Raw genomic sequence first — 72,089 nt, 5'->3', positions numbered from 1 at the left:
AGCGTGAACACATACCCCACAAAAATGATACCAAATTAATTGGGATAAAATTCTCTTTCATAAGATGCATAATAATTTACTGTTCAAATATACTTGTTTTAAAATAATTTGCAATTGTCTAGGACTCACACTGTACAGTGAAATATGGTATAGGTTAAGACCCACAGAAGCCCACAGGGCCCTGAGATTGTTCGAAAGGGGCCTCCAAAGACGTGCAAGTCTAGACCGTCAAACGACTGCTTTAAATCTATTTCCTGAGGTTAAACAATCAAATTTAATCTCTATTTCGCTACAAAATACAATAATATATTATGGGCAGGCGCGTACGCAGGATTTTTTTTCGAGGGGGGGGGGGGGGTGGGGGGGGGGGGGGGTTTAATTTGAAAATCACGCCGAAAATTTCGCAACGACTCAGCCAACCGCTGAATAAGCGGGGGTGGGGGGGGGGGGGGGTTAGAAGACTTTTTTGGGGGGGGGGGGATCCCAAAAGTTTCGTAACGACTCAGCCAGCCACTGAATAAGCGGCGTGGGGGGGGGGGGGGGTAAGAGGACATATATATTTTTTTATTTTTTTGGTCCCAAAATTTGAAAATTTGGCCGAACGATATTTCGTTTCGGGAGGGGGGTAAGGTCTGCTTTTTTGGGTCACCCATTACCACAATTTTTTTTTTTAATTTGTTATATTTTTTATATATATTTTTTTATTATATAAAAAAGAAAGGGGGGGGGGGTTTCCTTCAAAACACACACGTAAAAAAGTTAAGGAGGGGTTCAACAACCCCCCCCCCCTCCCCCCATGCGTACGCGCCTGATTATGGGTATGACGCTTTGATATCCAAATATGTCCCAGGTACCCAGCATCTGATGTTAAGGGCCTACATATAACATGATAACTCATGATTCAAGAGCATCAAACTATATGATACGTGATTCTATTACCCTAGAAACAATTTTAAAGCAGCCAATTTGACTATCTAGAGCTGCTGGTCCTTTTGGGGCTTTTGGAGCAACTTCAGGAGCCTGTTGTCTTCTGTGGATCGATATGTCTTTTTGTTCTGACGTGTCCCCATCGCCAAACCATCCTTAATGTGTCGTAGCCCTGTAACCACTCGAAATATATTTTTGGCATGTTCTGGCAGGAATTCGCCACCACAAATATTTGTTGGGGTCTACCACGACAACATTATGTACGATCCGTTGTGACCGAGACTTTACATCGTTATCAAACTTCACAAAATGGGGTACAACTTTTACTTTACGCATATTTGGCATAACGTACTTTTAAGAAAACATGAAATGATATTTAGAATGTTTATAGATTGCCCATGTGCTGTACAATTATGAGCACATATATATATATATATTTATACTTTGTCATTTCTGAATAAGGAAACAAACATTTTAAACCACATTTCCCCTGGAAGGGTAGAAAGGCCCGTTATTTACCCGGCATCATGGCCGAATGAGGTAGCAAATGCTCCCTTAATTCCTATTACATGTGATTAGTGATTATGTTAAAGTATACTTTATGCAATTAAAGGGATAATTGGGTTTTGGTATAGAGGGCTCTACACAAAAAAAAATTGTGACAAAATGACAAAATGATCTTTGTTTGGTCAAAATCGGTTCACTGAGAGACGGCTGAAATATCCATAAATATAACCATTTCTAATAACTGGTGGGGCCCCAAAAATATTCGATAATTTTGAACCAGCCGTTGAAAGACCAAAAATGCTTACACCTCTCAAACAGATGTGTTTAAATAGTTGTTGATGATCCTTCTATTTAATAATTATTTTAACGAAACATAACATGTACAGTTTTATTATTAAAAATGGTTGAAACCAATGACTTTTTAGAGAATGCCCTCATGTGGTTTAACGGCTCTCTTTAATTGTTAGCAGGCTTATTACTGAGTCCTTCGTCATTTTGGTATACCTTTCGAGCATGGTGCAGTTATAATTAATACTAGTTTGTAATGTAATGGTGCAGGTTTTGGTTACTCAAATTCAGTTTGACCAAAACTCTCTTTACCAAACTGAACTATCCCTTTAACTTTGTAATTGTGATTGAGTGATTGCCAAACAAATAAAAATAATTATGATGATAATAATGATAATAATAATAATATAATAATAATAGTATTAATAATAATAATAATAATAATGATAATAATAACAACAAAAACAAAAGAAGATTTTGTCATACTATTATATATATGAACGATTGTCGATTATTCATTGTATAATCACTCTTGGAAAATTTATCATACTTTAACCAACGAAAATAGTACTTTTTCTACTCAAATATTTGTCAAATACATCGACGGTACAATGGTAGCCACTTCTGGTGTAACATACGAACGCACACATGAAAAGAAGATGATTGTCCTTTAATCCAGGTTGTGTTCCACTGATCAACCCGTTCTACTTGCTTTTAGTCTACTTAACCAAACTTCAAACAACGATCATTTTAGTTACTCACCCGTTTGACAAAACGGAAGTAAAAATATCAGAACACAGGGCCACGAAATAAATCGTTTACGATTCATCTTCCTTTTCAACGTCCAAAAATCCTCTGTGATTGACACCGATGATGTTGAAAATGAGAGAATTCAATGACACAGCCACTGTTTTTAGACAATGATTGGTGTCACAGTGGAATAAGTCAAGGTTGTACACACACGCACGCCGATACGAATATGAGGTGAATCGAATCAAGCAGGCAGGGTTTAGTCACATTTATACGTACACGCATTTCCTAGAAAACGAATTATTTTGATGAAAAACGTAGCGCTCAAGGAGGAAACCACCCTTATATTATGTAGGCAAAGCTTACAACTTAAGGATTTTGTCAGCAAAGATTAGAATTTCAACTTCTCTCTTTGAAAAATATTTGATTTACAAGGTTATTGTCCAAACCATTGCCGACTTTTGAAATATATACAAACAACTTTTTTCCCCGTACGTTAATCGTTTGTGTCAGTAATGGACTTTTTTAAGGGGGGGAGGGGAGGCGGGTGGAGGGATTTGGCCTCCCCCCCCAAAAAAAAAAATAATAATAATAAAAAAAATAATAATAATAATAATAATAAACGTGAAACAAATTTAAAAATGAATGCGTAACTCCCCCTCCCTTTTTTAAATAATATCTCATATCTTTCCCGATTCAAATTATATCATGTTTGAGGAGTTTGAGCTGCTGAAAAGTTAAGCCCAGGTATTCCAGGATGCCCATCGGAAGGTTTATGGTACATCGACAAAAAGAAGGAGGGAGATGAAAAAGACCGTTAGAGGGATTTCCTGTTTATACTTAAACTATTTTAATCCTAAAACATTGGGATACATCCTGTTATCGTTGTTATGACTGGGTCATATACACTGTTGTTCATAAAGTCGGAATAATTTGTTTTTCTCTTTTCGTGAAAAAAAATGTGACAATATGATTTATTATTGATAGTTTTGTCTACGCTGTTGTTCAGTACCGTGGTTGGTGTCTTATCAGAATCAGTAAAGCACGATGTGTTATGGAATATGCTGTAAGCAGATGTCTTAGTATTTAAAGACTGAATCAATGTTGTAATAAAATGGAGAGGGGTTTCACCAACGGGAAGAATGCATTTGAGTGCAAAGGCCTGAAAGTCAACCTGGGAAAGGCGAATGTGATGGAAGCAAGTGGTGGCAAAATTAACACAAGAAAGCAAAAATAGATCCTTATAATGTCAGATGCATGGTGGGTTCATGCGAGATGTGTTGAAACAAATGAAATTTCCAACAGGACGGCTGGGAGTTTTGAGAGCAAGAAATTTGAAGAGATGAGTAATGTACTGGTGGATGAGCAAGGGGTTGTATATGGTATTATGGTGAGAAGGTTGAATGGTTTTTATATGCTTCGGATACAATCAGTAGTGGTGGTGGATGTGAGATTCAGGCGCGTACGCAGGGGGGTGTTTGGGGGGTTAAACCCCCCCTTTGGTATTTTTATGTGTGTAAACCCCCCTAAAAAATCCCTAACCCCCCCCCCCCCCCCCCCTGGATATTTCTTTTTTTTTTTTTTTTTTTAATTATTAAAAAAAAAAAAAAAAAAAATGACCCCCATGACTGACCTAAGAAAGGTGACCTTACCCCTCCCCCCCAACGGAGCAAAATGTCAAATTTTCAAATTTCGAGACCAAAAAAAAAAAAAAGTGTCCTCTTACCCCCCTCCCCGCTTATTCAGCGGTCGGTTGAGTCGTTGCGATTTTTTTGGGGCCAAAAAATAAATAAAATTTCCGCTTACCCCCCCCCCCCCCCCCCCCCCCCCCCCCCCCCCACTGAGCGACTTTTCGGCTGGCTGAGTCGTTGGGATTTTTTTTGGACTCCCCAAAAAAAAGAAAAAAAGTGTCCCCTTACCCCCCCCCCCCCCCCCCCCCCCTACTGAGCGACTTTTTGGCCGGTGTGACGGCAGATCTTGTTACCTTGGCGGATCGTGTTCTCGGAACAAAATCTGCCTAGCAGATATCGTGATCAGCAGCGGATATCGTACCCGCTACAACCAAATCTGCCGTTAGTGAACACGGTGGATAATGTGCATTGGCGGATTTTGTTCCTATATAGCTACAGGCAGTGGCGAACCTGGCATACCGCGTCAGGGGGGGGGGGGGGGAGGGTGTTTTTTTTTTTTGGGGGGGGAGGGTTTTCCCCCTCCCACGGTATTTTGATGTTTGCGATCGCGCGATTTCATGCATACCCGTACCTTAATTATGTTTTGTTGATTTGAAAATTCTTCATAATTCGAAAAAGATTGTTTTATTGGGAGGGGGGGTTAGGGTTAGGGGTGTGACACCCAAATTTGCTGCCAACTTTTAAGGGTGCGACGTCATCCAAATTTGCCGATTAACAAATGCATAGCATCTACCACCCTCCTTCCCTATCCTAAATGTTAATTATTCCATGGTTTAATTAGGCTCTTATCAAATTAAAAAACCTTTTGAAGTAATCATTACCCCCTATAATATTGAAACATGCAACTAATTTGTTTCTACATCGTGATCGACCTGAAAACAAATACAAAAAAGTAATTAGCCCCCTTTTTGTATCTGAATCCACATATCAGTGATAAAAAATAATCATGCGAGCGCGAGGCATTACGAACTGATTTTTCCCTCAACAGTGACAGGAACTGGGCTTATGAAGCCCTTCAAAATTTCTGTCGGCAAATGCGTCACTCTTTTCCTCTTTCCTTCCCTACTTCTTTCATTTTTGTTCTCTCTCTCTCTCTCTCTCCTTTTTTCTTTCTCTTTTTCTTTCCTTTCTTTCCCTTTTTTCTTCTTTTATTTCTTTTTCTTTTCTTTCCTTTCGTTTCCCTTTTCTCTTTTCTTCTTTTCTTTCTTTTTCTTTGTCCTTCCTTTCTTTTCCCTTTTCTCTTTTCTTCTTTTCTTTCTCTTTCTTTTTCGTCGGGGGGGGGGGGGGATCCGGCCCCTTCCCCCCATAGGTACGCTAGTGGCTACAGGTCATGGTCTGATAATTCTATCGTGAATAACATGGCGGATTGCTAGACTTAAATTGTCTGATTTGTTCGTATTGGACATCGAATCTGTAGGCTATTCCGAAAAGCATCCCCCTTTATTGCATTGACGCCCACAGGCGACAAAGCCTTGTTGTCTCTCTTTCTTCTTGTCCATTCTTCGTGTCCATCGTTCTAATTTTATGTTAAAACCAGCATAATTGACATTTTGGCATTTTTGTTTTATTTATGCCCGAGTGGGTCTAATGGCCTCTAGAGGCCTATACATAAGACCTCCTCCCCAACTGCTGTTTTAACAGAAATAAATCATAATTTAATTACGTATTTATTTCATTTCATTAAACATTTTTCCTGTGATCCAGTCTCTGTGCTTTTTCATTTTCTTTCTTTTCATTTATAACTAAAATGAAGGCAGATATGGGAAGGGTCATGATTGGTCAGAGCAAATTGACGTGTTTGTTTGGAATCTTTCAAACTTTTGTATTACTGCATTTGTTAGCCAAGAAAACCTTTTAGAATAAAACAACCTGATTCCCATAGCAGCGTTTTAAACATTGGTAAGCCCCCCCCCCCCAAAAAAAAAAAAAAACCAAACAGATTCCTTTGATTTTATATGATAAATTGCAAGAAATAGAAATTATCAACGGCTTCGATTATTTCTTTAAAAATAGATTTATAAGCTAATAAAACAATATAGACCTAATAAACTTAAATTTGTTTTACCCCTATTTTCAAACTATTCTCGAATCCTTACAGAGTATAATTCAGGTTATTTTGCCACCTTTAGAAGTTGTCCGCATCCAATAGACGAAAAGGATTATATTGTATTTCTTTATCAATTTAAAATTTGCCATTACTGTGCATCCCTTACAGATTTATAACATTTTTTTTTTATTCGGTTGTACTGATTACGAAACTTGAATTGTGGGGCCGGGGGGGGGGGGGGGGGGGGGTGATCGAGGCTCTTTGCATCATCCCATATCCTCCCTTCATTTTTTTTTTTGGGGGGGAGTGAACTTTAAGGTCACTCTACATGATAGAAAAAACAGATTTTAAATATCATAAACTATTTTCTTAATTTCGCCTTATCGCTTTCTTCTTTTTTACACTTAGGTGGCTTAATTCCTCTTTTAAGAGAAAACTCTTAATAAGAGCGGCCTCTTGCTCGAACTCGTACTCGCACTCAGCATCCATGGTGGTATACAGTATAGTACTACGGTACACATGCAATTGCAATCGCACGCAGCCTAGCCAGCATGCATGCATGCAGCAAGCGGAGACCGTACCACTCATAAAAACGATACCTTCAGAATGGAACGATAGCTGCAAAACGGAACACTATCTGCCAGCCACTCTGCGTGGTGGGTTACAATATCTGCCGGCAGATTTTGTGACGGGAACAATATCTGCCGGCGGATTTTGTTCCGCGAACACGATCCGCCAGTCACACTAAACGCCGTCACACCGGCGCGATTTTCAAATTTTCCTGAGTCGTTGCGAAATTTTGGACCCGATTTTAAAACCCTCCCCTTGAAAAAATCCTGCGTACGCCACTGGTGAGATTGCAGTTACAAGTAGATACAGCTTCGGATGGATGAAACTTAATGAGCTTGTCTGGACCATAGCTGGTGGAAGGTTTAAAGGCGAATTTTTTAACACTGATGTTAGAACAGCGATGGTATATGTTTCAGAAACCGGGAACGTCAAAACAGTAGAAGGTATCTTAAGAAAAACAGAGAGAGCCATGGAAGGAAAAATGAACGGTGTGAAACTGTCAGATAGAAAGAACACAAGTGAGTTAATGGAAATGACGGGTCAGGAAGAAACTGTGATGGAATTGGTAAAGAGAAGTTGATTTAAGATGGATGGGTTAAGTGTTTAGAAGGGAAGATAATGAACCTGTAAAAAGAGCGTGTGATCTGGACGTGGTTGGCAAAATAGGAAAAGAAAGACCAAATATTTCATAGAAAGATATGGTGAAGAGATAAAGCAGTAAGGTTGGGTTGACCATGGATATACATGGTCTAACCGAGGAGGATGCTTTAGCAATAAGAAGTGGAGAGAGGAAACTCATAATAGCGCAAAAGTCAGAAACCCCTCCTAAGAGGGAAATTACTTGTATCGGTGATGATGATAATGATGATGATGATAATGATGATGATGATAATGATGATGATGATGTGATAAGGTTAATAAGCTCCCACAACTTTATTGATCAATCTTTATTAATCAAATATTGTCACATCGTTATTAATCAATTATTGTCACATCTTTATTCATCAATTATTGGCACAATCCGTTTACAAAAAGAGATAAATAAATTGACCAACATTATAGGCAACAGTCTAGGTTGGAAAAACAACACAAATTAGATTTTTCTAGATGTCATGTCAATTAACCTCTTCACAATTTGTTTCTTTATACGATATTATTATCAAGTCTGTATGCTCCTTTTGCAATACGACGATTCCTTATGCGACGTTTCTTTAAACAAATTTTGTGTTCATTTTCTGCAGTTTGAACAAGATATCTATATCAAATATGAAAGGCTTTACATTAATGATCAGAGAAAATGCACTTACCGTGATACGTTATTTTGGTTTGTTTGTTTTCTTTTTATGTAGACAGAATGTTTAATTCTTTGAAATATCATTTGGTGGGTATCTTTCTCCCCCGTCCCTCCATCCCAATTTCCTCTGGATACACTGAGGATTTAGTTCACATGAGAAATGATGAGCTATTTCTCTCATTTACTCGTGGCATAATGTAATAGCAGTATTCCTGTTTTTATATTACACACACCAAAGTCCATTGCTAAAGTCTTGAAAGAACATCCTGTCACATGCCTGTTGCAGGATGTTCTTTTGTAGCATTGGACTTTGATGTGTGTGATATCAAAACAGATTTCGTTAGCAAGTTATTTTAATGGATGGTTTCAAAGCAGCATATCATATTCAGGGGAACTGCTAAAGATCATACAAACATCCGACATGTAAATGAATACATAAAAACGACCGCAACTACTTACGAAAGTTCAACCTAAAGTTATTTCAGTACCCTTCTGTGTCAGTCAACTATTGAAATGTACGAACATGACCGTAACTTATTACGTAATCGAAAGTATTCTCTACAGGATATATAATAGGGTATTTAAATGCCCTTGATATCATTCTTCGAAGGTAGTTGCGATATATATATATATATATATATATATATATGTATAATCATGTGTGTACCGTATGTATGTGTGTGGGTGTGTAATGAAGCCCGATGAAGTGATGAAGCTCGTTCAACCCTTCAAAAATGTGTTCTATATATTAGGCAACAGGTACTAAAGATTGGTTTTATGATATCCATTCTCAGAAGATCGATGAACGTTACTACTTGCGCCCTCTATATAACAAACAATGCCTAATCGGTGACCATTGCTCCCCATGATCCTCTTTTTCTTATGTTAACTGAGAGCTGAGTTGATGAGATAACCACCTGCCCAGTGACCTTGCAGGGCAGTCTAATCCCTCCTATAAACTACGGCAGATAAGCTTTAACATGTCCTCTAGATTTGTCCACATATTTTTTAATTTTATTTGTTAAGGTCACTTATGGACTATTGAATGGTATCTCGGAAAATCGTCATAATTATGTTTATATGTATATGTATATATATATACAGTGGATTATATAAAAGCGTACCCAACTTTGGTAACTCCTATTCCCAAAATTCATAACCAATATGACTAAAAATTATATGTTATAATGAAGAGTATCATTTTGTCTGTCTATTGATACCCTGTTCATAATATTTCTGCCACGGGTGACTGAGCACGTGGGTCTCTAAAAAGTGTGGTCAAAGTCGCCTTGTACCAAGTTTGGGCTGATGGAATAAATGTGTGTCAGGCCATATGCATGTGCTTTTTTGGTCTTAAATCCTTTTTAAAGTTAAATTATGCCTCGTGTTTCAGAACTTTTCTTTGTGTATCACTCAATGAGAAGGATTACCTCAAACAAGGGATGCGAATGAATTCAAGATTGTAATCATATCGATTTGATTTTGAAATAGTTTTGAAAAGATTGAATACCGTTTATTTTGCTTGTAATAAGAATGTCATGAGGTGATTTTGACACAACTTTTTTAACTGCCTAATGATAATAGTCAATGTAAGTAAGTAAGCAATTGTTTTATGGAATGAGATAACACACACAAAATAGCTTTTGACCCACATTCATTGCTTCAGCTCATGCTTAAAGGGATAGTTGAGTTCTGTTTTCAGACCGCAAGTGCCTTCAAAGTGCATGGTTATTGTTCTTATTCTTATCTATGACATTTCTGGTGCTCTTTTAGAACCTAAATTTGCTATGAAGGGGTTCTAGGACAATTACCCCCTGGGCAATCACCCCTGGAAAGTTACCCCCCGGAAAACTACCCCCCAAGGACAATTACCCCCCGGAGAATTACCCCCCGAGGACAATAACCCCCTAAGGACAATTACCCCCCGGAAAATTACCCCCCCCGGAGAATTACCCCCCGAGGACAATTCCCCCCCAAGGACAATTACCCCCCGGATAATTACCCCCTTGAGGAATTACCCCACGAGGACAATTACCCGCCCCCGAGGACAATTCCCCCCCCCCCCCGGGGACAATCAGGATTCAATAGCAAAAGACGATCTGACACGTTGAGAGATGCTGTGAAGGCTACGAGCCCATAAAATCCCGTGCATGAACCCACATTCGTTCAAATACTTGCGCGTGATCTTCCTAATTACTACACATTTTTCTTTAGCTATAATGTATGCAACAACACTGTGGTTACTGTTTTCTACGAAGGATTTCTCTTGTGCAGCGTTATTTCAACTTTTTGTTCGACACGATGCCCTCTTAAGAAAATGAAAAGTTTCGCCCAATCTTAAATTCTTCACAAACTATTTATTTTGCATCACTCTGGCACTCGTCAAGTGCTATGTACACACGTATGGGCACATTTGTTTCTTGATTTAGTGAACGAGCAAGAAAAACAAGGACAAGACATTTTCAAAATGGTAAAACATAATGTTGTAATCAACACACTAGCACAGATTTAAGGTATGCGGGTGCCTCGCCGCCGAATGTACACGAATATAAAGTGAAATATTCGGTCATGACCTTGATACACGAATATGAGGATATTCGGGCCTCTCGTTGCCTTGATTCATCATGTTTATAATTGTGATGAGTGTGGTAACAATGTAATGTCGAAATAAAAGATATATATTCGCAAAATATTGTCAGCGAGCGAGGAAGATAGATATTTTATTATTTGTTTACATTTTATTTTCTCATGAAAATAAATACTCTACCCGTTTCTGATATTTGTTTTTCACAAAATCAACGTTTTCCAAAAAAAATTGTCATGTAACTAACATTCTGTTGCGGCACCCCAGTTGAAAAAACGCTGCTCTGGAATTACAAAATCATTGAGATGAATGTACTCAAGTGCGGATACTTATTTTCTTTTAATATGGCACCGTACATACCATATATTTAACTTGAAGGCAATTTTTATTTCAAAATAAATTACAGTACAAGAAAACATATTTTAGTTCACCATGACAACAGAAATATATATATATATATATATATATATATATATATATTACATTACATTTATAAACATGAAGAGAACCTTAATTTTGGAATAGATCATGGATGAGGGCCCATTATACATACAAAGACAAATATACGATCAGCTGATTAGAAAAGTTACAGAGGATGCATAAATAATGATATCTTACATCCTAATTTCTTTGTTGGGCTATTTTTGGGGAGACTAGCTGTATTAACGCGTACTCATCTGCGCGCAATTTATTGTTAAATTTCTAAGAAATGTAAATTCCGTACTTTGATTTGATACATGCGTCTTCTGGCAATTAAATTCGATTTGATACATGCGTCTTCTGGCAATTGAATTTGATTCAATACACGTGGCATATTAAGTCAAACTTCACAAAGGTGGAATGGATACAGAGCGAGAGGGGTGGGTGAAATCTCCTCCTAGGAGGATACATGTACGTCAAGCAAAAAGATTTGGCAGATGGGTACGAGGGCTTTGAATGTGAGCTACGAATATAAATATAATTTATACACAACCCCTGTACGAAACAAATCTATTCCGTCATAAATAACTAAGAAAATGAAAGTTCATGACATTTTCTCTAAATAGCAATTTGAAGAGGAGCTCGCATTATACGTCACAGTGTTACAAATTCCCTGGGTGTGATTGTCCTCGGGCCGCGGTAATGGTGTTTCGAGGGGGGGGGGGGGTAATTGTCCTCGGGGGGTAGTTGTTCTCGGGTGGTAATTGTCCTCGGGGGTAGTTGTCCTCGGGGGTAATTGTCCTCGGGGGGGGGGGGTAATTGTCCTCGGGGGTAGTTGTCCTCGGGGGGTAATTCTCCGGGGGGTAATTTTCCGGGGGGTAATTGTCTTTGGGGGGTAATTTTCCGGGGGGTAATTGTCCTTGGGGGATAATTGTCCTCGGGGGGTAATTCTCCGGGGGGTAAATTTCCAGGGGGTAATTGTCCTCGGGGGGTAATTCTCCGGGGGGTAAATTTCCAGGGGGTAATTGTCCTTGGGGGGTAGTTTTCCGGGGGGGTAATTTTTCGGGGGGTGATTGCCCAGGGGGTAATTGTCCTGATACGGAAACGGTTATGTGTCAGCCGTCTCTGAACCGATTTTGATCAAACAAAGATGATTTTGTCATTTAAATATTATGTTCTTTCAAATTTGACACCTACTTTTTCATTATCTCACAACAAAATTATTTTGTGTAGCGCCCTCTGCAACAGAACTCAACTATCCCTTTAATACGAGAGGATTTTGACTATACTGTTTGAAAAGCCTGCTGCTTAGTCATCCGTGGCAGCACAATTATGAATGTGATATCATTAAACAGGGTACTTTTTACCCTTAGCTACGAAATATGATACAAGATCATATAAAATTATAACTTGATAATTAGAATCTACCATAGTTGGGTACACTTATTTGGATATGCACTATATACACTCACACACACGCACACATGTATATATATATATACAATACTGTTTTGTATATATATATATCGTCCCTATTTTCACGAAGTGACGGTAGTGAATGAAAATTGCATACAATTTGAGTGCAGATTTTCCTCACTACCGTCACTTCGTGAAAACAGGAACGATATATATATATATATATATATATGTATATAATGTATATATATGTATGTGTATTGTATATATTTATGAATATATGTGTATGTATTCAAAATGCCGTCGCGTTAACATATCGTGCATAATACTCCCAGTACCTTTTTGTTCATCAAAGTCTACACTATCGTTCGATATGGATGTCATCCTCGAGTTTCTTGCTCGCCATTAGAATAAAGAGGGGAAAAATTGTCACTGGCTTGCTCAGGCTTTTATTATCATAAATGAATTGGTTCATAACCACGAAAAAACACAATTCGCTAACACCGAACATGTTTACCATACAGTGTGACTCAATAAAAGAATAAACCCTTCTCCTTCAGCCTTCAATATGTCAATAAGCGGTTAAAAGTTGCAAAAATAGCAAATAGCCATTTCATTTGTACGACATTTTTGCCCACTTATAAAAACAAAGGATGAGAAACAATAATGGGTACTTTACTCTGGATGTTAACTGTAGTCTCAGGACTGCATGATTTCACAAGCACGGTCAAGATGCCTCATCCTTCTTGTTTCTCGTGATTTAATCTGTATTTTCATTGCTTCATTGCCTCTACAAGATGGAAAAGCTCATCAACATTTGAGGGACCAGATGCCCCATTCATTGCCTTTTTCTTTCAGAGGCTAATTTTATGGTTAACTAGCTATGATTTCTCAAGCACGAATGGTATAATTGCATACCATCTTAAAGACGATTAGTTTGTGTTTATTTAGATATATACGGAGCATGAGTTACTTGAATCTTAATTATGATTAGTGTCCCCTTTTGTTTAACCGAGTGTATATTATATGTGAGAAATATTTGTTCTAATACTAGCATCGGCAACTATCGTCGGGTAAATTCATACAAAAGTGAGAACATTAGGAGAGAAATTACTGCCTCGCTGTTTCGTTGTTTCTCATTCAATGTCTTCCTGTTATGTAAATAACAGCAAAATTTGCACAAATTTCACCAGGAACTAGGAAAACACACCCACACACACATAATAATAAGAGGGGTAATTTCCAGTTTTTTGTGCAATTTACTGGCATATTGATGGAATGGGGCTTGGGGGCTGATACCCCCCCCCCCCTAAAAAAAAAAGTTCCACGCCATTGCGAAAAAAAAAAAGAAAAAGAAGAAAACAGAATTAAAGAAAAACCAAGAGGAAGAAAGACGGGATAAAATTTCCAAGCCTTTTTCTGTTTCCGCTGTTACTTTCTTTTGTTATGATAATTTTTTGATTTCATCCACACCGTCAAGCAATTTAGGTACGTTTTGTAGATTTGTTTCTGATAATGGATAGAAACCAAACACATGAATTTCATGCATTTTTCAGAAGCACAGCCAAAATTATAGGTTGTACAGACACCCACTTGGTGGTAGCACTCTGAATGTCATTTCCTTATGGAGTTTAATTCTGAACATCAGGATTAAACGGTATTATTGATTTTACTGTTGTATCATTATCGGGGTATTCTCATATTGCTCTGTATTTAGTGTCATGGTCTTCTTCACGAGAAAAATATGAGGAAATATACTTGTTTTAAAGCTGATATGTTACCGTGACATTTCCTTGTTCTCTGCCTCTCTCTCTGCCTTTCTCTCTCATTCTCTCTCTCTCTCTCTTGTTTCCTTTCCCTGCTGTCTCCCCTACATATCTTTCTATTGTTTCTTCGTCATTAGAATAATTTGCAAACATTTCAGCCCCTCTGGAGCATCTTTGCTGGGATGCACCAAAAAAGAGGGTACTTTCTTGAAAAGGGGGGAACTTGCCAAAAGTTATTTCAAAGCGACAATTATTTGTTTTGATATTGGTGTAATTATAAACAATTGAGAAAATTAGAGAAGAGAAATTATTGCGTCGCTGTTTCGTTGTTTCTCCTTCAATGTATTCTTTTCATGTAAATAATAGTAAAATGTGCACAAATTCCACCTGGAATCATGAAAACACACCCACACACACATAATAATAACGGGGGTAATTTTCCAGATTTGTGTGCAATCCACTGGCATAATGATGGAATGGGGTTTGGGGCTCATGCCCCTCCCCTCCTCAACAACAAAAAAGTTCCACGCCAATAAGAAAGAGCAAAATAAAAAGAAGGAAACAGAATTAAAGAAAAAACAAGCGGAAGAAAGTCGTGATACAATTTCCAAGCCTTTTTCTGTTTCCGCTGTTACTTTCTTTCGTTATGATATTTTTTTTGGTTTTATCCACACCGTCAAGCCATTCAGGTACGTTTTGTAGATCTGTAGATTTGTTTCTGATAATGGATAAAAAAAAAAATTCATGTATTCCATGCATTCCTCAGAAGCACAGAAAAAAGTATAGGTTGTACAGACCACTCAATGGTGGTAGCACTCTGAATTTCATTTCTGAACATCAGGATTAAACGGTATGATTGATTTCACTTTTGTATCATTATCCAGGTATTCTCAGATTGCTCTGTTTAGTGTCATGTCTATCTCTCTCTCTCTCTCTCTCTCTTGTTTCCTTTCCCTTCTGTCTCCCCTACATATCTAGGGTGCGTTTATTGGGTCTTGCCACTAGATATGTACATATCGTACCCCACTATCATACCGGCACTATCGAACCCCACTATACGAACGTGATTTGCGGGATGTCGCGTTTATCGTCTCTTCACGATTCAAAATAAAGGCCTTGTGTCTGCGCAGCTGTTTTGCGATGTTTGACCCGGGAAGCAGACAGTTTATCGGAGGTCAACAACACAAACATGCTTGTACACAACACATGGCGCGCGCTAGCCTCCGAACCGGAAATTAACCTGGGTGGTCCGATTTGTATGTGGGGTTCAAAACAGCTTTGCGTTTATCATCTCTCAGAAACGTGATTCTGGCTGTATGTCACATTCAAAACACCCCTTTTTGCGTCTTTAGATATGCCCATATCTAAAGACCTTTAAAAAATGCTTTGCGTTTATCACCTTCTAAATTTGCCTGAAAGACGTTTGAGAAACCTGATTATAGCCAAAAAATTTGGTCAATAAACGCACCCTATCTATCGTTTCTTCGTCATTGGAATAATTTGCACAAATGTCAGCCCCTCTGGAGCATCTTTGTTGGGATGCACCAAAAAAGAGGGTACTTTCTTGAAAAGGGGGGAACTTGCCATGGGTTATTTTAAAGCGACAATTATTTGTGAGAAAATTAGAGAAGAGAAATTATTGTTTCGCTGTTTCGTTGTTTCTCCTTCAATGTATTCCTTTCATGTAAATAATAGCAAAATTTGCACAAATTCCACCTGGAATCATGAAAACACACCCACACACACAAAATAATAACGGGGGTAATTTTCCAGATATTTGTGCAATCCACTGGCATAATGATGGAATGGGGATCGGGGCTGATGCCCCTCCCCTCCTCAACAACAAAAAAGTTCCACGCCAATAAAAAAGAGAAAAATAAAAAGAAGGAAACAGAATTAAAGAAAAAAGATTTGTTTCTGATGATAGATTTTTTTTTTTTAATTCATGTATTCCATGCATTCCTCAGATTCACAGACACTCATTGGTGGTAGCACTCTGAATTTCATTTCCTTGTGGAGTTTAATTCTGAACATCAGGATTAAACGGTATGATTGATTTCACTTTTGTATCATTATCCAGGTATTCTCAGATTGCTCTATATTTAGTGTCATGGTCTTCTTCACGAGAAAAATATGAGGAAATATACTTGTATTGAAGCTGATATGTTGCCGTGACATTTTCTTGTTATCTGCCTCTCTCTCTCTCTCTCTCTCTCTCTCTCTCACTCTTTCCTTTTCCCGTCCCCCCTACCTATCTACTTATCGTTTCCTCGTCATTGGAGTAATTTGCAAACATTTCGCCCCCCCCCCCCTATAAAGGGGCGATGGAACGTCTTTGTGGGGATGTACCAACAAAAAAGAATACTTTCTTGAAAAGGGGGAAGTTACCAAGGTTTATCTCAAAGCGTTAAAAAAATTGTTTAGATATTGGTATAATTATACCCCTACATTGTTACATTAACAATGATGATCTTCAACAATTTCTCTTTACGTGGTTCAAGATACTGTTTCTTGCATTTGTGTAAGATTTTCTGCAGATTCATTTAAAAGTTCATGAAGTCGGGAGGGATGACGGGAGATAAAATGATCTTGTCATACCACGCATGGAAATTATGACTGTCTCCTTTTAGCATGAATTACATTTTGGATGTAATTGCAGTTGCCTTGAGTTTTATAACTCCTTCATAGTTTAAATTGTTATATTCTTGGACAAAGGACAATTGATTGGCTTGATATTCTATGAAATTCAAAAGGGTAAATTGTTTAAATTTGGTACGTTTTGTAGATCTGTAGATGTGTTTCCGATAATGGATAGAAACCAAATACATGTATTCCATACATTCCTCAGAAGCACAAGAAAAAATTATAGATAGTACAGGCTCTCACTGGTGGTAGCACTCTGAATTTTATTTCCTTATGGTGTTCAATTTTGAACATCAGGATTAAACGGTTTGATTAATTTTACTGTTGTATCCTTTTCCAGGTATTCTCAGATTGCTCTATATTTAGTGTCATTGTCTTCTTCACGAGAAAAAAATGAGAAAATATACTTGTTTTAAAGCTGATATGTTACCGTGACATTTCCTTGTTCTCTGCCTCTCTCTCTCTCTCTCTGTCCTTTTCCCGTCTCCCCTACCTATCTATTTATCGTTTCCTCGTCATTGGAGTAATTTGCAAACATTTCGCCCGCCTCCCCTATAAAGGGGCGATGGAGCGTCTTTGTGGGGATCCACCAACAAAAAAGAATACTTTCTTGAAAACGGGGAAGTTACCAAGGTTTATCTCAAAGAGTTAACACAATTGTTTGGATATTGGTATAAGTATACCCCTACATTGTTACATTAACAATGATACCATAGCACCATATCTTGCATTTGTGTAAGATTATCTGCAGATTCATTTTAAAGTTCATGAAGTCACATTAAGACCGATTAAATTTTTTTGTTAAGATGAAATCACCAATCTTAATTAGATTTAAATCAAAAATTCACAATGAAAGAATATGTAAGACCTTTAATGTGTTACTTTATATTAGGGGCACATGTCAAGGAGGCTATGAGAAATAAATTGCTTCGGGAGAGATGACGGGAGATAAAATGATCTTGTCATACCACGCATGGAAATTATGACTGCCTCCTTTTAGCATGAATTACATTTGGGATGTAATTGCAGTTGCCTTGAGTTTGATAACTCCTTCATAGTTTAAATTGTTATATTCTTGAACAAAGGGCAATTGATTGGCTTGATATTCTTTGAAATTCAATAGAGCAAATTGTTTAAAAGATGAGAGGTTGAAATATGCTTCTTTTAGTATTCGAATAGAATACGTCTATAGTTCGGAAAAGGGACATAGCGGTGGAAACAAACAAGACTATTCTAACAGGGGGACAGTTTATTCTTTTAAATTCCGGAGCATTGTGCCCTCTACCACCGGCTCCTGCCTGTAATTGTGGTGGTAGGAAAGGGGGTTAATGTCACTACACAAAGGCAAAGCTCCTCCATTTTTTTAGAACTAGATATGGCTCTTTATATGACCGCAAAGGAGCACGCGGTATAAGCACCAATGGGAAATATAGGTAAAAAGGGGCACTTAATAATGGGCAGTTATATATACATGAAAATGACACTTATCAAAAGTAACAACTCGAACATTCCCACCTCAAATACTGACTTTAGCCTATTATCTCCTTGTGTATACCCCATTTGCCTCCCCTCCCCTTCTCTCTCTCTCTCTCTCTCTCTCTCTTTCTTTCTCTCTCTCGGGCCCCCTCTCTCTCTCCCCCTTTCTCTCTCTTTCTCCTTCTCACTCTTTCACTGACTTTCTATCTTTATATCTGTTCTATTTTTATCTCATTTCATTTAATTTGTTTCTCTCTTTTTTCTGTGCTAATAAAACCAAATTTATTTGTCCCCAATAGTGTTACATCGAATCACTACAATTTGAAATGTATATTTTTGTTGAGAGGGCGTTCTTGAAAGTTATTGCTCAGAGCCATGGATGTGCATGTGTTGTTCAGAGATTGTGTGAGTAAGTTGGACTACTGCGCTTATTGCCATGTTAGGCTAGCACATGACTGAAGTTGGCCTGTGTATTTGTATTCATCGGCTTTGCTGATAATTAGCCTTGACTTTTGATATTTCCACTATTTGGATTCATGAGAATGTTTACATGTTATTTATATCATTTTAATGATACTAATGCAATTTTCTTTAGTATATCTTTTCGCCTCTCTATCGCCCTCACGATTGTTTTAATGGCTTTTTCTCGCCACCTTACTATTTTTACACTTAAATGATGAAGGTGATAATAATGATAACAGCAACAACAACAACAAAAGCAACAGGAATGATATTAACACGAATAATAAATGTAGCTTCTGAAACCGTAATGCCTAGGTCACATTTGCGCCAGCGGCCGTGTGGTCTAAAATATCTACGGCCAATAGCAATTATAGGACCGCCGCAACATTCCCACCGTCACATACGGTAGCGGTCACATAAGTTACGGTAGCCGTACGGCGCTGAGGCGGCCCACAGTGCCCCTCACACTTTTTCAAGCACAACCGAAAAATGCCCCTTTTTGCATTGGAAAAGTGCCCCTTTAACTTTGTAAGTAGTGCCCCTTTTACTTTGACAAGTGCCCTTTTTTTTTTACTTTTGATAAGTGCCCCCTTCACCTCTGATAATTGCCCCCATTTAAATCTGAGAGGTGCCTTTTTTTTACTGTGACAAGTGCCCCTTTTCCTTTGTAAGAAGTTCCCATTCCCCTTTTAATGACTTCCCCCATTCTAACTCGGATAAGCACACCTTATAAGTTTATCTTTCTAATAAGTGTCACGTTTCCTAATAAAAAGTGCCCCCATTAAAAAAGAGCCCGTTCCCCTTCCCCCATAAATTCCCCTTTTCATCTCTGGTAAATGACCCTTTTCAGGTACGAGAAGTTATTCCTTTTCACTTCAGATAAGTGCCCCCTTCACCTCCGATAAATTCTCCTTTAAAATCTGATCGGTGCCCATTTTCCTTTATTATAAGTGCCCCTTTTTCATTCACAAAAGTGCCCCTTTTCATATCTGGTCGTTCCCCGATTTCAGGTGCGATAGGTGCCCCTTTTCACCTCTGATAATTTCCCTTATAACAATGATACACGCCCCTTTTCCATTCTAATACGAGACCTATCCCCTTTTCATAAATCTTTTCAAAATCTGATGGGGCCCCGTTTTCCGTCGACGAATGCCCATTTCCTAGTTCTCATGAGTGAATTTGTTTTCATCCCTGGCGAGTGCCTCTTTTTGAAAGTGTAAGAAGTGCCCCATGTTCACCTCTGATAAAAGCGAACCTAGATATGAAAACAGTTATAACTCCGCGTTATAATCCCACGGCGACCCGCACGGCCTGTGAAGATAAGGATACGCCCTAGGGTGACCCTAAGTTCACATATTCCGTTTATTAAACATCTGTGCATAGTATATCGTAGATAGATTATGATCGTAAACATGCTCAAGAAATTAACTGGTCGTTAACACGTCGTATAAAGTAACCTTAAGATTAAAGAGCGATACGTAGAGTGTAACGGAGAACAAATAAGTGTCTTGGTACATCAGTCAGTGAAACGAACTATATTATGAGAGATTGACGTAGAAATAAACAAATTAATGTAACATAAACGAGTAATAACACCAGTATCCCCCCCCCCCACCTTAAGTATTGTTTATTCTTCAATCATCCTCCTCCTTACACGTATCCCACACAGATCGCACGACCCCCGACAATACACCCGTCGAATATGAAAGGACTGTCTTCGTTTTAGCGTTGAGGGTGTGTTTCTTTTTCTTTCTCAACTGATTGGGCGAGCGACACGAAAGCAGTCCAGATAGTAGAGCAAGACCTTGGGTGTGTATACCCTTTCTGTGTGAATGTATTGTTAATATACCAAATTTAACATGATTTCACTAAAGTTACAAATTTCTAACTTTATGAAACTATTCTAAACCACTTTAAATGATTCTAAAGCAGAGTTATGAACAATATACAATATGATTCACGTTCCAGAACATTTTTTCCCCATCATTTATTAATTGAATAATACGTACATAAGAAACACATGATTATATTGATTACAAAGAAAAACAAATGAATTTGAATGAATTAAAAAAAAAAAACATAATCAACATTTTTTTTTAGAGGTGATAATTTTCAACATTTGCCCTCCATAATATCTCCTTTAAATGTGCGTTAATAAAACTAAATAAGCTAAATTAATTAATAGATTTTTAAAAACTACATATTTTGAATTCATATAATCACATTGCTTGCCTACAATAATATCACTGTATTCAATTATTATTCATTATCAAACAATTCTTCTGTTTTTCTGAGAAAAATTAAGACTCCAGAACGTCTACTTTATGATTCTTACCAATAATCAATTCCAAATCAATTCAATTCAAATAAATTTATATCCGTAAATCAAAACATTGTAAAATTAATATCATATGACATTTGATGCATAACATACAAAATGAAAGTGATATGCAATTATACAATCTTAAATGCGATAAATATCAAGCAATGAAAGCACTTTAGGATACAAAATATGTAAGCTATCATAAATTAAGTCGAATTTTAAAGGAAAAGGGGAAATCAGCTAAAAGTAGAGCTTATATTAATTTTGTGTGGAATACTAAAAAAGGTAACAAAAGAAAGACATACAGAAATAAAGACAACAATAATAAAAAAATAATAAAAAATGATATCGATCGAAATTACAAGTTCACTGCAATGTTTAGATACTTTCACTTGGGTACAGATATACATTTTTTTTAAAACTATGTGCAGACGAAGAGTGCACTGACTGCTGAATGCGTGGAGTTGCATTTGTTTTTGCAGTATCGAGACTTTTAGCCTTTTGGGGCTTTATTTTACCTTGGAAGATAATTACATGTTACAAACTTCAATTTTTATGTATTTAGATTGACAATAGATATTATAAACATAACTTTAACTCACCGATTGCTTGACCTCCTGGTTTTCACGATTTTATCTAAACTTTCGTTCCGATCGGTATGAACAACTTCTTGACAATGAAACTATCTTCATCCTTTCTGAAACAATCAGGGTTTGGCACATCTCTACCCTTCTTAAAAGTTTTAAAAAGTTTTGGAAAATTTTGAAAATTGGGTGGATAGTGATTCTTTACAATTTTGATATATTTAGATGCCCCTGTGGATGTACTTTAAGCACTAGAAATTTAGTCTCTAAAACACTTCTGCTTTTGAGAAAAATTGAATATCAAAATTCACCGGTGCTCCAGGTAAATTTTGATAAATTTTGAATAGCGCTTACGGCCATACAATAGCAGCTGCGACCTTGAAGTTCTCAGAATATTTAGTTGTGATACGTAATTTTAGTCCGAACATTTTTAATGGTTTAAATGATATGTTGACCTCGAGAGGGAGCTATACAACATAAAGAGTTTATTATTTACAATTTCATAACTTTAGACGGGATTTCAACCGCAACAATGATCACTAAATATTGTAGGATCGCATATGTTTCCAATATGTTCATTTGAACCAAATTCATGAGAATATAATTATGTATGCCCTAAGAATCGTCCAATTGGGGATCTGTGTTTGTACTTGTGGGCTGGCTGTAGTAACAAGGCAGATAGTGTATCTATTGACCCCAAAACATTAATTCTATTTTTATATGTGGAACTAAATCATGAATAATTTATATTTGGCCTGATAGTCATCAGCTTCAAGCTACAACATCAACAATAATAATGACGACGATGATGGTCATGATGAATATAATGATTGTTACACTCTAAGAAAAAAGGGTGCAAAAAAGGTTGTAAAATAAGAGTTTGCACCCTTTACATAAAAAATGAACCCTATTGAAGGAAAAGGGGTTAAAAAATGGGTGCAATATAACATTTTGCACCCTTCCAACAAAAATGAACCCTATCGACCAAAAAGGGTGCAAAATAAAAGTTTGCATATTGCATGCATATTCATGATTACTTTACACGTGTTCACATACAAATACATTTATCATGATTCGTTAAGCAAATTATGGCAATGCACATCAATTTTGTGATTTGTATTTTCCTTCGGCAATCATTAACTAATAGATTATTTTGTCTGATCATGTTACAATAATATTCACGTTTCAGCAATAGATATATTGATTATATGATTACTAACCAAGAAACAACATGCATGATTAATATGTATGTGTGTACGGGCAACTTTCACGAGTATTCCTAGAGTATGGATGCAGTATTGCACCTTTTAAAGAGTGCATGATTGAACCCCTAAAGATGCTGTTATTCCATCGGTTTGCACCCCTAATGGAGCAGGATTGAACCATTAAGGGTACTAACATGTCTCATAAAAGGTGCAATCTGGCACCCTCTCTTAAAGGGTGCAGGATTGAACCCATAAAGGTGCTGCTAGTGTTGCATCGGTTTGCACCCCTAAAGGGACAGGATTAAACCATAAAGGGTACTAACATTTCCCCTAAAAGGTTCAATCTGGCACCCTTTTAAAAGGTGCAGGATTGCACCTTTAAAACGGGTGCAGGATTTAACCCCTAAAGGTGCTGCCAGTGTTGCTTCGGTTTGCAACCCTAAAGGTGCATACTTGCACCATTTTTTCTTAGTGTGTATGATAAATATAAGTACATGAAATATACTAAATCACTTTGGTTTGCATGTACATGTAGTTACTCGGTATCTTAAAATCTAAGTTGAATTGGAAATTAGGATATGAAGAAGCCTATAAAGGTAAAATTAAATTTTGTATGCTGTAGGCTCCAGAGAGTAGTACAATAATAGTGTAAGTCTACAAAAGTTGTGGGAACGAACAAAGAACATTTCATTATAAAAGTAGGAAGATAACTATGATTACATTGTACACTGATAACACATGCCTAGTCAATATTTAACGAGGATTACAAAAGGTATATTTTGAGAATAAACGTAGTTTAAGGCAAAAATACGAAATGAATTTAAGAGCGGATCCAGGACTATCAGAAAGGGGTGTAAAATGATTTTAAAAGAAAAATCAGTATATTGCCAAGGATATCTGATTTTTATTTGACGTGATGACAACTTTGCCATTATTATTAACTATCATGCCAAGATCACTCAACAGCCAACCAAATCAAGGTTCCCGTGGAAGCTACTCTGAATGGCAAAGTTACCAGCAATGCTAATATTTAGGCAACGGGGCGCAGAGGTGGGGGTGGATAAAGATAATTGTTGAGAATTTTAAGCCTTACAATAAACCACTTAGATACTCGGGAATGAGATAACCGTTGTATTATTTACATCTGTTGGAACAGGGATGGGGGGGGGGGTGGGTATGGTTAAACCCCCAGTCCCCTGACTCGTATAAGCCTTTGTTGATATAGTGGCTAAATTTGTTCTTTTTGTCTTCATAGGATTTTCAAATTTAGACATGATTGAGCATCACCTCCAGCATGCCGTAGGTGCGCAACTTACGCGGGACCTTGTACTGGTTCGCACTTGCTTTAGTATGCATCAGAATGTAGCTTTTGAGGTCTTCAAACGTTCCGGGTTTCACGATGTGGACTCGGGGGTGTGTAATTGAACCTTCACGACGAAGTCTTGCATAGTCGCTGTTTAGATCACCAAATTTAACATCGATCTGATAAAACGGAGAACAGAAAGAAAATGGGTAAAACTGGGGTGTAAAATAAATAAACAAGTAAAGCCTTATCTATCTTACAAACATCATGCACAATCGTAAGTTCATACCAAGATGTAAATATTGGTCCGATAGAGCTATGTGTTAATTTACTGTTTTTAAGAAAATATGTAAAATAGTAGGAAAATAAGGGAAAACATTGGAAAATCCTGGAAGGATCTCGATGGGGTTTTCGTTTTTTTTAAAAGTTTGTGGCATTTATCTGTCCTTGCGCAAATACTATTTCTGAAGTGGCTCATTCGAGTGTAATTTATTTATTTACCACTGAGGCAAATGCAGAAAAATTAAATTTAAGAGCAAAAAAGAAGAAAAAATCCAAAACTGATCTTTACCTTTAAACATAATAAATAGGTGAAAAAATAGAACCAAAGATTACCAAGCTCAGCTAGCTGACGTGCCACCACTATAGTAGGCCATTTTCGTCATGTAATCAAATTGAATGCATACATTTTGTGAAGTACCTTGCTACGTATTATTAACCTGTTGCAAATAATTTTATTTCTATAGTCTGAATGAAAATTGTTTAAATTGCCTTCTATACGCAAGGCAAGCCATAAGGTTTTTCCAACCTAGCAACAACCAATTTATATTGGCGTTCTTGATAATGAGATGAAATGACATATAACATGTGAATGTTATAGCTCGCCTGTAAGTAAACGTGTACAATTTTGAAGACCTTTTGAAAATGGTCTATAGGAGGCACTGCAACCCTTATGTGGAGTACTTAATTTTTTGAAATGAAAATTTAATGTTGTGTTCTTCTACATGGACTTTCCTAATGAAAATAATTATGTTAAAGCATTATGTTCTACGATGATGTTCTTTTCTGGCTCTTCAATTATTTTGGCACAGAGGATTCGTTTAAGACGCTCTTTTCTCTTCTATTTCTTAAAAGATTATTATTGGTTTGCACACCATTCTTCTTTCTTCGGCGGAAATTGGCGTGTTTCTGTCTTCGAACTCCAACTCCAAGAAGATCAGGTAGTAGGGCATTATCTCGTCCTTTTCATAGGCTGTAAAATACAAAAGACACGAAATTCCTCATGGATTTCATTCGATCCAGCTCGTTACAATTAAATGTTAAACCTAAGTACCAAAACATTATAGGACTATTTTAGCATGAATGATAAGAATTTTCGATTAACATGTCTCTGGGCCATTGAAGGCAAATGTCATTGGTATAATGGGACAATTTTAAGTCCTGATATTTTTTTTACATACGTTGAAAAATACTTACATGGTTATAAAATGAAATATGTACAATTAACAAATAATTATTCATACTCTTACCAATTTTTCAATCTTTTCAAATAATAAGGTAAATCGGGATAAAATTGGTTTGTCCCGATTTATGTTTCTTGATAATGTGACATATTCAAGCTTACATTTAACAATATTTAACACATGCCCTAATTCAATCATTTCACCTTTCATTCTTGATTCATGAAACACACATAAAACATCATATTTACAAGGGGTATGCACAATTTAGTTGTTAACAGTATGTTCTCATATTCTGATATGCTGTAATGAGGGGGAGGGGGTACTATCTTGAAATATCAATTTACGTCATGACGAAAATCTTTATAAGAGTGTCAGCTCTCCCACCTTTTACCCACATACACGCGCACACACACACGCGTACACACCACATACACACACATACACACACGGTCACGCGTACAACTCGCTCCCCTTTTGGTTCACCATTTCGTCATCACTCCTCAGTCCCCGTAAGAAAATTACCTGGACTCTCTTCGGTGATTAGGTTGTTCTGGGCCACGGTGTAATCGATTAGTTTTACCCCAGACCATGTGGTCTCACAGAACTTGATAGTTTCTTTAACGACCAGCTGATTAATCTTCTCGAACCTTACGTTCAGCATCATTCCAATCCTGTAAAAAAAAGCAGTATGACTTGATTTCGACATCACCGGAACCTGCCAAAAGAAGTTGGTCCTTCCCCATTCTTGTCTATCCGAGAATTTTGGGCCAATTACCAGCTGTTCTGGGTAGAACTGAATAATCATCATGTTTGGTTTGTTTGTTTCGTTAAGTTTGGTTTCATGATTCATGAGCCACCGGCCAGATTATAAGGCGCTACCCCTGACAATGTTAGGATGCAGGAGCACCGCGAAACCGAGGTTTCCCCTATTGTTTTTGTCTTTTTAAATTGATGCATGTATAACCTACCAAATTATAAGGCGCTACTTCGAGCACAAGTAGGATGGAGATGAACCACCATATAACATTTACTTTGAAAAATGATTTTAAAGATTGGCTGTTTTGCATTGCATTCCTTTTTTTTCAGTCTTATTAAAATGAGAGCATTGTATTTAGAGTGCTTAAGTGGTGAATCTAAAAACAGCCTCTCTCTGACGTCCTACCCGAGGGACTGATTCTTTTTCACCATTACAAAGCTTGAGTCTTGAAAACAGGGGAGGGGCATGTTGACATACAATAGCTTGTCCTGGATTCGAATACAAGATATATTGCTCTACCGGATGAGCCAAGCCGTGTCCCCCCCCCCCCCCAAGAAGTCCCTGCTCAGTGTTCTCTATTAAGAAAGCTAAACGGTCGTTTGCTTTAATATAATGATGAATTGAATACACAAGTGATTTTTTTTTAAATTATACAAGGCTTCTAGTTAACTTTAAAGGAACAATATATTCAAAATCCGCCCGATCCCACCCCCCCCCCCCACACACACGAGCGACTACATAGATCGAGAGATTGTGAACTTTAAAAAAAAAAAAAATTAGCCATGGAGTTATTTTAGCCAATACGAAGGGCATAATCCTTTGTCTGTTCTACCCCTTTCTTTGTCTTCGTTTTTAGTAATAAACAGTATTGCGTCCAAAGTGTCGGACCATAATCCTTACCGATATTGGAACTCTATGAAAGGGACCTTGTTGCCTTCAAAACCGATAACACGGATTATATCACCCATCCTATAGCGGTACAGTCCACTTATTTGAGTAATGACCACCTCGTACCGCTGTCCAATCTCGACTTCATCAGGTAGGTAAGTCTGTGGCTGATCTAGCTCTCTGTTGAGATGGAGTAAAACAGAGGGTAATATTTGAAACACATCGGCAATTATGCAGGATAGAAAACAAAACAACAAACAAACAGCTGTAGAATGAAGGGAAGGTTAGAACAAAATGACGGTGATTGTCTTTATTGCAAAGGAATTAATAGAAATCCATTTTACTTTTCTTTGGAGACATATTACATTGGAGATAAAACCGCTTCAAAAGTCAGTGCAATCTATCCCAAAGAAGTGGTTAAATAACTCTTTAAAGAATGAATTATATTCTTAGTGCGGATTTCCATTCCTGTACATTTAGAGAGACTGGTATAACACGAAACAAAAGACCTTCTTAAGGATCCAAATTCTCGCAGGAGCTGTGATCTTTGAGCAAGAAGATGGGAAATAAGAAGAGCAAAGGGGTCCGGGCTAATGGCAAGCAAGCCACCATTCTGGAATCAAGTAACATATTAAATCCAGAACACGTTCTGGACGAGTTTCATCACGCTGTCCGGACGTAATTGTCCAGTTGGTGACAAAAGGAACTTCAAGTCCAGCAAGTCACAGTTCGGAGCATTTTGTAAATTGATGCCAGAGCAAATGTCGGACCCAATTGATTCCCTAACGATTTATTGAGTGTGTGCCTTCAAGCAATGGATACATTTTAATCTATGTTGTTTCCCTCTCCCTTTTCAGGAAATGAATTGATGTGACTATTCAAATACTTCAATTCTCATTTATGTTACATTAATGACATTGAAGGATTACACTTATACAGTTTGCTACAATCAGTATAGCAAGATTAAGTTAAGCTAACCAATTTATAAAGGCCTACAGTTAAATGAACAGTTCAATATTCTAGCAGCCCGAGCATACAAATGTAATGAATGTTACAAGTTTTTAAATGAGCACAACACTTTTTTCAGTTAATGGTTATAACCGCTTAAATTGATTGAGGTTCATTATTATGAAGAAGAAACAAAAATCGAATTTACCCCGTTTAAATATCACAAGAACATTTTTAAAAGTGAGTTAATTTCTAGAATTGTACAATACAAAAAAGGCGGTTTAGAGAATAAAGTGAACATTATTACGTGTCCTCGAACTTGATGAACTCATAAACGACCTCGTTTGTCAACAAGCTATATCCGTTTCGCTTATCCTGCGTCCACAATGCATGCCCAATGATTCCCTCTGAAGAGCCGTACACGAACGGGAGCAGCGGAATGCCTGTGAAAATGACATTGATGTCTAATGGTTAGTTACGTGCTGAGAGCCAGAAAGGCGTAACAATAGCCACATATCGATTAATGCCCTCCTGTATGGTTTCTAATGAAATATTAAAAAAATGAAGCATTTTAAGCCTTGTTATTACCATATCTTGATAACAATTTGGGCTGTGAACTTCCAACTTGCTATCGCAGATATGCACATCAATGATCAAATTAGGGTAGTTAGGTCAAAGGTCAAGTATCACTAGGGACAATTAATGATAGTTGTGACTTATATATCCTGTAAATCGCTTTTATCATATGATTTATTATTTTTGAAGTACATTATATAGGGACTTAAAATGAGAAGAGTTTGAAGACAATCAGATCGTGATAAAAAGTATTAAAGTATTATTCGGGTCAATTCTAAGATTTAGTCAATGAAATGATATAACTCTTGTCGTGCCCCCACCCCCTCCCTAATTTGAATGTATAACGGAATATAAATGTTAGGAGTTACTATAGACAGCTACCTTCATCTTAGGAAACGTGTAGAAAGTGTTTTTGTGATAGTCAAACAGGAACTAGGTCAGTGTCGGTTATTTATCGAATAGGATATTATGTTTAAACAGAAAAAAGAATACATTGGAGCAATGTAAAACCGCATATATCAAATTGATGCGAAGCTTGGACATGTAGATCGGAATATAATTACGAAATGTTAAATATGTTACATATCCCAAAGTAGTTGGAAGGTTTCATTTGAAAATTTCTTCATTAAACTTTCATGGCAATCTATTATGTAGTGAATTCCTGTTTGTTTGGGATGCATCGACCTATAAAACAAGGAAATCAAACTAAGGGTACCAAAATATAGAACCACATTAATTTTTTGATCAACAGTCATTCCTAAGTTCAGGTCCAACCAACTGGAATCAGCTATCCGAATATATGCCTTCCATGACTAACATAAAGGCTTTTAATTATAATTTGTTCATCACATTGTATGTAACAATCTTCAGTCTTGATTTCAGTCTCCTTTAGTTAATCACCTATGTGTGTCATTCATTTAAGTTTTATTTGATTAAATTTTGTTATTAAATTTTATTTTACACGTACTTTTTTAAGGATATATACATGTATATAAAGAGTCCCATGGATGACCATCTTTTTTTAAACATGTACTTCGTTCGTTTAATTTTATATTCAATAATTGCTCATGTATTATAGGTCATTTTTTGAAATTGTTTGCTTACTGTGCTAGTTAAAAAGGATAGCAAACAAATTCGTGCACATCTGGATAAAGATTAAATAAATAAATGATATAATAAAATTCTGAAAGATTATTACCTTTGGCATATTTTCTTTCAATATTTGGCCAGCTTCTTGTGTTATCAATACCAATAACAATGGTTAAATCGGGCCACACCCTCTTCAATATGCCATCCATCCCCTTCTCGAATTCACGTCTCAGCAGGCAGGCCCTCTCCTGATCGCCACTGCCGAGTGCGCTAATCAATGATGCTCTGGTGTCAGCTTCGAGTTGGATGTCTTCGTGGATGGTGCCATGTGCGATATCGTCGACGATGTCCGTCCATCGACGTTCGATAAGTTTCATCATGCTCTCGATATAGTGAATGAAGAAAGAAAGGACGACACCGATTGTGGGTTCTCGTAGGGCGAAGAGACTGTGAACGTAACAAGCGTCCTGTGTTCGGGTAAAGTAGACATGGTCAAAGAAGACTTTATTTTTCTTGTTTTATGCATATCCTTCTCTTTATGAACTAGTTGGTCATAACAAATTGGGAGCTGAAATGAAATTCATCTAGGAAAACATATCATACTAATTACTGTCAATACTGTAACAATGCATATATATATTAATAAGATCTTAATGATATTTTTCAAATTCGAATTTAAGCATAAAAAATAAATGAACACGGCTAGTATGATATTATCTATCTGATTGTCATGTTCGCTCTTAGTTCATTTCCTTTAATTTATTTCATTCTCCATAAAAAAATTAAACATGCAAACATGATATATGGATAAAAGATCGATTATAAGAAAAAATACAAAGGGCACGAGCGAACACAATTTTATGGGAATGTGGGGTTAACAAAAAGGGCAATTAGCCTTATGATCGAGTCAACCCCTTATCATCATTAGGACGAGGGTTTCGGGTCCAGTTTGAAGACAATTTATTTTCATAATTTCTATAATCTACAGGGTAAAAAAAAGATCTCTACAATTTGCTGACAAACAATATAAGTGAAGGTGTTCCCTAGTGCTGAATTGGCATAATCTTTGTTAGATATACATGTACCTTCAAATTACTGATGTGAAATCCAGCGGTTGGTGTCGTGAAAGGAATCAACTTATCTTCTTGCTCTCTAGAGAGGGTGAGAAAGGCTTCGATGTTGACTCCGCCCTTAGTCTTCGTGATCTGTGGATCAACGTAGAACAAAAACTGCTTCTGCAAAAGGCCTAATTGTGGGCAGTTCTCAAAAGCACTGGCACTGCACCGCCCTAACAAGGTCTTGAGAAGATCCAACCGATTAATCAGGGGGATGAACTTGGATTTACCAGTCGTACCACTTGTACAAACAAAGCTCGTTGGGGCCTTTGGAGTCATCACGTTGGACTCGCCTTCCATTGCGCGCTCCGCGTACTTTCGGAAATGCTCGTAAGTGGTGAGTGGATGATGCTGTCGAAACTGTTCCATAGAACGGATCTCTTGGATCTTAAACTCCTTGCCGTAGGACGTTTGAGAGTTTTCTCGGAGGATATTCAGGAGGAGGTTTTCTTGTGAAGAACGGATGTCGGTCCAGGTTTTGCGTACCTGTATCAGTTGGTGTTTCCCGGTTGAATATACACCCCATACTTCAAGAAGATGTCGTAAAGTTGAGATGATGCCATAATATGGCGATATCTTCATGCACGCCAGAGTGGCAAACAACCCCGCGAAGCAAGTCGAACCGAGGCCAGCAGCACCTTTGACACGAAAGATAAGCAGTAATATAAACTGTTAGTCACTCCCCCGCCCGTTTGTTCCCCGTCCACAGCCAGTTCATATTAAGTTCAGATCGGGTAGATTAGGCATTCCAAGCCAGTCCGTAGTCAGTTTAAACCCATTATTAACTAGTTCTACCTCGTTCCTAAAACGTCCAAACCCATTCTAACTAGTTCGCCACTTGTTCTAACTAGTTTTTAACCCGACCACCCCGTTCAGAGGCAGTTCAACACTTCCTCATCTCGTTCTGAGTGCGTTCGAACGCGCTCCGGTCCTAGAGCGTGTGCAATCCCGTCCTGACTCGGGAGTTATAAAAACCCAGAGCGTTCTCGCCATTCCTCATTCCCGTTCAACTGCAACGCTTTAGGCTTTGCAGATCAATTAAGACGTTCCAGTCAAGCACCTATCACACCAAACTAGTTCTCACTACGTTCTAGAAAATGTTGCCAAACGGGCTCAAACTGTGTGTGAACGGAGTGAACGTATTAGCAACTATTTACGATCTTTTTAAGGACTTCATGGACGGGCTCGGACTGGCTTGGACGGGAAGGGTGGTCTAGAACTTTGAGCCTGTTCAACGGGGTGACAACGTACTTAAAACGAGATGGACGTACTACGAACGGAATTGCCGTACTATGAACGGAATTGCCGTAATTCGATCCTACTAGGAACGTGTTACCACGTGATGTGGTCGAGCATCAATGAGGAAGAACGCACTGGGTTTGTATAGCACTTGAACCAGGACGGGATTGCAAAGCACGATAGAAGCGCGTTCGAACGCACTAGGAACAAGATGAGGACGAGTTGAACTGTCTCTGAACGGGGTGGTTGGGTTATAAACTAGTTAGAACAAGTTCCGAACTAGTAAAATGGTTTGGACTGCTTGGAAATATCAAATTTATCCGATCGGAACTTGATATGAACTGACTGTGGACGGGTACAGACGAGTTGGACGTATTGTGGACTGTTAATGAACGAACTAGGATCGCATTAGAGACATTAGTCCAGTCCGAGCCCGTCCATAAAGTCCTTAAACAGGTCGCAAACAGTTGCTATTACGTTCAACTCCGTTCGCACACAGTTTGAGCCCGTTTGGCAACATTTTCGAGAACGTAGTGAGAACTAGTTTGATGTGATGGGGGCTTTATTTTTGTTCTTTGTCGTCGTGTTCTTCTTGAGCTTATGTCCAAACTAATTAAAAACGACTTACCTCTCCCGATTTCCTACATTTTTCAACAACAAAACTAACGAGATACATTCATACCCAACGAGACAGTCAAACCACTTCCGCACCCCTCGAATGAGAACAGCTTTCGCACAAAAAAAAACAATTATTTACACCGGTCCAGTATTTTAGAATAACATACCTCCTTTTCACACAGGGTTAAAATTCTTTAAATCTGATTAGTTTAAAGAGCTTTAAACTAATCAGCTTTAGATACAACATCATTCACACACAGACAATTTCGGTGCAGTCGTTCGAGATTCACTTCTCTTTAAACGCTCAGTTGGGCCATTGCGCATTTACGAGCAGTGATGCGCGATGGCCCTACTGAGAGTATAAATCGCGACTTCGTATCTGTACTGTCCAAACATCGTATAAACGATTTCCACAGTGAAATTTTTCTTTAAAGAATCAGCTCTAGATACGATGAATTTTACCCCTGTGTGAAAAGGCTGATAGATCCATCTCTTAAACAAAGTACCAGTCTATACACATTTTAAAAAAAGTTTAAAATTAAAATTTTAAACACATATGCATGAATGTATGTGCCGTCGCCAGTCAGCTGCAATAGGTAGATTTGTACGTCGACATGGTGGACTGCTACGTGTGACGTCCTTTAAGGCCCTGCGCATGCGTCACGTCGTCTCAGTCGTCGACTGTCATGATAAAGCGTCCACCTTGATTTTCCCTTCGTCCTAAATCTAGAACGACGTGCACTTAATTTCACATATGTGGCGTCATCTCAAGCCTCAAGATGAATGAAAAAAAGGCATATTGTCTTTGAGCAAAAACAGTTTTCACGAAACTGAATTAAGTTTTGTAGTACCCTTCTCTCTATTCTCATGAAAACTCTTTTGTCTTGAACTGTGAAAGTTTGAATGGTATGTAATAATAGTACATTACATTAATATAAAGCGCTTAATACAATTCTAAGCGCAAGAAGAAAGGAAAAGGAAGGAAAAGTGAGAAGAACTAAAGAAACATATTTAAAAATATATATATTATGTTATAGCAACCGTAGAAAGGTTTATAGCTAGTGGCAGTGGCAGTTTGCATGAGCTCCGCCTCCGCACCGCCCAGCCGGCTGGTGACTTTTTTGCATTAGGGGGCCCGCGGAATCTCCTTTAAATTTGTCGCGCAAATCATGACTTCATCACGCTTACTTCCTGTCCATGTATATCGTCGAGTGAAATCTAAAAGATCTCTTTCTGTAGTCAACAGGGGAAATTGGTTACGTTGACACGCAAGCTCAGTCTCTCTCAAGGCGTCGAAATAACATGTGCGACGCATTAGTGGTACGGAAAAAAAAGCGCCCGGGATAATTATATTAGTATGGACGGCCATTTGTGCCACGGCACAATCCAGCCGGCGTCGAGGGGGGGGGGGCCCAATTTGTGAGAAAATATTGAGCGGCGCGTCAGCGCCGCGTTCCGCGCTTGTGCGGACAGGGGGAGTCTGAGGGGGGTGTGTCCCTCTGAAAAGCTGAAGAAAAATCGAATTTGTAAACTCAATTTGTGTGATTTGGTGTATACTTTTTGCCAGGATATCATTTAAAATCTGTGACTTTTTCCAGCATAAATTTATGATAGGAAAAGACTGGAAACACAAGAATCGGGACTATGTGTGCAGTCCGCTTAGTACCCCGTTGTGACAAAAAGTCTTTAGGATACTGGTATTCATGGCACCGGTACCTCTAGCCAGGCGCGTACGCAGGGGGGGGGGGGGGCTGGGGGTTAACCCCCCACCCCCCTTTAGTTGCTTTTGTATGTGTGTATTTTAGAACAACCCCCCCCCCTCCGCTTATTCAGCGGCTGGCTGAGTCGTTGCGAAATTTTTGGCCCGATTTCAAAATGTTAACCTCCCCCCCCCCCTTGGAAAAATCCTGCGTACGCCACTGCCTCTAGGTGTAAGTGTTTAATATTGATATATGTATAACTTAACACAGCAATGATTCCCTCTTTAAGATCAAGAGTCCATAAAGTATATCTTTTATCCTTTTTTTTTCATTTCTAAACAAGATCTTCAATTGCAACAATGTTGACAACCACAATTGACACGGTACAGATTCCTAATACCTCGGGTATCACTTGATTGTCAAAATCAGTCAGTACAAGACTAGTGCAGCAGTTGTGATGGGCAGACAGCAATAACTTGATTCGGGCTGCAGCTTTAACACCTCACATCAGGCCCCAGTGAACGTTTTTCAAAGTAGGGGGGGGGGGGCTAAAGTATTTATGAACAGGTAGAGCGTAGCGTAAAGTTGGCGTAGGGTCCAAGGGGCGGTGCCCCTGGAAGCTCGAAGGTTTGAGCAGGCCAGGGGCAAATGAGGTCATTCAAAGGGTGTGGGGGGCATGAACAATAAAGGGCACTTTCCGGGAGAAAGGGGCACCTACTAAGGGAAACCTCAAAGCAAAAATTTACAGTTTTTTTTAGACATTGGTATATACCCATACAATGTGATTACAGGGATGATTTCAATGTCTGTTACTCTCTTAACATGGTCCATACTGTTCAAGCATCACACATTTACTTTGTAGTTGGTTTGTGATGGTAAGAATAATTTTTGCGAGCGAGCGAAGCGAGCGAGCAAAAAATTGGGATTTGTGAGGTCGCAGTGAAAAAAATTACATCTTATAAAGAAGAAAAAAAATCCTGATGGGGTTTTAAGCACAATCTAATCATGAAAGACTGAAAAGATCTTTAATATGAACCATAATTATATCAACTTTAAATACGAGCGAGCGTAGCGAGCCACACTTGGGTGAAATTAAAGAAAAGTTCCTCTTAATCCCTTTAGATTAGGAGCACTTTTTATGGGGAAAGGAAAAGGGGGCACATATCCAAAGGGGAAAATGACAATTATTTGAAATGAAAAAGAGCACATGTCAAAGTAAAAAGGGGAATTACCAGAGGTGAAAATGGGGCACCTCTCAAATTTTAATGAGGGCATGCACTCATCGGAGATGAAAAGGGGCACGTATAAGAAAGAACCAAATTTCACGCACACATAATGCAAAGGAGGTGAGTAATTACGTCCTGCAGGACACAATACAAATCCCAGGTTGGTTTCCGGAAGCTGGAGAAGAATCCTTTTCGCATCGTATACTGATTTTAATTTTTAATGATTTACGCATCTATCCAATCTGTCCATATAGTGTAACAGTAACAACCCATCTGTGACACTAATAAACGATGTGCATGAGACTAATTTTATTCGGTATAATTTACATATAATAAATATTATGGGCAGATTGAAAAAGAAAAATTTAGACTGACAAGTCGTGTCTGGGCACCTGTTCAACTGAATGCAGTGTTTTTACCCAGATTCTGGCGATAAAAATGAATAATTTTCTGAATAAATCAGGCTTTTACGACCACTTTTACGGAACTAATTTTATGAATCCGCGAACTGCCGAATTTGGAAGCTTTGCCGACATGCTTCAGGATGCCTCCGTGTTTTTACTTTCGCATTTGCTATTTTTTTCGTGCTTTTTTCCTTAATTACGTTTGCTAAGTCGCGCTTTTATGTAGATAATTTTTCTTTCAGGGGCCGTACCCTTGGTTGGTTTCTTTCTATTTCTCTTTAAAACACTTTTTCAAATAAGAGGGGGGGGGGGGGAGGGGGAGGCTCGAGCCCCGCCATACCGCGGACCCTGTACACTGTGTAACTGCATGATGATTTGACAGATGGACCTGAAGTTAACCGAGTCCTGAAATACTTTTGAACGTTGGTGTACGCCATAGTGTAGAGAGATCATCGGCATTGTGTTTCTATCATAATATATAGGCCTAAAACACGAATTAGGGCTAGTTTTGGCCTGAAAACAACCCAAAGCTCGGCGCATGTCCAGCTGAACCGCGGGAGCTTGGCCTGTATACGGATAGGTGAGGGCCCTGGGTCCACTCCTCACTCGTGTTTTAGCCCTTCTTTCTTCCCTTTTCCTTTCCTTTCCTTTCCTTTCCTTTTCTTTCCTTTCCTTTCCTTTTTTTTCGGGGGGGGGGGGGGGGCCGGGCCCGTCGGCCCCCCCCCCCGTGGATCCGCGCCTGGTAAGGTCTAAAGTGTAACAGTACACGTACGGTGCCTTAACTCCTCAAAATTAGTCGCTGCGTGCGCGTGTGGACGAACGGTGAGTTGTCATTCCATTGCATATAATTATAGCTAGCTGCATGCCGTTCGCACGAGCTAGCTAGCTGCTATGTTTCGCTGAATTCACGCGAAAGTAAAGTTGTACAAATTCAACATTAAAGCTTAATACAGACCTATAGAAAAGGTTATGTCTTACATGAGTACGTTCATAAGCTATCTTTTATCCCGTAAAGAGAGAGAGAGAGAGAGAGAGAGAGAGAGAGAGAGAGATTCAAGTGGAGAAGGCCGAATATTATATCATCGCGAAGCATTTATAGACTAGCTGCGCTACACAGTTAGCAGGCAGTGGTGAATCCCCTTTCATTAGGCCTAAACAAAAAGATATTGTATTACTCTTTAGGTGCCAAAACATGGGTCGGTCGGTCGGAAATATATATTTTTTTTTTTTCTTTTTTTTTCCCCTTTGCCTCTTTAGGCTGATATTTCTCAGTTTTAATGCTTTTTAAAAAAAAACGTTAATTCTTTTTTTTTTTTTAAAGCCGACCGTAGATTTCAAGATTTTTGGGTGGGTCGCAAAGGGCAATAGCCTACAACATCTTTTTTAACGGCCTTATGGGGAGACAAAGCCATCACCTACCATGTAATTCTGGCGGGTTATGGTTATACCTCAATGAGAGATCTGTTGCACCAAGTGATGCACTTCAATCCAATACCAGTTGCCAGTAGAATTTGGGATATCAATGTTTCTGTAACTTTCTCTTGATGATAAAAATATGCCGGAAAGTAGGCCGCAAAGAAAAGAAAACAAATGACAAAGAAAATGAAGAAAAAAAAAGAAAGAAGGAAAGGCCAGAAGAAATGAAAATGGGATAAGAAAGAAGAGAGAAAAACCAAAAACCAAAATAGATATAAAGAATAAATGAATGGAAGAAATAAAGAATATGAGAATAAAGAAACCAAGAAAGAAAGAAATAAATTGCAAGAAAATTGGAATGTAAAGAAGACGGAAGAAAAGGGGAAAGGAGCAAGATAATATTAATACCATTAGATGTCTTCACTCTTTTATCTACCTCTTGTTTTTATATAGGCCTAGGCCTAGCTACCATTTTCCCCTTTCCTTTCTCTTTTTCTTAGTTTTTCTCTAATCTTATAAGTTCTCTTTGGTTTCTTTCCTTATTAGTATACTGTTCAGAAATGATTTCATCCCATCAGGGCGTACGCAGGATTTTTTCAAGGGGGGGGGGGGGTTTTAAAATATTTTGCTCCCGAAAATTTGAAAATCGCGCCGGCCGAAAAGTCGCTCAGTGGGGGGGGGGGGGGGGGGGGGGGGGGGGGGGGGGGGGGGTAAGCGGACACTTTTTTTTTTTTTTTGGAGGTCAAAAAAAATCGCAACGACTCAGCCAGCGAAAAGTCGCTCAGTGGGGGGGGGGGGGGGGGGGGGGGGGGGGGGGGGGGGGGGGGGGGGGGGTAGCGGACACATTTTTTTTTTTTTGGTTCGAAATTTCATAATTGACATTTTTTGTCGTTGGGGGGAGGTGAAGTCACCTTATTTAGGTTAGCCTTGTATAATTTTTTTTTTTTTTTTCATAATTAAAAAAAAAAAAAAAAAAAAAAAAAAGGGGGGGGTTTTAGGACGGCAATCTGGTACCATATGTAGCGTCAAATGGCAATAACATGGCAAATATATGCTCGTCAGTACCGGGTCTAATAATCTAAAGAAAACTGAATTTGAAACTGGGGCCATATTCTCTCTCTCTCTCTCTCTCTCTCTCTCTCTCCCCCTCTTGTCGATGCCTTTCTTTTCTCTCGCTTACTTCTTTCTTACCACGGAGTATGTAATGTGTTTGTTTATGCCTCAATCATACAGAATATAATAACCAATATCGCTGATATGATTCTTCTTCATCTTCCTAATAGTAGTATAGTAGTATAGTTAAAGCAGCTGCATCACTAACATTCTTATCATTATCATTGTTATAGTCATTATCTTTGGTGTTGTTGTTACAATAGTCAATATCGTAATTATTACCATTATTATTGTTATTTTTAATATTGTTATTATTCTAATAATTATTTGTATGCTTCTTCTTTTTATGATAATTATCTTTGCGATACGTCATGTGCCCAGGATTTATTGCTATAATACATCCAAGATGTCTACCAAAACTGTCAATTCGTTGCTGAAATAATATCAAGAGAAAATAAAATGCATTATATTACGTATATTAAATTGAAATAAAATATCAAGAAGAAATAAGCAGAGAATATAACCATGACGATAGACAATATGCCATAAATAATTGTCTTTAAGCTTATCCTTATTCGCATAAATAGTTTTGTTTGGTTATTTGGTATTGGATGATTAACATATACAAAATGAACAATTTGATAAATTAAAAAACAATTTGCATTATTACAAATGATGATTTTCTTTTTTCGATGACCTTATGGTATAATAATCTGTCTGGTTGCCATATTAGGTGAGTGATGGACGTGAGCACTGGGCTGTTATAATAATAACGAATCAAGAAATATTGGAATTTTTATGAAATATTATGATTTTCAACAACATGAAGCAAATAGTAAGCTTCAGATGTCTGTTTGACTATGATTAAAATTTGAGTCATTTCAAGTAACAAATAATACCGTTGCCATAGAAACGGAATGTTAAAGAAGTTGTTATTTGACACACGTCCCCTCCAAGAAATTAAAATAAATGAACCTAATAAGTACTGGGAAACAATAGAATACATATTTTAGATAAATAATACAGGTAAGAGACTATTAAGTAAAGAATACAAACATGACCATAGACGAAATGTCATAAATTAATGTTATTAAATTTACCTTTAAATTGCATCTGGCTCGAGTATTGCTTGGTTATTTGGTACTGAAGGATTTCATGGACAAAATGCATTTGTTTACATAACCGCATTCACTCTGATTCATTCTAGTTCCAATGTTTTTTGTGACAGTTTTCTAGACAATATCACGTTAGTCGATCATAGTTCTATGTAGCTTGAAGAAGGGTCACTATACGAACTCCACTGAGTTTCCGCCCAATTATGACACATTCATTCATCCAAATCTCATACGTTTGGTACGTAGGGCTAATTGTAAGCCCTATTTAGGCCCTTCCATTGCCCCGATTCCAAGCAGTAACACAAAGATATTTCAGGACTCATGATAAAATCGTGTAACAGTTGATTCCGCTCGGTTGATTCTATTCTTCGGTAAATATTCTCATGAGTGAATAACAACCTTGCATTATTATTATTATATATTCATCGTCTCTAAAATGCTATTTGAACAATATTTGATGACAAAACACGGCACTCTGGTACCTTTAAGTAGCGTAACATGGCAATAAAATGGTCGATAAATGATCATCAGCACCGGGTGTAATCAATTTGAAGAAAAAAGAGTTTGAACCCAGACAATGCACTCTTTCTCTCTTTTTCTCTCCTCTCTCTCTCTCTCTGTCTTTGTTCGAAATTGTATGAATTTTGTATCAAACAATCTGTCAAACTCCAAGTGATAAATTCATCAAAGCTTGCAGTGACAAAAATATCCTTGAACGTGTAACAGCGCACTGCGAGGGAGGGGAGCGGGAGGGGGTCCCGGCACTTTTAGGGTTAATTGGACATTCCCTGATAAAATTATTTTTCAATTATAGGATCTATATTTATAATTAAAGATCTTTTACTATATTCGAAGATCAAGTTTTTGCGCTAAAGCGTAGCGATCGAGCTATGTTTTCTAATAGTGACACTTGGCAATCCAGCGAAGGCCAAAGCATAGACAGTGTGTTTAAGTCCTTATTTATTATTTTGAATTCCTTGCAAAATGCCTCCCACTATCATCACCACCATTACCATCATTTTATATGCACATGTATGAGAATAATCATAAATATGTTTCGATTGCCCCTCTCTCCCCCCCCCCCACACACACACACACGCACAAACACTATAGACACACGTTCAACTCCCTGTATTATATTGAAAATCTGGTAAGGCCGCATGACTCTGCTTCAAAGTGTACGATATATCTTTCGTAAATATTTCTGTCGATATTCATCAACAGTCTGGATTACTCGTTCTTCTTAAGCTCAAAACAAAATATGGTGGGGAAGAACATGTGCCCATGCAGTGTCTTCGCTGGGATTTTTCTCCTTGAGAGAAATAACAGATCTGTCGAAAATATTAAGAATAATCCAAAAACATATCTGTTTGTTTTCGGCCAAAAAAAATTTTATAATAATAATGATAACTAGACTTTAATTCGTCACTTTGACGAATTAGGTGATACGTATGCTAATGATTTACATAATGAAGAATGAATTTTCACGATGTCATATTGATATAAAATGCTTCTCTCATTATGATCTATCCATATGTCAAGTTTCTACTGTTTAGCCTTGATAATTATGGATGTATGTAAGATATATTGAGACAATTTGACCATTGACCCTAATTAACATAATGAGGCTTACACATAAACATTACATATTCCGTGGTAAGAATAAAGTAAGCGAGAAAAATGAAGGCAATGACAAACGAGAGCGAGAGAGAGAGAGAGAGAGAGAGGGAGACAGAATATGGCCGGGTTCAAATTAAGTTTTCTTTAATTCAGACCAAGTACTGAGGATCTTTTTATGTGCCACGTTTTTGTTATTTGATGGCTTTTGAAGCTACATAGAAATGCCGTTTTTTGTCACCAAATATTGTTCAAAAAGCATTGTAGAGACGATGAACAACTACGAACGCAAAGTCGTTAGCCATGAGAATGTCAATTTCTATCTCGTTCCGCTATATAATCTTAACAATAGAATCAACCAAGTAGAATCAACTGTTAAACGAATTTATCAGGAGTTCTGAAATTTCAATTTGTTACTGCACGTCATAATAGTATTAAAGAGCAGCAATGGCGAACGATTGTCGCTAAAAATCAGAAAATTGTTGCTTAGATTGATTACCATGAGACATCAAGCTACATAAAACTATGATCGACAAACATGATATTGTTTTGAAAACAGTCTGAAAACATTGGAGGTAGATGAATATAGAATAATGTGGTCATGTAAACAAGTGCATTATGTCCATGTTAATTCCCTAGTTCCAGAATCATGATTGTATTCTCTATTTTATTTTTCCTATATAATTTATTTCAATTGAAAATAGAAATTCTAATGTTCCTTCTTTGCTTGATAATAATTTCAGCAACGAATTGACAGTTTTGGTAGACATCTTTGATGTATCGTAGCAATAAATTCTTGGCACATGACGTATTGTGCATACGATAATAATGATAAGAAGAAGAAGCATACAAAAACTATAAGAATAATAACAATAACACATAATTACTATAATAATGATTATAATTACGATATTTACTATAATAATTAATATAACAATGATAATAATAATGATTATTATGATACTGCTGCTATTACTACTACAACTACTAAGAAGAAGTAAATTAAGAAAAAGTGGTAGGAGAAGAATCATTTCAGCGATATTAGTGAGTATATTCTCAATGACTGAGGCATACACGAGCATAAACATTACATATTCCGTGGTAAGAATAAAGTAAGCGAGGAAAAATGAAGGCAATGAACAAACGAGAGCGAGAGAGAGAGAGAGAGAGATAAAGAATATGGCCGGGTTCAAATTAAGTTTTCTTTAAATCAGACGAAGTACTGAGGATCTTTTTATGTGCCATGTTTTTGTTATTTGATGGCTTTTGAAGCTACATAGAAATGCCGTCTTTTGTCACCAAATATTGTTCAAAAAGCATTGTAGAGACGACGAACAACTACGAACGCAAAGTCGTTAGCCATGAGAATGTCATTTCTCTCTCGTTCCGCTATATATCTTAACAATAGAATCAACCAAGTAGAATCAACTGTCAAACGAATTTATCATGAGTTCTGAAATTTCAATTTGTTACTGCACGTCATAATAGTATTAAAGAGCAGCAATGGCGAACGATTGTCGCTAAAATTCAGAAATTGTTGCTTAGATTGATCAAATTACCATGAGACATCGAGCTACATAGAACTATGATGATCGACAAACATGATATTGTTTTAAAAACAGTCTGAAAACATTGGAGGTAGAATGAATAAGAGATAATGTGGTCATGTAAACAAGTGTATTGTGTCCATGTTAATTCCCTTGTTCCAAAATCATGATTGTATTCTCTATTTATTTCTCCTATATAATTTATTTCAATTCAAAATAGAAATTCTAATGTTCCTTCTTTTGGCTTGATAATATTTCAGAAACGAATTGACAGTTTTGGTAGACATCTTGGATGTATCGTAGCAATAAATCCTTGGCACATGACGTATTGTGCATATGATAATAATGATAAGAAGAAGAAGCATACAAATAAATATAAGAATAATAACAATAACACATAATTACTATAATAATGAGTATAATTACGATATTTACTATAATAATTAATATAACAATGATAATAATAATGATTATTATGATACTGTTGCTATTACTACTACTACTACAACTAATAAGAAGAAGTAAATGAAGAAAAAGTGGTAGGAGAAGAATCATTTCAGCGATATTAGTGAGTATATTCTCAATGATTGAGGCATACACGAGCATAAACATTACATATTCCGTGGTAAGAATAAAGTAAGCGAGGAAAAATGAAGGCAATGACAAACGAGAGCGAGAGAGGCGCAACTTCTGCAAAAGATGAATACATGATAAATAGACAAAAGCACAATAGGAGAGGTACGGACATGAAAGGTAATGGTAATCAAGAAATATAGGCTAGATCAAAACACATATTTCTAAAGATTATTTTTTTGACACTTCACCGAAACTTTTGTTTTTTTAAATCCATTGAGGGAGAGTATTCCATAATGACGGCCCAGCATGAGCGAAGGTTCGCTCCCCCACTTTGTAATAACCCTAGGAATAAAAAGTAAGCCAGAGTTTTGAGGACGTAGCTGTCCAGAGGGAATGTAATGCTTGATGATCAAGCATTATTCTGTTTCTCCCATTTATATCTTCTATCCCACTCACCATGGTCAGGTTTTACTGTTGTGTATATGTGATTTTCATCTTTTGTACTAGTGCGACATGAGAAGTGTTGAGCATTTGATTCCATAGTGTATTTGGCGAATTGCAAATGTTATTTATTATTACTATCATTCTTTTTCCTCTTTTCTCTTCTTCTTCTTCTTCTTCTTCTTCTCTTCTTCTTCTTCTTCTTCGTATTAATATTATTATTATCGTTACTATTATTACCATTATTATTATTATTATTATTATTACCATCATCACCATCATCATTCTTAATAGCGGGGCTATGCTATAAATCGTTGACATTCAATTCTTACCACATATTGCACATTTCCACCACACATCTGCAGTTCGAAATCCGCCGAAGAGTACCAAGGCCACTGCTAGCAATGCAAAGGTGAGCATGAGTAGCTTAAGGAAGAGTGGTCCCGACGCCATTTGAAATTCACTACAAGGTAGCCTACACACAGCATTCCCTCCTTTATCTGTAATGTCACATTTATTCAGGTATCCAACATATAACGATTTATACCCTCTAAGCGATCGAGGTACGCACAAAAAAAACCCACCTAAAATGAAACTATATGGGTTCAAAGTCTGCCCTATATAGTTCAATAGGCCTATTGTGTCGCTGTAAAACCATTCGTGCAAACTTTCAGTAGATGTACATTATACTGGCGCATAACATAACCCAGGGTCCTGTTTCATAAATCTTGTTATCAACAAGAAGTCTAACATTTCTATGGCAAATTTGCTTTCAGCCAATCAAATGCCACGATTTCAGTAGCTTACAACAGTTATTGTTAATGTTATTGGTGACAAGTTTCATGAAACGGGGCCCAGCAGTCAGAATTAAAGAGAGGCTTTCATCATTTACGTTAAACTCAAGTTTACTGTAGGCCTACATCAAGTTCTGCTCACTCTATTTGTACAAAAAATATATTTTGACTGTTTGTTCGATGATGATGAAGCCCGTTAAGATGAAATTAAGTTGAAATTCCACGTTGTTAAGCTGGATAGTAGTAAAATGAAGTAGGTCCATGTGGAATCTATCCGGAGTACATTGTAGGTAAAATTACCGACGACATCATGGTCTAAAAAATGATACTGATGATAGTCATTATAATACTAAATTGTTAGTGGTAACATCATCATCATCATAATCATAGATATATCTTCATATTAACGTCATCATCTGCATTGTTGTTGTTACTGGATGTGGTGTTGTGAATATCGATATCAGTGACATATCGTCATTATTATTAATACCATGTCATTATCTCAACAAAGCATCAGTTTCAAACCACGAGAGAATGGGGCGATGTATTTTAAAAATTATCTGTGGTTTGGGAAATGGGTTTACACGTCTCCGGCCCCCGGCTTCTAAGATACGCTTTCTGTCATATAGATAATAATTAAGCCACTTTAAGTATTATATCGCAATATCAACAAGTCTTGATATTTAATTAGTGGACTTTGTCGTTTGATGTGCGATAGATAGATATTTTACAGATTGGTCTGACGATGACTGATATACTCTCTAATTCCATCAGTATTACTCGACTCGACTTTAAAGCTAATCTGCCATAGTTTACAGGAGGGATTAGACCGCCCTGCAAGGTCACTGGACAGGTGGTATCTCATCAACTCAGCTCTCAGTTAACATAAGAAAAAGAGGATTATGGGGGACCAATGGTCACCGATTAGGCATTGTTTGTTATATAGAGGGCGCAAGTAGCTACAAGTAGTGCAGTGGGCCTTTAAGCCTTCGCCCATACATAACCCCAAACATAAACTTGACAATTGCACGTCAGCCCTAATATAGAACCATCCGTATGCTGGGTTGTGTTAACTTGGGTCGCATAATGGAGCTCTAAATTATAACGGTAATGCAGGAATGCACCCCAGGATATTAAATAGGATAACTACGTGGGGGGGGGGGGGCACAATCGAAGGAAGAGAATATCATAACCAGTAATGCAATTCTTCCTTCATAGTTTACATGGAGGAGCAAAATCAATACTTGCCTTCGCCCCCAATAAAAATAAAGATATATCATCCATTGCAAAGATGAATGAAATGCTTTCTTCTGCGCTACTGTAAAAAAAAAGAAAAAAAAAGAGTAAACGTTCAAAAATTCAAATTGAAAAATGCTCATAGGTGTAGGGGTATGGACAATGTAGAAGTAACAATATACATCGAAAACGGAGGGGGAATAATTTTTACCCCAGTCACAATACTTTGAATGAATATAACAGAATACAAAATAACGATTAGTTTAAAGTGCATCAAAATGGAGCTGCACCGTTTCAAAATATTAATTATACTTGAAATGAGCGTTCCCTCACCGTTTTGTAATGATCTAAACTCTGTAGAAACGCACATAGACGTTGTATAATATGATATACACTATACAGGAACCGAATATTATTATTATCATTATTATTATTGTCATCACTATTATTATTATTATTATTCAGTATCTAGACTATATCTATAGCTTATATCGTCGCTTAACCTCAACTCGTTCTAGCAGATAAATCGGTAGCTTGCTGGACTGCAGACCAAAGGATCGGAAATTCAAATCCACCCAGTTACCACGGTTTTTTGAAGCTTGAAGTTTGTGTGATGTGTGGCAAAATGTAGATTAATATCTTGCCAAAGGACATTCGTGCCGCGGCGGGACTCAAACCGCGGACCTTGTGATCCACAGTCCAGAGACACATCCCCTTGGCCACGACACATCTCCTGTGTCGTAGATGGCGCTATTCACTATGTCACCTAACCCTAACCCTAACCAAAGCCTGACCCTAACCCTATCCCAGTGGCGCATCCAGAAATTTTTACAGGGGGAGCACAAAATCGCATGAGGTGAAATAATTATATGACAAACCATGAAGCGAGGCGTCAGCGGCGAGAGAGAGCGCAGCGACCAAGCGGGTGGTTCTGGGAGGGGGTCACAACCCCTCCTTGAGTAGGAAGCATTTGCGACTTTAGAACCATATTAGGCGCACTTTCAGGCACTTCCTGGAGTAATATGACGTAAAATGGCTTTCTCCTACCCCTCCAAGGGATATTTTGCAATTTCAGAACCACATTTGGCGTATTAATGTCCACCGGCACTTCCTAGAAGAAAAAAAACGAGGCTTTCTTATTGTTAGAAGTTAGAGAAAAGTGATCTGTCACGTCGCGAGATGTTGTATATGCACAAAGACGGTGGTATAAACTGTGTTGTTATCAGGGGCGTCGTTAGACCTATTTCAGTGGGGGTGGGGGGAGTTGATGGTGTAGAGGCCACCAATTACCGACAAATATATTAATGCCAGTGTCCCAATGTCTGCAAATTTAACCTTATAAACCCGGAGCCAGGAGGTCGGTTATTTTTCAGTTCCCCCCTCCCGCGGGAAGCTTATTAGAGAAAGAAGACGATTCGCTGTACCGTTTCCGACTCTTAATTCCTGTTTCGCCCCTCCCGCACGAAGCGCAGAAGCTTTCACGTTTCATTTATTATTACTCTTAATCCTTGTCTGAATTCGTATGCCCCCTCCCGCACACAGCGCCAAAGCTTTGACGTTTCATTAAATCATTAGACAAAGAAGACGATTCGTTGTACTGTTTTCGAACTGTAATCCTTGTCTGAATTCAGTCCCCCCCCCCCCTCCCCTCCTCTCGGGCGAAGCGCGGAAGCTTGAACGTTTCCTTAAATTATTAGAGAAAGAAGACGATTTGTTGTACTTTAATCGACTCTTAATCCTTGTCTGAATTCAGTTTTCCCCCTCCCGCGTGAAGCTTTGACGTTTTATTAAATTATTAGAGAGAATTAAGAAGACGATTCGTTGTACCGACTGTTAAACATTGTCTAAATTTTCAAAAATGTTCCTTTGTCCGATAAAAAGTCACAGTTCGTAGGGGGAACAAAAATTGCCGGCCGACTGACATAATACATTTCACCGACTTCAAACTTCTGCATTGATATAGCACACGAGGATCGAGCAAGAATACCGACACAGCGAACCCGAAACAGAAACATAATGATCTATGCGTATCTTTTTGTACCTCGACTTGGTGAGTCAACATCCCCTCCCCCCCCCCCTCTCTTACTCCGACTCCTCTTCTCTCAGGCCCTTACCCCCTCTCTCTCCTCTCCCCACCCCCGTTTATTCTGTTTCCTTGTTCTCATCTTTTTTTGCTTTTCTCCTTTTCTTTCTTTTTTCTTCTTTCCTCTCCTTCCTCTTTTTCTTTTCTCTCTTTCTTTCTTCTATTCTGTTTCCTTTATTTCCTTCTTTTTGTTTCTCTTCCTTTTCCTTTTTTTTTTCTTTCCCTCGCATTTCCCCCCTCCCCCTTTACTCATTTTCCCGACATCAGCGCAATTTTACCGACAATATCCTGACAGGTGGGGGGGGGGGGGGGGCTGTCGCACCCCCGTTTAGCGACGCCCCTGGTTGTTATCCAATATTTTCTAAAAACAAAGGGCACCTAAAAAGGAAAATCTAAAGGCAAAAATATACAATTGTTTAGACATTGGTATATACCACTATATTGTGGTTAAATTATCTGGGATGATTTCAATTTTTGTTTCCAGGCTCTTTATACATCATACAAGATATTGCTAAAGCATGCATACTTTGCAATTGGGCATGATATTCAGAAAATTCATTTGCGAGCGAGTGAAGCGAGCGATGAAAACAAATTAAGATTTGTGAGGTCTCAGTGCGAAAAAATCACACCTTATAAAGAGGGGAAAACACATTCCTGGTGGGGTTATTATCCCATTCTCATAACGGAAGACTGAAAAAGACCTTTGATAAGTAACATAATTAATCATGTATAAATGCGAGCGAGCGTTGCCATGCAGGTAGCTTTTGGGGAAAATTGATCTCAGTCGCTTGAAAATAGGGTCACGTTTAATGATGAGAGCAAAAAGGAACACTTATCGAAATAGATAAGAAAATTATTTTAAAAAAAAGAAATGGAGCACGTGTCAAAGTACAAAAGGTAATTATCAGAGGTGAAAATGGGGCACTTCTTACACCAAAAAAAAAAGGCACTCACCATGGATGAAAAAAGGCACTTATGAAAATTGGAAATGGGCATTTATCGACGGAAAAGGGGCACCCATTATATTTTGATGGGGGGCTTTTAAAAGAGGTAATCAAGTGGCATTTATAAAAAAAAAAAAAAGGGGATGGGTTTCTTAATAGAAAGAAAAAAGGGCACGTATCATTTTTGAAAAGGGGCACTTATGAGAATACAAAACGGGCACTTTCTATAAAAAAAAAATTAAAAAAGGAAGAAGTTGGCATTTATTAGAGGTGAAAAGGAACACTCATCAGAGATGAAAAGGGCACTTTTCAGGGGAAGGGGCATTTGTCAAAGTAAAACGAGTATCTCTCAGATTTTAATTGGGGCACTTATGAAAATGAAAAGGAACACTTTTCAAAGGAAAAAAACGGGCATTTGTGAGAAGGGGGAAGGGGCTCTTTTTAAATGGGGGCACTAATCATTAGGAAAAAGGCACAAGTGAAAATATAAGGTCCACTTATCCAAATTAAAGAGGGGTAGTTATTAAAAGGAAGGGGCACTTCTTACAAAGGAAAAAGATCACCACTGGTCAAAGTAAAAGGGGCACCTCTCAGATTTGAAAAGGACATTTGTCAGAAGTAAAAGGGGGCACTTATGAGAATGGAAAATGGACACCTATTGCAAAGGAAAATGGGAACATGTAGAAGGGAAACGGCCACTTATAAGAGGTGAAAAGGGGAAGGGGCACTTTTACAAATTAATAGGGGCACTTGCCAAAGTAAAAGGGGCTCTTTCCTATGTAAAAAGGGCACTTTGGGGTACTTGAAAAAGTGGGAGGGCACTGTGCCCCCTACCCTGCCCTGCCCCCCCCCCCCCCCACGAAAGCGCCTCCTCTTAATGGTTTCTTCTGGTTTGACTTTACAGTTCCTCCTGAAACCAGTAGACTCTACTGGTCTCTAAAGAAAAAAAAACAGTAGAAACTAGTAGAATGAATTCACTGCTTTCTCATGGTTTCTACGGGAATTCCTCAGGATGATAGATTGAGACGACATTTTATGACAGTTCTTTTTGTTCACGGTAATACCCTGTTCGAAATTAATAAAAAAAAAAAAATGTGTACTACATTGAAATAGAGTAACTACTTCGTAAAAAAAAACGGTTAAAAGTATTTATGGACAATCAGGAACATTATTCAAGAAATTGATATGAGGATTTTTCATTTGTATTAATTGTTATCTTTTCTTTACCCATATAATTCAGTATTTGCATGTCCTTCTTTATCAGATTTATCCCGATATTCTTCAATTCAGTTTATAGTGTTAAAGAATTTTAATATAGAAATATGCATGAAGACATCTAAATTGTTTAATTAAAAGCCCCTCTACACTAGTTTGGCCAGGAGGGATTATACCTCCCTGCATGGTCACCGACAGGTGGTTATCTCATCAAATCAGCTCTCAATTTAAGTAAGAAAAAGGGGATGGGCCGGTGACAAATGGTCATCGATAAGGCATTGTTTGCTATATAGAGGGCGCAAGTAGCTATAAGTAGTGCAGTGGGGATTTAAGGAAACGAAAAAGCCACAAACGAAAATCGATATTAACTATTGTTTTTTCATCATCAAAATGTATCCATATTTTTTTCCTTAGTATCCTTTTAGTAAACTAATATATCCATGTTCAAATTACATAAGACCGATAAATAGGCCTACATTGAATCCTGAAACATGAAATATTATAATTAAAAGTAATTATAAGCATCGAGTGTTTCTACGTTCCGTCGCAGACACTTCATGAAACTGGAAATAATAGAGAGCGTTGTGTTGAATGACAAGGTCACTATCTCAAACGCGTAGCCAGGATTTTATTTTAGGGGGGCGGTAATGAGCACGCGAAGCGTGCGAATCACTTAAATTGCGCGCGAAGCGCGCTCCCTAGGGTGGGTGGGTGCAGGGAGGGGGGAGTTTCCCCTTTGAAAGAAGACGATTCGTTGTACCTTTCTCGACTCGCAATCCTTGTCTGAATTCAGTCCGCCCCTCCTGCGCATAGCGCGAAAGCTTTGACGTATTATTAGACAAAGAAGATGATTCGTTGTACCTTTCTCGACTCTTAATCCTTATCTGTATTCAGTCCCCCTCCCGCGTGAAGCGCGAAAGCTTTGACGTTTCATTAATTTATTAGAGAAAGAAGACGATTCGATGTACCGTTCTCGACTTTTAATCCTTATCTGAATTCAGTTTCCTCCCCTCCCGCGCAAAACTTTGAAGTTTCATTAAATTATTAGAGAAAGAAGTCGACTCAAAGTACCGTTCTCGACTTCTTAATCCTTGTCTGATTTCTGTTCCCCCCCCCCCCCCTCTCGCGCAAAGAATTGACGTTTCATTAAATCATTAGAGAAAGAAGACGACTCAAAGTACCGTTCGCGACTTCTTAATCCTTGTCTGATTTCTGTTCCCTCCCTCCCCCTCTCACGTGAAGCTTTGACGTTTCATTAAATTAATAGAGAAGAAGACGATTCGTTGAACCTTTCTCGACTCATAATCCTTGTCTGAATTCAGCCCCCCCCCCTCCTGCGCGAAGCGCGGAAGCTCTGACGTATTATTACACAAAGAAGACAACTCTTAATCCTTAATTTGAACTCAGTTTCCCCATTTCCGCGTGAAGCGCGGAAGCTTTCGCGTTTCATTAAATTATTAGAGAAAGGAGACTATTCGTTGTACCGTTCTCGACTCCTTTTCCCCTTTTTCTTCCTACGTCCCCTCACTTTTTTTCTTCTCTTTCTCTCTCTTTTTTGGGGGGGCCGGCGTTGTTTTTTTTTTGGGGGGGGTTTGGGGGGGGGGGGCGACCGCCCCCACCGCCCCCCCCCCCCCCCCCCCTTTGCTACGCGCCTGCACTATCTCCTTTAGCCAAGAAATTCCAGTGGATCTACTATTATGCTCATAAAAGTGGCTTAAATTTTGCGGGGAATCATGTGCTCCAAAACCGCTCTCAGTAGAGAAGACAGTTTTTAAAACGTTTGTTGAAAATATATTACTCCACATGCATGTTCTTGAGAAAATGCTCCTTCTCCCTTTCTCCACTTCTCTCTCTTTCACTGTCTTTCTGTTCTCTCTCTCCCTCTTTCCCATTCTACCCCTTTTCTCTCTCTTCACTATTTTTTCTCCATCTCTATCTGTATCGCCCCTCCCCCCAACAAAAAAAAACTCTCTCTCACCCCCCCCCCCCCCCTCTCCTCCTCTCTCTCTCTCTCTCTCTCTCTCTCTCTCTCTTAATCGATCGTGTGAAGCTGTTCTTTGTTTTCATGATCAATACTTTTATTTCCAGCCCAGTTCTGTATTCCTAATGCAAATACCATATACGTGTAGACTGGATAGCTGATCAATTAACACAACAGGACAATGTTTAAATCTCATTTAGTGAAATTTATTTGTTTATTACATGTACCTAACAATCCTGATACAATGTAATTACTAAATACAAAAGAATGTGATTAAAGTTGTACATAACAACTCTTCCAGATTAATATAAAAGCAAATGTGAGGCTTAATATTCCCAAATTATAATTTTTTTTTTTAGAAACACATGGGGCAGGTACAACATGTGCAATCTTGAGTTCAGTGGCACTACCCATTAGCTCTGTGGTCTAGAATGACATGTCTACTGCCTTCATGAGTTCACATGCTCAACATACAAGTACATGTAGAAGAATGCATCATACAAGCTGTAAAGCACTCTTTAAGGACACAACATCTGAATTGATTGGGCTGATACTCACCATAGATCTACTTGAAAACAAAACAAGAAAATCAAAGATATGAATGCATATAGATTAGGTTAAGCTAAGTAATGCTATAATGATCAGATGGATCTTAGTCTAGTCTCCCGCCTGGGGAAAACTTAAAAGGAAGATTCTGAGGAAGATTCTCACTCTATAAGTTTTTCTTGGTTATATTGCCACATAGATCACTACAGATATTTCTTTGCAACTTCCAACCGTATACAATACAGATGTTTGCTCTAGTTACCTTCTCCATTCTGACCAAAGAAAGAGGCAAGGTTTGTCAAAAATGAAACAGTAAGGTTTACATCAGTAAATCTTAACCCCATTCATGAACTCAACTAACAGCTTATTGGTACTTTATACCCTGCCCCCTCCTCTCTCCCATGTTTAATGCAATTGTACACAGAAACCAAGTGGGATTGTTTTATCAATGCTACCCTTGTAAAAAAAAACACCATCAACCCCAGGCCTGTGATGATGACTACAGGGTTATGAACCACTGGTCTATGTGACACATGCAAAGAGCGAGTGAAGGGGACATTGAGACAGTGTCAGATTAAAATACAATACCGGTAGGCCATTTTCGTGATGTACTCAAATAATTGAATGCACAAATCTTTGTTAAGTGCCTTGTTACAAATTATTTCATACACCTGTTACAAATAATTGTATTTCAATAGTCAGAATGCAAATTGCATACATTATGTGTTGTTAGGTAGGACAAGCCATAATGTTTGTCCTACCTAGCAACAATCAATGTACGCAATCTGCATTCTGACTGTGAAAATATTACTATTCATAATAGGTGAATGAAATAATAAATGAACACAAAGATGTAGGCATCAAATTTGAATGTATTAGTACATTTCAGAGCCATGGGCACCGAAGCTTGCCAAAAGCACTATCTTACCCCAAAAGCTGTCTATACATGTATTACAATAAATGAATGTCTACTTTCCTGACTACAATGGAATTAAAGATGTGTATTACATAAAGCAAACCAATCTTTGTGAAAATATAGAGAAGCAACATCACCTCAGGGTTAAACAATGCCAATTAAGTACAAACATTCTAAATGTAAAACAAATCAAGCTTTTTTTCAACAGAGCATGTATAATCTGTTCCTTTCCAAATAAATGTATACATCAATAAAAAACAGATGTCTACACTTACATGTAGGTAACCTATTATTATGCCCAAAAAAAGTTAGAAAAAGAACCAAAGGAAAAAGGACAAAATGAAATGAAATATGGCCAAGACATATTATCTGGACTATCATATATTAGGTACTTCATAGATTAGATACTATTCATCAAGACCGAAAATAAAGAATATAAGAAAAAAGTAAATCCTTCTCCAATAATTAAAATGTTCCACATATTACACAAGAAGGAATGTAATAGTAGTTGGCATCTAGTCTGCCGGCACAGACCCTAATTTGACACTTAATCAAAAAATCATTGTGCCTTGAGAGAAGTCTAGCCCAGCTACCTACTGGTTGTGTCAGGAGCAGCTACAGTACATGGCCTATGGTAGTCTTATAGTGCAGACTCACTTTTACGACTGACCAGGGTCTGTGCTTGCAGACTAGTTGGCATCCAGGATAAATATTGAACCACCCATACAAATAACAAACAAAAACAAAGAAAAAACATCAAGAATCATAAATATCAAGTTGTCCTACAGCCATCACCATTATATCATTTTGAAATAAAATAATCTAACAGTGAATGTTTACAATATATACTGGAATATGTTGTTGGGCAATACATATACACACACCGGTAGACCCTTTAATTTGTTATTACCATTACAAATGTTTCCTAAGGTGTAATTATTCATTATTAAGATGAACAAAACTTTATTTTACATTCTTTGATTACAAAAAAAACCACTATCTATGGACACTTCTATTACACAAAACGTTCCATGCCCATCAGAAACAGACTCTTTATCTCTCTTTTCTTTCTAAATCCTAATTATTAAAAAAAAGGAATATCAAAATATCATATCTAGATTTCAATACAAATTCACATAACATTTACAATAGAACGACTACACAATACATGTATATTATATATTAGAATCCTGTTTTTAGTCATCATTGCTACAGTATGCTGTCATTACAGCAACATAAAACACTTTAAAAAACATTCGACTTACCATTAGACCCCTACCAGCATAAAGACAGAGTAAATGTGCATAATAGCTGCACAAATTGCATCACTTGGAGATACATGTACGTGTAATACCTGAAATGGATTAATAATGAGTGGACATCTCTTTCTTCCCATCACCCTAATAATCTCCACGTGCCCTCACTCCCAAGCACATCTGGAAGACGTCACATTTATCCTTGGAAAACAGTGGATGATGCGAGATGGCCCTGCTTCACAGGAGAGTCCTTTTTGTTTATAGTAAACATAGAAGGCAGGAGGTCAGATACTTGCAAGCATCTGTCGAGCCGCCAAAAATGACACCAGGGACCCGTTTCACAAAGCCTGTTTTTCAATGGCAAATGACTAAAATCAGTGACAAATCTGCTGATAACCAATCAGAAGCAAGGATTTCAGTAGCTTATAACAAAGTGTCTTTGTCACTGATGACAAGTTTTGTGAAATGCCCCCAGATGCATCAAGAAGAGAATCATTGCATTCTACATGTATACCCGTTGAGGCTCCCCATTGACCCATTCTGTAATTTCATCCAGCATTTAGACCCCCCTGCTCTTATACTGTATTTCTTCAGAGGGGAAACACAACCGTTAAACTGGCTTTTTATCACAAATCTACAAATGTAGATGGTTTTTCTCAAGATTTAGTTACATAAAGCCTGAAAGCTGGACTGCACTACTTGTACATGTAGCTACTTGCTCCATCTATATAGCCAACAAGGCCCAAGCGGTACCCGTCGATCCCCTATGGTTCCCTTTTTCTTATGTTAATTGAGAGCTGATTTGATGAGATAACCACCTGCCAGTGACCACGAAGGGAGGTCTAATCCTCCCTGGCCAAACTAGTGCAAATAGACTTTAACCAGCAATGCAACAACTCTTTGGACAACGGATAAAGACAAAAATAAGTAAACATACCCACATTTCTAACTTCAGTATGGAATTGACTAACTGCTGTTATGTCTGTCAGACTCAATGTTTTGCCCACCGAACAGTCCTTATGCATCCCAATCAATTAGCATGAGCTGCTAAGGCTCATGTACCTCCTTCATTAATAATATTTTTTCCATCCAAGATCAAGTAAAAGTAAAGGCTTGTTCAGATAAGACGTGGCAAAACCACAGTGTTTTTTTATTTTATTTTATTTATTCTATCAAGTGTCGCATTTCTGTATCTCATAACACGAAACGTTTGTTGTGCGCAGTTGCAATTCATTTACAAGTAAAATATATGCAAAAACACAGTGGATTTTTTTTAATGCGGTTTTGAACGTCATATCTGACCAAGGCTTAAGGATTAGCAGGGAATTTCACACAAAAAATATCAAACAAATAAACACCACATACAAGGGGACTTAGAGATCGGTGTGCAAAACATATGGTTGCACGGTGTTCATAATCATGAATGAAATCTTTTTCTTTAATAACAAAATCAAAAAGCACATGAAAAACTTTGAAAAAATGTACACACCGTTTACAAGAAAGGTATTCACTGATAGACTCAAATTTGTATAAATGTAAGAACCATAATACCCTCTTGCAGAAGATCTGCAATCATAGCTTTCTTGCTACAATAGTTTAGTTTTGTTTTGTTTTGTTTTGTTTTAACGCCTGTCGGCATTTAAAGCCCTACTGTCCTACTTGGAGCTACTTGCTCCCTCTATATAGAAAACTACCCCAATCGGTGCCTGTTGGTCCCCCATGATCCCCTTTTTCTTATGTTAGTTGAGAGCTGAGTTAATGAGATAGCCACCTGTCAGTGACCTCGCTGTGTGGTCTAATCCCTTCTGGCCCAGAAGTGTTGTCAGTCTTTAAAAGGAAGTGGGGTTGCATCAATTCTTAGCCTTTGCATTTGTTTTGCTGTAGTTCCATCTGCTTTGTGTGATCACTATGTATTCTAGGCAGTCTTCGTCACTAGCAGGCGCCAGGACAACCGGGCATCAAAAATCTAAGTCTGGACACCCAAGGCCACGATTTTGAAAGTTCCACATAGGGCTCGTCTATGCAGTGTGGAGCCTTGGGCCCCGTTTCACAAAACTTGTCATCAGTGACAAATGACAGTTTTTGTTATAAGCTAGTGAAATCCTTGCTTCTGATTGGTTATCAGCAGATTTGTCACTGATTTTTGTAATTTGTCATTGATAAAAGGCTTTGTGAAATGGGTCCCTGGTATAGGTTGAGAAGCCTTGCTGTAACCGTTTTTCCATTACTACAAATTCAGGGTATATTACAGTTTGCCCAAGAAGCTACTAATTATTAAAATGAAAGTGGAATACTCTCATGCCATACAAATATTTCTGATGTCAACACCTCATTCACACATACCATGGCAAACTGCCTCAAATTTTTGTTTATATAAATAAATAAAAGTAAGAGCCACACGGCATGCATGGTCTTGCCTACGCACACAATATATATATACCGGTATGTCTTCTGGTGAGTACAAACTACTGATGGTTCATGCTAAGTTTGGTAGCCATCAGCAAAACAGAAATGGCCACTGTATGTGTACATTTGCACTGATAATTTTGTGTGTGTGTGTGTGTGTGTGCATTACCCGGTATATAGATGGACCATGGCATGTGTGAACTAGATATAATCCCTATATGGGTGAGTAGTACGAGGGATTTGACTTCAAAATAAAGCATGTTTCTTTCTAAATATGAAAATCTCACTACCCTTTAAAGTTGGACCTTCGGAGAGACAATATGTAATTACACCTAGACAGATTTGATGAAAAGCGGAAGTTACCTATCTTCATTTGATTATTAATTACAACTTGACTTTCTAGAGATAATCTTATTATTTCTTCAGAGCATTAGACAACCAGTCGAGGCCTTCGTAGAGTCCGTCACCTGTGGTGGCACACGTGCTGTGGATGTACCATTTTCGTTGATTCAAGCCTGACAGTTGTAGTGCTTCTTTTGCTTCATTTGCTTTCATGGCGTTGGGAAGATCCTGTCAATAGAACACATAATACCATAGTCACAATAAGTCAAGGTGTAAAACACATACACCAATTGAAAATACATTGGTGCATCTATGTCTTCACTCTTCTTCTTGAACTAGTATTACCAGGGGTGAAGAAAGTGAGCACTAAAAAAAAAAAAAAAAAATTCTCTTTCCTCAATCACCCTCCCCCTTGAGTAACAAAAAAAAGATTCTGGAAAAAAAATGGCATCTAACAACAACATTCCCCGCTTTTGACTAAAAAAATTGGAGAAAACAGGGAAAGAAAGGAAAAAATAGGGAATATAAGGGAAAAATCAGGAAAATAAAGGTAAAATCGGTATTAAATTTTTTTTTTTAAATCAGGGAAAAAAAATTGGGGAAAAATCTGGTAATTATCAGGCCTGTATTACACTGAAACAATGGTATACATTCATTCTAGCACTGTGTATAACTAACAGGGTTCAGTACATGTCGATTTATTTCATTTCCGACGAAAAAAGAAGAAAACAAATCTCCAGTCCGCACAGACTTGGTCTAGATGTCTCAAGCATCAAATTGACTGCAATAGAATGAAAATCAAGTAACATTCAAATCATAAAACTTTCTCTAAATTATGGCCAACCTCACAGAGCTTCACCAAATTTTTTTTTTAATATATATGGCCCATCATATCAATAGTCTATGAAAAACTGTCGACAGATATGATGAAATGTAACATGTTTGTGACCTACCTTTTAAGACAAACCCTACAGTTGTAGGTTAACATATTTTCTTCCCTAGTGTTTTCATATTCCATTGTTGATCATAACACCTTGTAATATTGTTCATGATGATCTATGAGTGACATCTAATCTAACAATTTATGAACATGTTTTTAATTGTTTTCACTTCAATTTCAAACTTCTCTATAACTTCTAGAAGATTCTTTAACAATGTAATCACATGGCACGAACTCAAAATCATCCTTAATATTACCTGTTTGTTTGCTAATACTAGAAGGACTGCATCCCTGAGTTCGTCCTCGCTAAGCATGCGATTCAGCTCCTCCTTTGCCTCTGCGAGACGTTCCCTATCATTGCTGTCTACCACAAAAATGATACCTACATAAACAAAAAGAAGCAATAGAGAGTTAGAGACCCAGACGACTTTAGGCACATGCTCATAAAAGAATTGCATTTTTTAATACAATACCTCCACATTACCTTTCTTTTCCTAGTGATGCTACAGCATGTCTGACATAGCAACTCCTATGTAGTATGTTGTTATTGTATGGTCTATTGTAAAGAGGTGGCCAGCTCTGGTGCAGCTACATACCACTGTCTCTTATTAGCTCACTAATGATTGACAGATGATGTCACAAGATGAATGAGATCTGGAGCATTTTTTTAGGGTGGAGCTTAGCTGGTCTGAGAAAACCATTTTAAGATATATTTAAAATTCTTTGTAATATATTTAGATGTTTTTATAACAAATATAACTTGTATGCAGCCCTGCACATCAACAGGAATCAACTTATGTTTGGATTTCACCCCACCTTTAAACCAATCCATGAACAAGGGGGGGGGGCTTTAAATAAGAAACCATTCAGAATAATTCTTCCAAAAAAGGCATATATACATTTAGATCAATACAACAAAATTAGATGATATCAGCTGTTCAATATAACTGTAATTTACCTTGTGTGTTCTGGAAGTAATGCCTCCACAGTGGCCTGATTTTGTCTTGACCACCTACATCCCACACTGTGAAGCTTATGTTCTTGTATTCCACTGTCTCTACGTTGAAACCTGCAAAAATATCAAAGAATTAAATAACATCAAAATATGTCTGGTAGTACAGTATATCATGATGTCTTATTATCAAATCGTATATAGAGTTGTGATAATGAGTATGCTCTTCAGTCTTCACTATATACTGGTAAGTTACAAAACTAATTCTGGATTGCTTATCAGTTATCATCATGCGATAGATCATAGATGGGTTGTTCAGACCAGCAGGCCTTGAGAAGAGACCAACATACATGTAGTTCCTGAATCTGTGTCCTGAGAGACCCCTCCCCCCTATGATCTCGGCCGTCGAAAGTCTGATGAACGCGAAAATTTACATGTTTGTAGATATTTACGTAAGGGACAAGATGGTATAATTAGTGTTTTCCTAATATGCAAATTTTTGTCGTTATAGCCTAATTAATTATGCAAAATGCTAATTTTATGCCTTTTTACAGAAAACTCTACATATTTGTCTGTAGACTTGTGAAGAATGTTGAAAATGTAATGAATAAATGTTTCCTTCATCTCAAATTTATGAGGTTACATTATTTTTTTTATTTGAAAATGTATAGGTTAATTGCATAAATTTGCATAAAATGTAGCATATTTTTGATGACATGCGCATACTAATTGTTATGTAACACCTTACAGGTATTTCCGATTTTGACGAAAATGGTATCAAAATGTGCGTAAGACTTGAGGGAAAAAAAGTCATGAAATGACAATTCAAAATTCCAAGTGGTTGCGGTGCAATCTCCGAAAATGTCGAGGGGGGGGGGCCTGGGAGGCCCCCCCCCCCCCCCAGTACAGTAAGGGTTAACCACCAAATCAACACTAAATGTAAAATGATTATGTTTCACGTGTACCTACATGTACTCCAGTCTGGTGTGTGCAAACCTATAAAGACCCATTCTCTAACCAAAACCCTGTCAACCTGTACTACCACTGTACATGTATCTTGGTATGCACTTAGTATAGCAGACACCTTCATTCTATTTCTGTGGAATTATTGTCACATCCTAAATAGATATATCCCAAGAAGATCTCTTGTACACATTCGTAAGATTTATTGTACATCAAAAGGCAGGAATTCATCTTGTTTTTTCAGAATACCTACACTTATTCTTTGGGGTTAGCTCTCCTTCAACTAATTCTTGTATTCATCCATACCTATTGTTGGGATGGTTGTGACAATTTCACCAAGCTTGAGTTTGTAGAGGATAGTCGTCTTTCCAGCAGCATCCAATCCAACCATCAATATTCTCATCTCTTTCTTGCCAAATAAACCGGAAAATAGTTTGCTGATTGAACCACCCATGGTGAAGCTTAAATCTAGTCCTTAGGCTTCAAATAGATCAAGATTACTGATTCGGTCGTTTCTCAGATGTTCTCAGTTGTGAGTGCCAACAGATTTACGTTCGTTTCCCACTTTTGTTTTACATGTACCTGTGAGGGTGAGATATAAATATTTTAATAGATAGTAAATTGGTATTGTGGTATATAAAGCAGGTATTAAAAGAGAATCAAGATTCAAGATTCAACTACTCTAAAAGAAAGCAGGAAAATCAGAGAAGCAGACTGGTGAAAGTTGGAATGAAATCCCACAAAAAATAGGAAATTATGAATATTTGAAATTTGTAATCACTATACATGTACCTACAGTGTATGGCATTTCAAATTGATTGAATCGGTATTGTCACTGTGACGTAGTGCTCGACAACTTTCCCAAGAGGAGAAGGCACTTAGGAGAAAAAGAGAATGTAATGATACTTTTCTATACGACAAATGGGAGAGTTGTCCACTATGCCAAGACAAAATTGCCAATTTGAAATTTGCATCTAGATTCATTTAGTGATCTCAAATTTCAAACATTCATAACTCTCTTAACTTTAACTTAAGTCTGATGTATTTCAAACTTGCGCCATTCTTTTCCTCTTATTTTTCTGCTTACCGGTTCATGTTTAGGAGTTATTATGTTTCTCAGAGATGGACCTTGGAATATACAGCTTTTTACTATGACCTCTGGTTGACACCTGGCCTATAAAGTCTGGCACCACTTCTTGGTCATACCAATGAAACAATTTGTAGGTTTCTATCATATTTCCTAGAGCACGACTCATATCGCGCACAACGTTATGTGTCTAGAGTCTTTAATAGGTGAGCTAACTTTTGCTCCTATGGACGAATCGCAATCTCAGTGACCAATGTTGTGGCCCTTCTTTCTACATGTACATTTTCTAATGGTTGAAATATTTTTCAAGTCAGGACTCCATACAGAATGTGCATATTCCTTGTTCTGTCTAATCAGAGCAATATGTACATGTATATAGGATTAGTCTCCTTACATGTATCTTCATGTACATGTATAGTCTCATAAATGCCAAGTACAAAGATCAGCCATGCATGACATTTTCATGACTCGGCGCGCAAGTGCGCGGGGATAGCGTTTTTTCGAAATCGCGCGAGAACGTTTCAGACCCTCGAAAATGTGTGACACTTGGTAGCTCTGTAGTCTCCTTAAGTATATATACAGGTACAGGACTACAGGTACATGTAATAATGTTCAGCTTGTTAATTTACTGGCTTTATTGATCTTAGACTGAAAATGCTTCTCAAAACTAAGCTTGGAATCATCAATTACTCTTAAATCTTTACCTGGGTCAACATGTGGCAGATGATGAGTGCCATTTCCACAGTTCATAATGCAGCAATGTACAGTGTACTTATGCACATGGCTTGTCATGATGATTACCAATGGAAACTAAACAGCATTTATCAGGATAGAACTTCATCAGCCACTTTTATGACCATGATACAAGGCAAATGTTGCATATCATTATGCAGTAAAACTGCACCATTCCTACTTTTAATATATGCTTCAATATCTTGAAGGTAACTCTGCCATCAATGGTGTAACTACCATGGAAACCTACCATGGTAGTTGCCATTGATGGGAAAGTTACCATCAATGGTAATGCAATGGGGGCCCAGGAAGATCATTAATACACTTAACATAAAGCAGAGGTCAGAGGTCAGAGGGCACTCCCTTGTGGTTACATCATGTTTCCTACCCTTCACAAATAATTTTATCCACTAACATTTTAGGAGTTGGATATTCCAAAACACTCAACTTTTGGCTAAAAGTCATTGGTGATTTGGTGCGGTACCTGTACCTTACATTATCAAAGGCCTTCAAGCTTCATGAAATCTTTGAAGCAACTACAACTGAGCCACCACATTCCCACATGCTTACTAGTCCATTCATCTTTGATATTAAGTACATGTACTGTAGGTCTAATAATAAAATTATAGAACAGCCCAATAGAAGACCAAACTGTCTTGTATTATCAAAGAAGGATGTTGTGCCACATGTAATACCTAATGTATCCTTTTTTAGGGGGTGATTTTACTCACACAAAGTTGCTAAATATTGATATATTCAAGTCATCACAACACATCAGTTTTCCATGAAAAAATGGCTTCTATTATTAAAGAGAATTATGAACACTTGATACTTCTCCGTCTTTCTCAGAGGGTGTCGGATGGCCGGCATTGGCTGCCATACCACACAGCACTTGCTACGACAAATCATATTTACAGGTGAACGCCAAGATATGGCGCTGCTCAAAGTATTTTTTTTTTTGCCGACTCCGTAGGACCGTAGGCAGCAAGCCTGGTCAATGTTCCAAAACCCACACCGGGAAGAACCTTTATTTTACTACCAGGGGCACCGATTTGTGCTTGTGAACTTGTCACAAATAAGGCATTAAAAAATGGGATATAAATGCATAAAATCATTCAATTACATGTATTCCCAAAGTCCCATTCGTCTTCTGCCCTAATTCCAAAATCCTGCTTACATAAACAAGTACATGTAGACCCCAAGCCTTGTGTACGTGTACAGTATAATTATGGATGGATGATGTCACGGTATAGCACATTTTTCTTATCGGTAACATCATAGCAATGTTATGTTTGGTCACATGATGCTAAGTGTACATTGATTATATTGATAACCAATCAGTAAACAGGATTTCATTAATCAAAAATATAGTATTTTATACTCTTTGCGGATTTCAAAAGTAATTATCCTCTGAAATCCTCAAACTCAAAGTGACAGAAAAGTGATCTTTCATAAAAAAACACCAATCATTTCCTTAAAGAAAAGAGCATGAAATCTGGCATTTTTCCAGCACTATTTTTGCCATAGGCATGTAGTTAACATGTACTCAGGTAGCATGGCATGCAGCGCATCATGCCTTGGGCTTCTGAGATATGGTACATTGTACGACTTGACTCTTTATGACAACAAATTCTCCTTTAATTTACAAGGACAGATAGCAAATTTCGTGATCTTTATAATGTTATGAAATTTTCACATATTGAATTTGCTCTAATGCAAAATTGCAAAAAAATGTCTTGTAACAGAAAAAAGTTGCTTTCCCATTGTCATTTACAATGAATGGGGAAGTGGCAAAACTAAATGCATAACATTTTTATGAGGGTTTGCCATTTTACTTTTAGTTTTGGTCTGCATAAAAACCTCCCCCAGCTGAAAGTCGAATGGATGACCATAATCCAGAAATGTCTCTTATTCTTAATCTTAACTCTCCCTCCCTAAGATATATCCCAAATAGGGTCTAGAACTAGAAAGAGTATGAGAATATTAGCAGAGATGCCAAGTTCAAAGATCAGCTAAGCGTGACATTTTCCTGACTAGGCGCGCGAGTGAGGGTATAGCGTGTACGGTATAGTGTACGTTTCGAAATTGCGCGCCTGTGTGAAGTTATCTACCGTAATGTCTCAGTCTAAGTCTCTAAGATCCTTATTAGACATTACGGTAGATAACTTCACACAAGCGCGCGCTCGCCTTCAACCCACCATCTGTATGCATAAATGTGCAGCGGTTTGCCGTGAAACCTGTGAAAAAGTGTATACCAATAATATCAAGTTTCCCGAAAAATAACAAGAAAATTGACATGAGACAGGTGATTAACATAACAACTTTTAGCTCATGATCTTTATTTAAACATTTGATGAATATTCACTTCATTTTGGGTATGTTTTTGTAGTGTAGGGTGTCTGAACAATTTTTCAATTTTCAATTTGGGATCGTTTTTCACCATTTTTGTTTGATATTTGAATTAAAAATGTAATCAGAATAATACATTTCAAATTTCAAGTCTCGCCGATGTTTCTATCAAAAGATACAGCCCCTTCAAAACGCTGAAATATTCATAGCATTTTGCTCAGAATCGACGAAAAAGACGTACACGCAGAGTTATGTTGTTTTGCTAAATTTAGCCAAACAGCTGTATCGCGCGATATGCAAGCGTATGCATATCGTACGCAAGTTGCTCAGCCAATGCGCGACTTGCAAGCTTGAGCCACGCTGTCTCCGCGATATGTGCCATTGACTAGTATGGGTGGCCGTTCCCGCCATAGAACCCGGAAGTGAATACACGTTGTAGTCAATGGCAATATCGCGGAGACAACTGCACGTTGTCTCCGCGATATTGCCATAGACTACAACGTGTATTCACTTCCGGGTTCTATGGCGGGAACGGCCACCCATACTTTCATTCACTATAAGCGCACATGTTACGCGATGTAACCATGGTTTGGACTGAGCGGAGCTCACGCCTCCCTAATTAGCTGATTCCAAAAATGTGGGAAGGGTATTTTCAAACTGTTATGACAAATGATCCCTTGGGGCTAGCGAAAAAAAAAGCATCTGGATATTATCCTTACGTCTAGCCCTGCTTAAGCCGCGGGGGCGCAGCTCAGGAAAGTGGCAAATTTTGGAGCTAGGATGCAAACAACATTTCAATCGCTGTTTTGACCAAGATATTTTTAGAATTCTGGGGGTGGCCCCCTATGGGGAATATGGAGAAAAACCTGCTCTTTCATATGACACCTCATTTATTGAGTTTCACCTTCAGAATCATTTGTTATAAAGGTTTGAATTTCAAATTTTTTCATAAAATCATTGACCAATTTTGGATGGTCGCACAATGCACGTAGACCACATAGGGAAGCGTACAATCTCTATGGGAAGGGTTTTAGCACACAACATTGGGTGCGCGATCAGACACCCTATATAGTGGGGTATCTCCACGCCGAGTTACTGGTCAAATTTGGATAGGTTTCTGAACAAGCGCCGCAAAATGATTAAGTTAGACTTAGAGTAGAGTCTCTGGTTTGCGGCATCACCCGGTTTGCGGCCAGGGGTATTTGTTTTAAAAATAATGAATATGACTCGATTATAATCATTGAAACCTACCGTGGATTCCACGGTAAGTTCTGCTTTGCCGAAAACGTCCGTAGCAGGTGCTCCTGTCGGTACGGAGTATCCGTCAGCGATGTCGGAAATCTACGGCACCAGTCGCCGATGAAAATTCCAGCAGGTGCTAACTTTTAAGTTAAGAGATCGAGGCATAACTAGATCAATATTGTAGCTCTATTTGTCCGATATTTGTCCGATTGGAGGTGAAATTTGATGTTTTTGTGGAAGTATGATGGCTGTGGTCTGTCTCCTATCGCAGATATTTTGATTGTGCCACCGCATGGCCAGTTGCATGGGGTGGCCGCAAACCGGCACGTAATTACGTGTTTTTTCTGGTTTGCGGCGGGAGGTGTTAATACACACATAACATGCGGGATCGTGTATGATGGTATGTGTGCTGATGTGTGTACCCGCTATGACCCGATAGTTTCTAGTAGTACTTACCCCCGGATGGGATGATCCATTCGAGGAAAGGGTGAAATTGTTTAAAACTTGACAAATTTACCGTAGCAACAGATAAACATGAGAATTTGGGTTACCCGTAGTAATTTGGTACATGCTTTCATCGTGACGTAGCGCATAAAGCTTTGTGACGTACGCGTGCCGCAAACCGGTAATGCGTGCCCGCAAACCGGGGAACTCGAAGCATTTCGAAACGTGGTCAATGCTGACCACGCTGTGGGTCAGTTAGGTTATTTGTGACTTCTATTTAATAAGTAAGTATATGGACTCTTTATTGAGGGTATTGAAGTATTCTGTGAGTATTCCAATAAAAATAGAATCGGCAGTTCCCGCCGATCGGCCGCAGACCAGAGCCACTACTCTAGAGTCTATGAATAGGGTGTCTGAACGATTTTTCAATTTTCAATTTGGGATCGTTTTTCACCATTTTTGTTTGATATTTGAATTAAAAATGTAATCAGAATAATACATTTCGAATTTCAAGTTTTGCCGATGTTTCTATCAAAAGATACAGCCCCTTCAAAACGCTGAAATATTCATAGCATTTTGCTCAGAATCGACGAAAAAGACGTACACGCAGAGTTATGTTGTTTTGCTAAATTTAGCCAAACAGCTGTATCGCGCGCTATGCAAGCGTATGCATATCGTACGCAAGTTGCTCAGCCAATGCGCGACTTGCAAGCTTGAGCCACGCTGTCTCCGCGATATGTGCCATTGACTAGTATGGGTGGCCGTTCCCGCCATAGAACCCGGAAGTGAATACACGTTGTAGTCAATGGCAATATCGCGGAGACTGTCTCCGCGATATTGCCATTGACTACAACGTGTATTCACTTCCGGGTTCTATGGCGGGAACGGCCACCCACACTTTCATTCACTATAAGCGCACATGTTACGCGATGTAACCATGGTTTGGACTGAGCGGAGCTCACGCCTCCCTAATTAGCTGATTCCAAAAATGTGGGAAGGGTATTTTCAAACTGTTATAACAAATGATCCCTTGGGGCTAGCGAAAAAAAAAGCATCTGGATATTATCCTTACGTCTAGAGTAGCGGCTCCGGTGTGCGGCCGTCCAGTGGGAATTGCCGATTTTATTTTTGATGCAATTACTCACAGAATACTTCAATACCGTCAATAGAGAGTTCATATATTTAGTTATTAAATAGAAGGCACAAATAACGTAACTGACCCACAGCGTGGTCAGTACTGTCCACTTTAGAAGACGTAAAAGTTGCCCGGTTTGCGGCCGTGCGTAACCCGGTTTGCGGCACGCGTACGTCACAAAGCTTTATGCGCTACGTCACGATCAAAGCATATACCAAATTACTACGGGTAACCCAAATTCTCATGTTTATCTGTTGCTACGGTAAATTTTACAAGTTTAAACAATTTCACCTTTTTACTGAATGGATCATCCCATACGGGGGTACGTACTACTAGAAACTATCGGGTCACAGCGGGTACACACATCAGCACACATACCATCATACACGATCCCGCATGTTATGTGTGTATTAACACCCCCCGCCGCAAACCAGAAAATCACGTAATTACGTGCCGGTTTGCGGCCACCCCATGCAACTGGCCATGCGGTGGCACAATCAAAATATCTGCGATAGGAGACAGACCACAGCCATCATACTTCCACAAAAACATCAAATTTCACCTCCAATCGGACAAATATCGGACAAATAGAGCTACAATATTGATCTAGTCATGCCTCGATCTCTTAACTTAAAAGTAAGCACCTGCTGGAATTTTCATCGCCGACTGGTGTCGTAGATTTCCGACATCGCTGACGGATACTCCGTACCGACAAGAGCATCTGCTACGGACGTTTTCGGCAGCGCAGAACTTACCGGGGAATCCACGGTAGGTTTCAATGATTATTATCGAGTCATTTTGATTTTATTTTGAAAAGTGATACCCCTGGCCGCAAACCGGGCTATGCCGCAAACCGGAGACTCTACTCTAGCCCTGCTTAAGCCGCGGGGCGGCAGCTCAGGAAAGTGGCAAATTTTGGAGCTAGGATGCAAACAACATTTCAATCGCTGTTTTGACCAAGATATTTTTAGAATTCTGGGGGTGGCCCCCGATGGGGAATATGGAGAAAAACCTGCTCTTTCATATGACACCTCATTTATTGAGTTTCACCTTCGGCCTTCAGGATCATTTGTTATAAAGGTTTGAATTTCAAATTTTTTCATAAAATCATTGACCAATTTCGGATGGTCGCGCAATGCACGTAGACCACATAGGAAAGCGTACAATCTCTATGGGAAGGGTTTTAGCACACAACATTGGGTGCGCGATCAGACACCCTACTATGAAGGAAAAAATGTGCACGAGCTACGACTCTACAGTACGGGTTCGTAATGACGTGAGAGTTTAAAATATGGCTGCAAGATTTTCAACATGGTCATGGATGCCCAAGGAGTCGCGCAACCTAGTAAGTCAAAATTGCAATTACCCCCTTTGCATATTTTGAGATAATGTCGCCCAACCCGCTGTTTGAATCGTTTTCCTATGCAGCTCTGAGGCTCCCACGCCTTCGGCGTCGGCGTCGAAGCTTCCTGAATTAAGTTAGCCTGGCATACAGTCTACAGAGTAGGCCATACCATACCGTCACCGTTTTCTCGATTCTCGAAGGCCATCGATGGCCTTACATATTTACCCCGGCTTAACAAAGCTAGCAAACATTTATGAAGAAATTGATATCAGAGTAAAAGTAACTAACTTGTTATTTATTTGTTAGGAGAATTTTCCGTCCTGTTCCTGTTTAAAATGGAGCTTGAACTTGAAGTCTGAGTCTGACTGTTCGCCCCCGGCTTTTCTAGATCCTGAATATGACTCAGTAGACTAGTATAATTCGGCCCGTAAACACGGCCGCGCGTCCCGTCGATCTAGCTGTACATTTGGCTTCACTGTTGCATGCATGCATTCAATATTTTTCGCTGCTTCCAACAAGTATACCAACTCACTGATCTCTCTAGCTATGAGGGCGCTAACTACCCGGAACATGTACTTTTTAACATTTTTTTTTCCGTAGGGGGGAGGGGTAGATGGGTCAGATCATATCCATGAACTAATTAAAGGGGTTTAGAAATCGAAACTAAAGGAACCCTCCTGCAAGAAAATGAAAGAGCATATTACGTGTAAAGTGTTTTGCATTACAAGGACGTACACGTTAATTTTACCTTTTTTCTGGAGATGGGCCCCCTCCCCTGGTGCTCAAGAGGGGGCGTGGGGGGGGGGGGGGGGGGGGGGGTGTGCGATTTTTCAACAAAAAAATGTTTAGGTTTAATTTCCACATTAACTGCATATGAAAAGAATTTACAAAGTAAGCCATATAAAAGGTAACAAAATATGTACATATAATCGATATAGATACGACAGTAAAAAAAAAAATTATGCCCATGGCTGACCTAAAAAAGGTGACCTTACCCCCCCCCCCCCCAACGAAGAAAAATTTCAAATTTTCAAATTTCGAGACAAAAAAAAAAGTGTCCTCTTACCCCCCCCCCCCCCCCCCCCCCCCCCCCCCCCCCCCCCCGCTTATTCAGCGGCTAGCTGAGTCGTTGCGATTTTTTGGACTAAAAAAAAAAAAAAAAAAAACAGTGTCCGCATGGCAATCACTCGAAAAGTGTGCAAATTTTGACAAAATGAACCCATTTTAATGGTATTTTTGTTAAAGTGGGACCGGTTGTTTGTTTTTGTTTTTATGAAAAAGTGACCCATTAGTGCGGCACACCCCCGTATGTCCTAATATGTGAGTACCCCCCCCCCCCCCCCCCCGGGTTATTTTTTAATTTTTATTGATAATTAATTTTGTTAATTTCAGTTATGCTTGAGTTCCTCGTAATTTAAGCTAATGTTAATTCATTTAACGATTTTTCTTGAAGTAATCTTGATTTGTGTAAACGGCGCTTTGTCATGTCACAAGTCTTTAATAATAATGATGTAGCGCAGCTTTTATACAAAAAATATTCAGCTGCGCTAGCTGGTTAAGAGCTCCGACTAAGTTCTACAAAATAAGATCTCTCCATTGAACAAATAAGTTTTTAAATTGGATTTGAAGAGTGCTTCGTCACGGCAATTAGCTATTCCATAGTTTGGGGGCAAAAGCACGGTCCCCGAGACTTTAGTTTTGCCATGGGGAATCCGCATAATGTCAGTCTGTGGAACTGCGCAGGCTATATAAAATGTATATTAGGCATCATTAATATGTCAGTGAAAATGATTCTACGTCACTTCTTGCATATGGAAGACCGTTAATTTGTATCTCGTCATGTTTTGTTTTTTCCATTACTGATTTGAAGTAGAACTTCAAAAGCCTCCAAATGGGAAACTTTAAAAAATGGCTGTCAGTATGTAAAAGACGATTCAAACCATGTGCTTTTCGACTGGCATATCAAAAAGATGACGCTATGAACTAATGATGTGTATGCCTACATTCACGGTAGCTAATTTTTGCCTGTATATTGTATTTTAAGTTTTAGAACAATCTAAAGATGCATCGTTGTCAAGAGTAACGTTTTTTTTTTTTTTTGCAATTTCTTCATTTTCTTGTCATTTCAAAGGATACGTGTATACTTTTTACACTATTAAGATTATATTAAAACTGTACTGGCCGCCACCAACCTACGACACAAAATGTCGCAACCAAAGCCGCAGTGTTTTAATTTCGCTGGTGCCCTCAAAAGTTTTACAAAGAATTAACGGATTCCCCCCTTTCGCCTCCAAAAAGACTCGCCACGTAAGAAATCGATCTCAAGTGCCATCATCATGGCAAACACAGTTATTGAGAGTAAAACAATGATAACGGAAATTGTTCACGTTCCCTCAGTTGAGGAGAATCATAGTATTTTTCGTATTTAATTGTATGATTGAACTTCATCCAAATAACTCTGGAAGCGATCATTTCGTGAGACACAGGGCATCATGGCTATATTTTTGCCTTAACTTGAGTGTAACAAACATATTACACGTTTAATTGTTAAAATAATCGTAAATATTTTTTCCCCATATTTTTCCCTCCACAGGGATTTCATTGATTTTCATTTGAAACAAATTAACAAAATATAGTCAAGGTAATTTACATTATAACATAAATAAAATTGGCTTCTCAAGATACAATTATTGTTGAACTGTTGAGTTAACAGAAAACTAACAAATCAATAATTCATTTCTGACACTCATGGAAAGAAAATACCGAAAATTTATCATTTTAAGTAAACAAATTCCTGAATTGAAACCATTTTCTTGTAAATTCATTATTTCTACAATTCGAATTTGCAATATACTTTTCGTTTTTAAAGTAATTTATAATCGAAATTTTAATAAGTATCAAAGTTGGGCAATTGTTTCTTTATTTTGCAAGTATACACCATCTGTCGCACCACAATCAGTATACAATTCAACGCATAATTATTTGAATATTTTAAACCAAATAATTTATCTTGTAATGAAAAAGTTAATTTATTTCCGGTTCCAGTATTATAATCCAGTGCCCTAACCTAACCCAAA

General features: G+C 38.1%; 2 protein-coding genes across 3 annotated transcripts; both read right to left on the bottom strand.

Annotated features, from left to right (window-relative positions):
* Window positions 1–24,219: 24,219 nt before the first annotated feature.
* LOC115918769 (indole-3-acetic acid-amido synthetase GH3.3-like) lies at window positions 24,220–31,999 on the bottom strand. Its single transcript, XM_030989816.1, has 7 exons — window positions 31,063–31,999; window positions 30,087–30,444; window positions 28,620–28,755; window positions 27,377–27,544; window positions 26,242–26,390; window positions 25,411–25,508; window positions 24,220–24,435 (listed from the first exon to the last, which is right to left on the bottom strand). Exons 1-7 carry the CDS (start codon window positions 31,672–31,674, stop codon window positions 24,220–24,222), a joined length of 1,737 nt encoding a protein of 578 aa, XP_030845676.1. The 5' UTR covers window positions 31,675–31,999.
* A 25,629-nt stretch (window positions 32,000–57,628) lies between these two features.
* Window positions 57,629–69,421, bottom strand: LOC578243 (ADP-ribosylation factor). Of its 2 annotated transcripts, XM_030990450.1 has the most exons (5): window positions 69,301–69,421; window positions 60,985–61,260; window positions 59,722–59,832; window positions 59,021–59,145; window positions 57,896–58,051 (listed from the first exon to the last, which is right to left on the bottom strand). In XM_030990450.1, the coding sequence occupies exons 2-5, from the start codon at window positions 61,130–61,132 to the stop codon at window positions 57,896–57,898; spliced, it is 540 nt and encodes a 179-aa protein (XP_030846310.1). In that variant the 5' UTR covers window positions 61,133–61,260; window positions 69,301–69,421. The 2 variants fall into 2 exon arrangements, with proteins under 2 accessions (XP_030846311.1, XP_030846310.1); XM_030990451.1 differs by lacking the exon at window positions 69,301–69,421 and having other exon boundaries at window positions 57,629–58,051; window positions 60,985–61,132.
* Between the last annotated feature and the right edge of the window lie 2,668 nt (window positions 69,422–72,089).

This window comes from Strongylocentrotus purpuratus, unplaced genomic scaffold, assembly GCF_000002235.5.
Source record: "Strongylocentrotus purpuratus isolate Spur 01 unplaced genomic scaffold, Spur_5.0 spur5_scaffold_19, whole genome shotgun sequence".
In the NCBI taxonomy this organism is placed as follows: Eukaryota; Metazoa; Echinodermata; class Echinoidea; order Camarodonta; family Strongylocentrotidae; genus Strongylocentrotus; species Strongylocentrotus purpuratus.
This window is presented reverse-complemented; position numbering and strand designations above follow the sequence as displayed.

What these genes read in the sequence shown, in the direction of transcription:
- LOC115918769 (XM_030989816.1), bottom strand. Translation starts at nt 31,674, where the DNA reads ATGAAGATATCGCCATATTATGGCATCATCTCAACTTTACGACATCTT. An exon ending in TTCACATCAGTAATTTGAAG is followed by an intron (nt 30,445 to 31,062) that starts GTACATGTATAT and finishes ACCCGAACACAG; the next exon opens with GACGCTTGTTACGTTCACAG. An exon ending in TGAAAGAAAATATGCCAAAG is followed by an intron (nt 28,756 to 30,086) that starts GTAATAATCTTT and finishes TCATTTTCACAG; the next exon opens with GCATTCCGCTGCTCCCGTTC.
- LOC578243 (XM_030990450.1), bottom strand. Translation starts at nt 61,132, where the DNA reads ATGGGTGGTTCAATCAGCAAACTATTTTCCGGTTTATTTGGCAAGAAA. An exon ending in CACAACCATCCCAACAATAG is followed by an intron (nt 59,833 to 60,984) that starts GTATGGATGAAT and finishes ATATTTTTGCAG; the next exon opens with GTTTCAACGTAGAGACAGTG. An exon ending in TAGTATTAGCAAACAAACAG is followed by an intron (nt 58,052 to 59,020) that starts GTAATATTAAGG and finishes TTCTATTGACAG; the next exon opens with GATCTTCCCAACGCCATGAA.